This window comes from Leptonychotes weddellii, chromosome 5, assembly GCF_054177405.1.
Source record: "Leptonychotes weddellii isolate Sample4059 chromosome 5, ASM5417740v2, whole genome shotgun sequence".
Classification (NCBI taxonomy): Eukaryota; Metazoa; Chordata; class Mammalia; order Carnivora; family Phocidae; genus Leptonychotes; species Leptonychotes weddellii.
Window position 1 is genome coordinate 20,222,835 of NC_138373.1, and position 69,859 is coordinate 20,292,693.

At 49.8% G+C, this 69,859-nt stretch overlaps 2 protein-coding genes and 1 non-coding gene across 7 annotated transcripts in view; all 3 read right to left on the minus strand.

Annotated features, from left to right (window-relative positions):
- Window positions 1-8,485: 8,485 nt before the first annotated feature.
- POLR3E (RNA polymerase III subunit E) lies at window positions 8,486-38,217 on the minus strand. Of its 5 annotated transcripts, none has more exons than XR_014145315.1 (22): window positions 38,062-38,217; window positions 32,355-32,428; window positions 30,967-31,017; window positions 28,760-28,837; window positions 27,886-28,001; window positions 27,390-27,472; window positions 24,113-24,220; window positions 23,726-23,772; window positions 21,899-22,018; window positions 20,781-20,866; window positions 20,386-20,430; window positions 20,209-20,300; window positions 19,105-19,225; window positions 16,489-16,570; window positions 15,466-15,525; window positions 15,227-15,384; window positions 14,795-14,856; window positions 13,706-14,229; window positions 11,428-11,505; window positions 10,893-11,094; window positions 9,990-10,115; window positions 8,486-9,285 (listed from the first exon to the last, which is right to left on the minus strand). XR_014145315.1 is itself a non-coding variant. In XM_006730796.3 (21 exons), the coding sequence occupies exons 2-21, from the start codon at window positions 32,388-32,390 to the stop codon at window positions 9,229-9,231; spliced, it is 2,133 nt and encodes a 710-aa protein (XP_006730859.1). In that variant the 5' UTR covers window positions 32,391-32,428; window positions 38,062-38,216; the 3' UTR covers window positions 8,486-9,228. The 5 variants fall into 5 exon arrangements, 1 of the variants encoding a protein (XP_006730859.1); XR_014145314.1 differs by having other exon boundaries at window positions 23,726-23,775; XR_014145316.1 differs by lacking the exon at window positions 38,062-38,217 and adding an exon at window positions 31,509-31,597 and having other exon boundaries at window positions 23,726-23,775.
- A 177-nt stretch (window positions 38,218-38,394) lies between these two features.
- TRNAL-AAG (transfer RNA leucine (anticodon AAG)) lies at window positions 38,395-38,476 on the minus strand. The gene has a single exon. It is a non-coding gene; the product is annotated as a tRNA-Leu (tRNA).
- Window positions 38,477-48,258: 9,782 nt separating this feature from the next.
- Window positions 48,259-69,859, minus strand: part of EEF2K (eukaryotic elongation factor 2 kinase) — a 62,806-nt gene continuing 41,205 nt past the window's right edge. Inside the window, exons 8-18 of the mRNA XM_081819870.1 lie at window positions 69,837-69,859; window positions 69,446-69,573; window positions 68,519-68,720; window positions 66,475-66,542; window positions 63,255-63,332; window positions 62,333-62,395; window positions 61,130-61,264; window positions 60,785-60,973; window positions 56,717-56,841; window positions 52,723-52,901; window positions 48,259-51,382 (exon numbers count right to left, since the gene is read on the minus strand). The exon at window positions 69,837-69,859 is cut by the window's right edge and continues 110 nt beyond it. Coding sequence (XP_081675996.1) covers window positions 51,273-51,382; window positions 52,723-52,901; window positions 56,717-56,841; window positions 60,785-60,973; window positions 61,130-61,264; window positions 62,333-62,395; window positions 63,255-63,332; window positions 66,475-66,542; window positions 68,519-68,720; window positions 69,446-69,573; window positions 69,837-69,859 — 1,300 coding nt within the window. The 3' untranslated portion in view covers window positions 48,259-51,272. The remainder of the gene's footprint in view (window positions 51,383-52,722; window positions 52,902-56,716; window positions 56,842-60,784; window positions 60,974-61,129; window positions 61,265-62,332; window positions 62,396-63,254; window positions 63,333-66,474; window positions 66,543-68,518; window positions 68,721-69,445; window positions 69,574-69,836) is intronic.

Genomic DNA, 69,859 nt, shown 5'->3' on the forward strand with positions numbered 1-69,859 from the left:
CCAGGACCCTGGGATCATGACCCAAGCCAAAGGCAGACGCCCAACCGACTGAGCCACCCAGGCATGCCTGTTGATCAATTTTTATATGTTGTACCATCCTTGCATTCCAGGAATAAACCCCACGTTGTCATGATGTGTAATCCTTTTAATGTGCTGCTGAATTCTATTTACTGGTATTTTGTTGAGGATTTTTACATTAGTGTTCATAAGGGATATTGGTTTGTAGTTTCCTTGTAGTGTCTTTGGCTTTAATATCAGGGTAATGCTGGCTTCGTAGACTGAATTAGGAAGTGTTCCTACCTCAGTTTTGTTTTGTTGTTTTTGTTTTGTTGTTGTTGTTAAGATTGAGAAGGATTGGTATTAGTTCTTTAAGTGTTTGCTCAAATCCACCAGTGAAGCCATCAGGTCCAGGGCTCTTTATTTGTTAGGAGATTTTTTTATTACAGGTCTATTCAGATTTTCTGTCTTTGTGATTTAGTCTTGGTAGGTTTTGTGTTTCCAGGAATTTGTCCCTTTGACCTAGGTTATCTAACTTGTTGGCATACTGTTGTTCATAGTTCACGCTCTCTCGTGTGCTCTCTCTCATGGCAATGTCTATAGTGGTTTGTAAATTTATTTTTTTTAATTTTTAAAAAAGATTTTATTTTTTTAAATTAATTTCTGCATCCAATGCAGGGCTCAAACCCACAACCCTGAGACCAAGAGTTGCATGCTCCACTGATTTAGCCAGCCAGGTGCCCCAATATAGTTGTTGTTTTTTTTTAATTGAAGTATAACTGACACATACTGTTTTCGTTTCAGGTGTATGTACAGCATGCTGATTTGACAATTCTATATATTACTCAGTGCCTACAACCATAGTACTCTCCTAGAGTCCTTTTTATTTCTGTAAAATCTCCACTTTGATTTCTGATTTTCGTAATTTGAGGCTTCTCTCTCTTCTTTAGTCTATCTAACAAGGTTTTTCAATTTTTTTTATCTTTTAAAAGAACCACTTTTGGTTTCATTGATTTTTCTCTATTGTTTTTATATTCTGTATTTCATTGATCTCTAAGTCTTTATTATTCCCCTAACTTTGGGTTTAATACCTTTTTTTAGTTTCTTTAGTTGTAAAATCGGGTTGTAGATTTAATATCTTTCTTATTTTTTTTTTTTTAGATTTTTACCCAACATGGGCCTCAAACCCACAACCCCAAGATCAGAGTAAAAAGCTCCACCAACTGCACCAGCCAGATGCCCTTCTTTCTTGTTTTTTAAGGTAAGTATTTATAACACTAAATTTCACCATTAGCACTACTTTTTCTGTGTTCCATAAGTTTTGGGATGTTGTATTTTCATTTTCATTCATGTCTTAAGTATTTTCTGATTTCCCTTTGATTTCTCTGATCCATTGGTAGTTTAAAAGTATGTTCACAATTTGGTGACTTTTCCAATTTTTTGTTACTGATTTCTAAATTCATCAAGGAAGATAGTTATGTATGATATCTTTTAAGATCTGTTGAAACTTAATTTGTGACTTATGGTCTCTCCTTAAAAATGTCCTATGTGCACTTGAGAAGAATGTGTATTCTGTTGTGTAGAGTGTGCCTTATATGTTGGCTTATTGTGTTAAATCCTCTGTTTCCTTAGTTATCTTCTGTCTGGTTGTTCTTTCCGTTATTGTGAATGGGGTATTAAAGTCTCCTAATCTCCCTGGAATATCTTTTCTCTATCCTTTCAGTTTCAACCTGTTTGTGTCATTGGATCTCAAGTGAGTCTCTTGTAGACAGCATCTAGTTCACTCGTGTGTGTTGTGTGTGTTTTATTTTATTTTTTTAAGATTTTATTTATTTATTTGACAGAGACACAGGGAGAGAGGGAACACAAGCAGGGGGAGTGGGAGAGGGAGAAGCAGGCTTCCCATGGAGTGGGGAGCCCAATGCGGGGCTCAATCCCAGGACCTTGGGATCATGACCTGAGCCGAAGGCAGACGCTTAACGACTGAGCCACCCAGGCGCCCCTGTGTGTGTGTGTTTTAAATTGAAGCATAATTAACATAGTGTTATTAGTTTCAGATATACAATATAATGATTCAGCAGTTCTATACATTTTCAGTGCTCAAGGTAAGTGTACTCTTAATCCCTTTTATCTATTTCACCCATTCCCTCTCCCCTCCCCTCTGGCAATCACCAATTTGTTCTCTGTATTTTAGTCTGATTTGTTTCTTCGTTCATTTGTTTCTTAAACTCTCTATATGAGTGAAATTATGATATTTGTCTTTCTTTAGCTTATTTCACTTAGCATAATACCCTCAAGGTCCATCCATGTTGGATCATGTGTTTTTATCTATTCTGCCAATATCTGTCTTGATTGGAGCGTTTACCCATTTACATTTAAAGTAATTTTGATAAGGAGGAAATTCTCTCATTGTGCTATTTGTTTTCTATATGCCTTACAGCTTTTTGTCCATTTCCTGCACTCCTGTCATCTTTGTGTTTAGTTGATTTTTTTTTTTTTTGTAATGAGATGTTTAAATTCCTTTCTTCCTTTTGTGTATATTCTACAGCTATTTTCTTCATGGTTAGCATGGGGATTACATTTAACATCCTAAAGTTAAAACAGTAATTTGAGTTTATACCAGCTTAACTCCAGTAACAAAAAACAAAACAAAACCAAAAACACTCTGTTCCTTTACACCTCCAACCCCATCCCTTTTGGTTATTGATGTCACAAAGCTACCTTTTTATGCATTGTGTACCCAAAAACATAAACTAATATATTTTTTAATGCATTGGTCTTTTAAATTACATAGGGGGGCGCCTGGGTGGCTCAGTCGTTAAGCGTCTGCCTTCGACTCAGGTCATGATCCTGGAGTCCTGGGATCGAGCCCCACGTCAGGCTCCCTGCTCAGCGGGGAGCCTGCTTCTCCCTCTCCCACTCCCCCTGCTTGTGTTCCTGCTCTCGCTATCCTTCTCTCTGTCAAATAAATAAATAAAATCTTTAAAAAAATAAATAAATAAAAATAAAAAAAATAAATTACATAGAAGACCAGATTTGGAGTTACAAATCAAAGTTGCAGGGGGCACCTGGGTGGCTCAGTTGGTTCAGCATCAGACTCTTGGTTTTGGCTAGGTTTATGATCTCAGGGTCGTGGGATTGAGCCCAGCGCTGGGCTTTGCGCTGGGCATGGAGTCTGTTTGAGAGATTCTCTCTCTCCCTCTCCCTCCCTTTCTGCCCTTCCCTCCACCCATGCTCTTGCTCACTCACTCTCTAAAATAAATCTTTAAAAAACAAAACAGGGGTGCCTGGGTGGCTCAGTTGGTTAAGTGACTGCCTTCGGCTCAGGTCATGATCCTGGAGTCCCCGGGATCAAGTCCCACATCAAGCTCCCTGCTTAGCAGGGAGTCTGCTTCTCCCTCTGACCCTCACCCCTCTCATTCTCTCTCTCTGTGTCATTCTCTCTCTCTCTCAAAAATAAATAAAATTAAAAAAAAAAAAAAGTTGCAGTAATACTACTTTTACAGTAATTTTTCCTTAAATGTATTAGTTTCTTTTCTTTTTTAAAGTAAGCTCTATGCCCAGTGTGGGGTCTGAACTTACAACCCCAAGATCAAGAGTCACATGCTCTATCGACTGTGCCCCAAATGCATTAGTCTCATAAGTCATGTAGAAAACAAAAAGTACTATTACAAACCATTGTTATAGTTATACTGGCTTTTATAATTGTCCATACTTTTATTTACCTTTATTGAAATCTTTGTTTCTTGATAGGGCTTCAGGTATTGTCTAGTGCCCTTTTGTTTCACCTTGCAGGACACATCTAGTGGTCATGAACTCCCTCAACTTTTGTTACCTGGGAATGTCTTAACTTCTCCTTCACTTTTTTTTTTTTTTTAAGATTTTATTTATTTATTTGACAGAGAGAGACACAGCGAGAGAGGGAACACAAGCAGGGGGAATGGGAGAGGGAGAAGCAGACTCCCTGCAGAGCAGGAAGCCCAATGCAGGGCTCGATCCCAGGACCCTGGGATCATGACCGGAGCCGAAGGTAGATGCCTAACGACTGAGCCATCCAGGCGCCCCTCTCCCTCACTTTCGAAGGACAATTTTACTGGATATAGGGTTCTTGGTTGACAGTTTTTATTGTTATTGTTTTTGAAGCACTTTGTATCTATCGGCCCACTGTGTTGTGGCCTCCAAAGTTTCTAACGAGAAATCTTTTGATCATCTTATTGAGGATCCCCTGTGTGTGAGGATTTGCTTTTCTGTGGCTTTTCAGAATTCCCTTTGGCTTTTGAAAGTTTGATTATAATGTGTCTCAGTGGGTCTGAGTTTTTCTTGGAGTTTGTTGAGCTGCTTGAATGTTTATCTTCATGCCTTTTCATCAAGTCTGGGAAGTCTTCAGCCATTATTTCTTCATATATTCTCTGCTCCTTTCTCTCTCCTTCTGGGACTCCCACAATGTATATATTGGTCTTTTTAGTGGTGTCACACAGGTTCCTTAGGTTCTGCTCACTTTCCTTCACAGTTTTTGTTTCTCAGATGCAATAATTTCTTTCTTTTTTTTTTTTAAGATTTTATTTATTTGACAGAGAGAGACACAGCGAGAGAGGGAACACAAGCAGGGGGAGTGGGAGAGGGAGAAGCAGGCTTCCTGTGGAGCAGGGAGCCCGACGTGGGGCTCAATCCCAGGACCCTGGGATCATGACCTGAGCCGAAGGCAGATGCTTAATGACTGAGCCACCCAGGCGCCCCATCAGATGGAGTAATTTCTATCATCTTATCTTCAAGTTTGCTGATTCTTCCTTCTACTTGCTCAAATCTGCCTTTGAATCCCTCTAGTGAATTTTTCATTTCCATTACTGTGCTTTTCAGTCCCAGAATTACTGTGGTTTTCTCTTTAGTTCTATCACTTCCATTTTGTTCACACATTTTCTTGACTGTCTACATCCTCTTGTTCTTTTGAGGTCTTTAAAACACATTGTCTTAAGGTCTTTGTCTACTATATCTGCCACTAGGCCTTTCAGGGACAGTTTCTGTTTTTTTCCTTTGAGTGCCCCATATTTTCCTGGTTTTGTATGCCTTGTGATTTTTTCAACAGCAGGCATTTGAATCTGATAATGTGGTAACTCTGGGAGTCAGATTCTCACCCTTTTCCAAGTTGTGCTGGTTTTATTGGTTGTTTTTGTTCCTTAAATTGTTGCAGGCTGTGTCTGTGCTGAGGATTAGCCTGAGGTGTAAACCTAAGGTCTTCTCAGGTCTTTTCTGAGCCTTTCCCTGGGCATGCATAGTCGCTTTCTAGTTTTCTCTGTATATGCGATCAATTTTTTAAAATATCCTAGTTTTTAATGTCTCCCCAAAGGGCAAAAAGTGAAGAATGAATGGGGTGGGGAGGGGAGCATGGCAGTCTTTTAAATCCCCTGGCAGTCCCTTCAGCCTCAGCTGGAGAAACTTGCAACAGTGGGGGGAGGCGTGACACCGGCTTCCCGCCCCTGCACCTGTGGCCAGCAGCAGCAATCAGAACAGATCTCTGATCTTTCAAGAGTCTTTTTGCCCACCCAGGTTCCTGCAAGCTGTTGCAAGCTGCTCCACGAATATGGCTAGTGGTGGGGTACTTGCTACTGTGCTAGGGGCCAGAGTGGGCCCAAACTGCCGGCAAGGGACAGTCCTGGCTCTCCCTGGAAGTTACAGGCTCTGGAGTTCTAAAATGGTTGCGTCAGACAAATTCTGCCTGTGCAATTGGTGTCGAGGTCAGGAGAGATTTCTGGTGCTTCTCATTCCACCATCTTTCCAGAATCTTCCTCAACTTCACCTATTCCTCATCACTTGAAATCACCTGAATCAGTTCTAAATTTCCACATGAATTTGAACCTGTTTCTGTTCTAGGATTTAGTTTTTATGCATCTATGGCAGTTTTTAATTGCTGTTATAGCTTGATATTTTCCTGTTAAAAGACTATTGCCCTCATTGCTCCTTCAGAATTTCCCTGGCTTTTTTTTTCCCCCCGTTTTTTCCTATATGAACTTTAAAGTTAGCTTGTCTGGTTCTTGGAGGTAAATGGTTATTGGGATTAAGTTTAAAAATGTAATTTAACCAAGTACAGACTATAACACAGAGACTTCGATCCAAAAACATGGGTTTATGCCTTCCCATTTGTTCCAGTGGTCTTTGTGTCTCGGTTTTCAAATTTTTATCACTTAGGTCCTATAGATTTTAGAAGGTTCACCTCCTGAGTATTCTTTCCTTCTGTTAAAACATACATATACACACACATATATATATATAATCTGTATATGTATGTGTTATCATTTTTAAGATTTTATTTGAGAGTGCACACACAAGCAGGGGAGAAGCAGACTCCCTGCTGAGCAAGGACCCCCCCCCCCAACTCGGGGTTCCACCCCAGGACCCTGGGATCGTGACCTGAGCAGAAGGCAGACGCTTAACCAACTGAGCCACCCAGGTCTCTATACCCACTGTGGGGCTTGAACTTATGACTCGAAGATCAAGAGTTGAATGCTCTTCCAACTGAGCCAGCCAGGCCACCCCACCTCTGTTGTATTTTCTAACCGTAGTTGCATATAGGAAAGCTACTGACTTCAGTTATTTTGTTGAATGTTTTTCGGAGTAGCTTTTAGTTGATTCTGTTGACATAGCTGAAAAAAAAGTTTTGTTTTTAAGTAATCTCCATACCCAACATGGGGCTTGAACTCAAAACCCGAGATTGAGTCACATGCTCCACCAAACCAGCCAGGCAACCTGAAAGTTTTGACTTTTTGTCTGTTTTGTTAGACAAAACTCATTTGTCTAAATGTTTAATTTTAACTTAATCCTTTGCCTAATTGCTCTAAGTAGTATACCCAGGATATTAACTATGGTGAGTAAACCTGTATCTCAATCCTAAGGAGTATGTGAAGTGTTTGATTTAGCAGGTTAACTTTTTACCATTTTAATGAGGTTAATGAGAATCCACCTACTCCTATTTTAAGAACTTATATCTGAAATGAATTGTAGATCTCAATCCCAGAGATGATTTTTCCCCCTTCTCATTTAGCTTATTCTTGGTATGAGCTGCATTGTAGACATGCCCTGACACCACCCGTGCATTTTTTTTTTTTTTTTTAAAGATTTTATTTGACAGAGAGAGACACAGTGAGCGAGGGAACACAAGCAGGGGGAGTGGGAGAGGGAGAAGCAGACTCCCCGCCGAGCAGGGAGCCTGATGCGGGGCTTGATCCCAGGACCCCGGGACCATGACCTGAGCTGAAGGCAGACGCTTTTTAACGACTGAGCCACCCAGGCGCCTCACCACCCCTGCATTTCTGTGACAGTAAGTTATTCCCAATATCCTCACCCTTTGCAAGACATCTTAGGGTGGTTATTTTTTTAACATGCTACTGCAGTCTACTACTAAGGATTTTAATTCCTATCATGCTTTGTCAGGTTTTAAATCAATACTTCAGAACCTATTTGGAGGCTCATTACATGCTGAAGTTTAACCCTTGCATTTGTCATAAAGATGTGATCATAGTTCAACCATGAAAATACCTGGACCTTTTCTTCTCTAATAACTGGTCTGTTGTAATTTTCTTTCCAACCAGTTTTAAGGCTTATGTCATTTTCCTTCATCGGTTGGTATACCTTACATTAATTTTTACACCTTGTTTTTAACAACTCTTTCCTATATTCCTTAAGTTTATTTACTTTACTATTTGAATTTAGCGTTTAACTCCTCCGTCCTTATCAGTGTGTTTCAGGCTATGACTCCCCACGAGCCCCATAATTCCCTGTGGTCACTCTCCATCTCAGCTTCACACCGTGACGAGTCTCCCCTTTCTAAGGGGCTCATACAAGAGCTGAACAAAACTCTCAATCAACTTCAGAAATTTTTTTACTCTTTTCAGGCTCATGTTTGTTAACAATTAGTACCAAGAACATAATATACCACCATCCTGTTGAACTAGATTACCAAATATTAGATGTTTTTCTTTTTGGTGGTGGGGCATGCACACGCCCTCACCTAAACCTTCAGACAGTGGCTCTAAGTGCCCAAACCAGATCGTGGAAAACGCCTGAGGGAGCAGAATTTCACATCTTGCCCACCCCAACTTACTCTAATTTTATTTTCCCTAATCCTCTAGGGCTGCACGATCCACCAAGGTCGCCATTAGCTACATGTCCCAAATGAGCGCTTACACTGTGGCTGGTCCAAATTGCAAGTGTCCTAAGTATAAAGTACCAGATCTTGAAAACTGAGTATTTTACATTTTTTTATACTAACATTTTTTTATTATATGTTGTTGTTTTAGCTATTATATTAGGCTAAATAATACTTTTACCAGTTTCTTTTTACAATCTCAATAAACGACACAGATGACTGCACCGTTCTGCCAGGCAGCGCTAAGTTCTCCCTCCGTCCGGCGGCTCCCTTCCCTGATGACATGCGAGGCTGAGAGCACACACAACACTGCCTTCCTGGAGCCCTTAGAAGACAGTAGCGCCATGATGCCAGGTTAGTGTTAGTATTTATTTTAAAAATACACAAAATATAAATTTTTTACATCAAAGTGTGATAACCTCACTTATACATTGTTCCATACTTACCTGGTTTGGTTTGCACCCTTATGCAAACGTTAATAAATGGATTTGATTCTGATTTTTTGCTAGGGTTCATGTAAACAGCTGAAACTGCTACATAAAATGGACTTAAAAGGTAAGGTGGCCACAGAAACCCAGCAGTGAAACAATTCGATTTGGTCTGTTTAATGAAATTGGCAGAAGTCTTAGCAGATAGGTAATTGAGGACTAAATACTGGCTTCTAGGCATTTTAAATATTTAAAACCTTGAGGTTTTCTTCATCTTGTAAACATAACTTAGACCTTGTTGGCATGAAGTTTGAAAAGCAAAATATTAAACCATGATTTTCATCAGCCTGCCTGTGGTCAGTATACACTCTCTTTATTACGAGAATGAACCAAATAATAAGCAAAATACATCAGGAATTTCAAATTATACTGTAATGAAGGTCCCGGCTGCCCTCCGTCCCGGGAGCGATCGAACTTCAGCTGACCCTGCCCCTGGCGGAGGAAGATCCCCGCTGGCCGCCAGACAGCACCCCGCCCCCGCCGCGGCACGGTCAGTTCCTCTTGCTCCGGGTCTTCCGAAGCCGCGAGACCACTGCCACGTCTGCCGGCTCCGCCGTCCTTCCTTGGGCTTGGATTCTCTGGGTCAGTGGTCTGTGACTACTGTCAAGACTGCACCGTCCCTTTAAGGTACCACATGCCGCCATAGCTTACACAGCAGTCCTGGGAGGAGAGAGGAGCGTGTTAAGGGCAGACTCTACGCGTCCTGTACGGAACGCCACGACCCAGTGTCTGATTAACGGATAGAGCACAAATGGGAAACCAAGATCTGCCCTATCACAGTGCTGCGGTAGCGATGTTTGTTTGGGCCTCAGGAGCTCTGAAAAAGGAGGAACCAGGAATGAATGTGCTTTGTAAGCACAAGATTAAAAATAAAACTGTCCGTAAGTGGACCCAGAACAAAGGTGCCTCATAAATGGCACCAGGTTATGGCCTCGGATGTCTGAGGTCATCACGATGCGAGGAGACGGTCAGCAGCTTTCCGTGTTTCAGGGTTTTTGCAAATACGGTGTTCTGTACCAGTCAATTCATAAAAGCATTATAAGTAGGATACTTAGGTACTTTCATATACTAGACAAATATTCCTTTTTAAACTAAATTTAACTTAAAAATTGATTCTACTGAAATCAAGCGGTATAAGATTCAAAAGGGGAGGGGAGCCGGGACTCTCAGGCCCGGTCACCTCAAGGGATGACGCACCAGACTATTTTTTGAAGGTGGCGTCCACACCTCAGTTCAGTCCTTCTGCCCGCACCCACCATCATCAGGTGGAGACCCCCTGGCTGGGGAGGGGGCCGGATTTAAGAAACACACTGCGGCCCTCCACCTGACATGGGGAGGAGCCTGACAACACAAAGCAGGTGTACCTTTAGCACTTTATCCACCTCCTGTTTACTCAGATCCTCTCCGCACTCTTGAGTCAGCCGTGACTGGATCATGTTCCGGCGTACCCGGTAATTTTTGGAAAAGATTTCAAGCAAAACCTGTCGGTGCTTTAGGAGCAAAAATATGTTATTGTGGAAAACAGTCACCTAAAAGAGAACCCCGAACAAGAAATCCAAAGCTATGGACCTAACTCCACACTGCAGTCTGTGTGCACCCGGGACTTGTTTAAAGATGAATACATCTGACCAATCAATCGGTCATCCCGACACTCCAAGAAGAGAAAAGCCAGGGGTGTGCCGGCAGAGGAAAAGCAGTTTAGACTTGGTGTTTCATGGTAATTAGGAGGCAGGGAAAGGTACCATCTAAGCTGTGTGAAGACAGGGCCGGAAAGCTTTATCATGTATATTTTTAAAAATAGCCCTTATTTGAATCTGATCATTAAAAGAAAAAAGTAATTGTCAAATTCTTTGAATTTCCTATTCTGTCAGGACTAGAAAACTCCGATGCCACATCTTCTAGCCAAGACCACGCAGGCTAGCTAGCTCAGGACTGCTCTCGCACTGGGGCCCCTACCGAGGCCAAAGGGGGACGCTCCCCACACCTTAGGGATAGGACCTGGGAAAGGACAGACTAGTATTTCAGCAGTTTAATCTTCATTCTTAATGTTCAGGCAAGTTCATGATTTAAGGAAAATTCTGGACCTCAGGGTCCATGAGCATACTAGACAAGACACTGGTGCTGTTAACTCCTGCTATTGTGTTCACGGGACACTCGGCACCCTTCTTGCCTGGGTGTGAGAGGAGGCAAAATGGACCAATTTCTCTTAGAAACCAGCACCCGAGATCTGGTAAGAACTCCTTTTAATTCTTACTGCCAGAGGCCACCTGAGAAATGTGGACCGTCACTGGTTCCTGAGCCCGGCTGGATGGCAGAATCCTCTGGAAGGTGGCTCAGTTGGTGAGGCATCTGCCCGGGGTCCTGGGATCGAGTCCTACGTTGGGCTCCCTGCTCAGCGGGGAGCCTGCTTCTCCCTCTGCCTCTGCCCCTCCCCCTGCTTGTGCTCTCTCGCTCTCTCTCAAGTAAAATCTTAAAAAAAAAAAAAAAAAATCTGTAAACATGGAAACACCTAGCTCCTACAGAGCTGAACTAAATCTCTGGCGTCACTGCTAGGAGCCTACATATATTTTTTAAGAGGATTCTAATGCAGCTCGTCTAGACTGACAATCAGGAACCACTGGTTTCGGCTCAAAGGACGGGCCCATCCAGCTTGTTTTAGCAACACACAGAGACACGGAGCCAGAATATCTAAAATTGGGAGTGGCTGGAAAACCTGAAGCGTACATTCTGTGCTCTGGGTCTCCCTAAAGGCCTCACCCCACCTCCCTGCTCTTGGGGAGACAGCAGAAGAGATCACCTTACCTGATCGCTCATGTCTCCAGACTCCCAGAGGGCGAACACCTTCTGCTCATCTGGGGACGCAGCGGTCTGGGGGGGAAACTAAGCAAGGCCTGGGTGTGAGTTGTCGGTCTTTCCCACATGGGTCCACCTTGCCGCCCCCCCCACCCTCCCAGTGTGCATGAGTCCCATTCAGGGAGTGAGCCCATGTGAGACCAGGGGTTCCAATTCCAGCTCCTGCCACTCCCTAGGGCTTCAGTGGGATGGAGCAGGACCCGCCCAGCCCGAAGCCCCCCGATTCACTGGACAAGGAGGGAAATCTGTTTTCTGCTCCTCCTTACAGCTTGGCATCAGCTCCCCTCCAACAGCCAATATCACCCTACCCTAAACATAAGCCCTCAGATGTGTCCTGAGCGGCACTCCCACCCCCATACTGCCTTGGGAGTATCCTGGCGATTCCTTCCAACCCCTTCCCTCAGGGGCTGCGTCGGTACAGGTGAGAGGCCCTGCCCGACTCCCAAGCAACCCACACCACTTGGTTCAGCAGTGTCCGAAGGTGGACCAAGAGAAGGGGGCCAGGCTCAGGGCACCTGGTAGAGCGGTTTCCAGCCTTGACCCCACAACACAAGCAACAGTGGGAGCTCCTACCACATAAAGCCCCTGGGGGACTAGAACCATACAATCTCATTTGATCATCAGAAACCAGAGAGGCAGGGGCAAGGTGCTGCAGCCTCCCACTCTGCAGGGGGAGAATCCAGCTCAGAGTTTACTCAGTGTCTGGGTCGCACATCTAATACATAGCAGAACCAGGGTTAAACTCAAGTCCGTGAGTCTACTCACTCTCCCTGGACCTCAGCACCCTGAGGCCGGACACATCGGAGGTCTTTTCCTCCACAGAGAGGAGCATTCTGTCTGGTCCCTACATCAGGATCAGGGAGAGCGAAGTCAACGGGAGCAGCAGAGAGGGGCCATGGTCTCCCAGGGACACCAGCCCCACCAAAGGGAAGGAGCAGGGCAAGGGTGCCTGAGAGCAGCCTACTTCACACCACTCTCCCATCCACCCCAGCAGCCCAAGACGGCCTAGCTAACCCTGGGCAGGCGCCCCCTCCCCTGCCTGGCCCAGCTCCGAGAAGGGGGAGCCTGGAGCTAACTAGACTAACTAGACCCACTTGCTGGGCGGGCAAGGGTGGCTCCAAATAGGGCAGGGCCCCCAAGCCCTGGTACCTTTCATAGGAAACCGCACCAAGGAGGCTCTCTGCCACGAGGGCCAGATCTCCTGGGACAGCCTAGCCAGCACGGGATCCAGGGCCTCTCGTCCTAGTTTCTGTGTCTCACATACACAAAGATGGCCCTCGCCTCAGATCACCCAAGGCTGCAGGTGCTTCTGACCTTGGACTGCAAACGTTGAGGCTCCCTTAAGAGGCAGCCGCAGCCCCACCCCAGACCTGTTTGCTGCCAGGTCTGGGCGGGGCCTGGGGGGAGAGAATGAGCAGCACCACTTCCGCAAGCCCCAGCCTGGCCCTCTCCACCCTCAGCTGCTGCGGGTGGCTTCCATTCCAGCGCCCCTGCCGATGCCGGGACCAGAGGCCCGGGCTTGGGTGGCTCGCGCTGCCACCCTCAGGCCCCGCAGCAGAAATGCCGAGCACGCCGGTCAGCTAATCTCTAGCCCCGGGGAGGCCTGCCAGAGGCGGGGCACGAGCCGTGGGCTCGGGTCAAAGGGGCAGCGCGTCTCAGGTAACGCAGAAAAGATTTCAGCCCCCGCAGCCACTATGCTGAGGCTCCGGTTCCAGCTCTGGCACCTCCTGGGTATACCTTTACATAAGCTCATTTCACGTCTTTGAAGGTCAGTCTCTACACCTGCACATCGCAAAGACCAATCGATGACAGAAACTAACTCAGCCTGAGAAACGGCAGGGCTGACAGGGCCCTGCACTGACCAAGGCCCTGCCGTAGGCCAAGCTACGGGTGAGCGCCTTCGGACATCTCCGGGGGCCCTTACCCAAGTCCTAGGGACCACAGCCAGCATCTGCCCACGTGAGACGAGGAGGCAGAGCCCGAGAGGCCCAAGGTCATACAGAGCCGCCCCCCGAGGGCCAAGATTCAGACCAAGGTCAACACTCCTCCCGAGTTCCCACGCAGCCTCCAAACAGCTGGTTCCCCCAAAGCAAGCGGGGCACAGGCCACTCCAGAGGGACCCCGCTTGTTGCTCTTCCGCCAGGAAAGGGGCTGCCCGCCAGGAGCCCCCCGAGGGGCAGAGGGTGGCCTCGCGGGTACGCCCGTCCGGAGGCGCGGCTCTACTTACAGGCACCAGTATCTGCTTGCAGCCGGCGGCCAACACCGTGTCCTGCAGCATGCGGTCCGAGATGCCGCTGAACAGCGTGTGGCCGGGGGGCAGGCTGGCCAGGTGCAGGTTGAAGAGGCGCTTGAGTTCACTCAGCGTGAGCACGAACTGTCTCTGGAAGGTGGCCTCCACGAAGGCCCTCAGTTCCCGGGCCACGGGGGTGCTGGCACAGCCTGGCAGCGGGTGCCCATTGAAGCTGTCCCCGCCGGCCGCCCGCCCGCTAGGCAACCCGTTGGCCAGCCTGTCGTGGAGGCCGCCCCCGAGAGAGGTGTCCATGGGCTCCTCGTCTTCCTCTGCGTCTTGATCTTCCTCGTCCTCTCCCTCACTCATGGGCTCCTCCTTGATCCGCACGCCGGGCAGGACCGCGGCCGCCCGCATCTGCTCCTTCCTCCGCTGCAGCTCGCGTTCCAGCAGTGCGTGGTTCTGCTGGGCCTTGCTTTTGGCCGCCTGGACCCGCTGGTCCCCAGAGAGCAGCGCAGCAGGCCCTGTGGGGAGAGGAGCGCTGCTCTGGAGGGCTCAGGGACAGCGCAGAGAAGGGCCCTTTGCCCCCCCACCCCCGACAACCCCCGCCAGCCCGACGGGGGGCACCCTGCTCCCCAGAGGAAGGGCCCGGGAACAGCGCCGGCCAGCCAGGGCCGAAGCACGCCGCGGTCCTGCCTTTCACCCCCACCGGACCCGGGAGGGATGGAGCTCCCCCCGCCACGAGGAAAGAGACAGAAGTGGGGAAAATCAGAATCCCACGTTGGGAGATTCAAACCAGGACGGGTTACTGCTGAGTCCCTGCCAGTTCCTCCTGTCCCACCGCCACCTTCTGCCGACCCAGGAAGGCCTGCACCCCAGCACAGCCCCAGAGTTCAGAAGCCCTCAGTGCCCGAGGCCAAGCCTTAAGCTGAGGTCTGTGGGGAAGGGGGAGGAAGGCACAGAAAGGACACCCAGTGATGAGAGCCACACAGCCCCCTCCGGCCCGAGCCCTGACAAGCCCCCGCAAAGCAGGCCTCCCGGAGCCAGGGCTGGGTTAGGGGCCGGCCCAGTCCAAAGCGCCCCGCACACCTGATTGTCCATCTGGCTTCTTGGGCAAGCCTTCCTTCACAAGATTATACACTTTTTCTAATCTGAAAAGAAGAATAAATTCTCTTAACTTTACAGCACGTCCCCTGTCACCGTCGAGGCAGGGACATCCTGGTGACTGAGATGCCATGTGCACGGAGCCGGCTGGCCCTCCCCACCGCGCACAGGCCCCACGCCCACCGGAAGCCGCCGGGCTGGGGCGGGCAGCGGTGACCCACAGGAGCCCAGGCTCCTGCTCCCTCAGCCCCTCAGAAGAGACACGCCAGCTCTGATCAGCAGGGTCGGCTGCGCCAGGCCTGTGCTGGGAGGTTCTGGGATCGAGCCGCAGCGCCCACCGGAGTGGAGGAAGGGGTGCACGGGGCCCCAGCGCACCTGGGGGGCGAGGTGGCTGTGGCCTGGCCAGCAAGCCCTTACTTGGCCTGGATGCCCGTCCACAGCATATGCTGCCGCTGGACCACATCTGGATGTTTCTTGATGAAGTCCCCATCGGAAGGCAGTATGAACTCCCAGCCTTTGTTGACCCTCACCACGGCCATGTGCTCCAGGAAGTCCTTCACGTCCTCCGTGCAGAGCTGGGGGCAGGACAAAGGTGAGCCCCAAAAGCCTGGAAGCCACCCGGACGGCCTGGGCCTCCGACCGACAGCGGCACTTACTTTAGTCACGGCGGCCACCTCTTTCCTCACCACCCACCGGCTCTGCGTGAACTTCCACATCTGAGGGAGAAAAGGCAGCCTGTTTCTAGGATGCAAAGACGGGCTGCTCCTAAGACCATCCCCCAGACCTCTAGCTGTCCTGGGGGCCTGGGATGAGGGAAGACCGTCTCTGACGAGAACTGAGCTTGGACCAGCCGCCCCCTCCCAGGCCCCGCTGACAGCGTCCGCATGAACGAGACGGGCTGGCAGGCGGTGGCAAACGGCACACGGGCTCCGGTGAGCAAGCCCAGGGGCGGATATCCACCGCACTCTGGCCCCAAGACAAAAATCAAGTGCAGAGGCACCTAGCCGCTAACTGTCCAGAGAAGCTGGGACATCCACTCAGGCAGGGAGAAAACGCAGGCGCTCGCTCAAACAGCTGAAGGGCTGCCCTGCGCACTTCATGGTCACTGCGGACAGCTTAGGAGACCGATTTCCCTCAAGGGAGGCAGTGCAGATTCCAGCAGCCGGGGTTCAAGCCCTTGAGAGGGATGCCTGGGCCGGGACTTACTGGATGAGGACAGGGCAATGGCGTGGAGGAATAAGCTGGCTCAGGAGTTGCCAAACCCACAGCAATAATGTACGAGAGAAGCAGGCCAGCCTGGGACCGCGGGGGATGGCACTGTCAGCCCCCACCCAAAGTCGGTGCCGTTCAGGGGTTTGGGCCCAGTGGTACCAGACTGTCCAATTATTCGTTAACGAGCTAGAAATCTGGTTTGTACCAGGATTTTGAACCGTAAACACTAATTCAAGTGAACATTTAAAAAAACCTGCTCAGGCCAAATGAAACATGTTCCTTAGAGTCCACCTATGGGCCTCTGGCTTGTAATCCCCATTATGAAGCCTAAGACTCCAGGATTCTGAGTCGAAGGAGAAAGAGAGAGGGTCCACAGCCACCCCCTGCCCTCCTCCCACCGCCCTGCCCGCCACCCCCTCCCAGATCCCTGCCCCACTGACCAGAGGCCAGAGAGCCCGGGCACTTACAACAAAGTCGCGACCCCGGCAGAGCACCTCGGCAGGCACACCACTGTGAGGGCTGGAGGAGTCCTTGGGGTACAGGATGTCACTGCCAACGAAAGCAGGAGCAGCAGGTCAGCCCCACTCCCAGCCCCAGCCTCTCCAACACGGCCGGCACAGCTGCCCTCGGGGCCGCCCTTCCAACTGCGGAGCCTGGCTCTGTGAACACGTACGTAGAAGAGAAGCCTATCCCCCAAGAATCCCTCCTCCCAGCCCGTCACGACCTTCCATGCACACACTGGCCCAGCCCCGAGGCCCACTGCAGTCAGGAAGGGCAGGGGCTCAGAAACAGGCCAGCCCGCGACTCTGGGAAGACAGCGAGTCCCACAGGTGGGGCGGGTGTGAGGCCTAGGGAGAGCGGCTGGGAAGCAGGACTCAAGGCCTCACCACCTGACGGAAGGGACGGGTGGGCAGTGTGAGCGGGGGCAAGAGGGGTCAGGGACTGGGACCTGGATGGGCCCCAAGGCACGAGTGGGGCTGAAGCCTTTGGAGTGAATGGGACCAGCAGTCCAGCTCAGAGACCTTCAGGGCCCGGGGCGAATGAGCCGGCTTCTGAGGCTTGCAAGTAAAACCTTGACCAAGTTCAGCCACAGACCCTGTCTCTCGCACGCACGCACGCACGCACGCACACACACACGCACACACACACACCCCCCCGACCATCCTGTGCCCGAGGAGCCTCTACTCTCCTGCACCCACTCCTTCTGCCGGGAGACCTCTCTCCGCACCTCCTCAATCCTACCTGGCAACCAGCTAATACTCTTCCTTCCAGCTCGAGCTCTGTGTCCACTCCCTTCCCAGAAACACACTGTGGGGACAGGGACCATCACTGCCACACGAGGGAAGGGAGCTGCTCGGCCGGTACTGAGCGCGCGACGAGCATGGCGCGCGCCCCAGACCTCTGCTCTCGGGGTGCTCATCTGTAACGGTGCCCACCCCCGCTGCACACATTTCCTGAGGACGGGGACAGCACGTGAATGACAGCGGGGCACGGGGCACAGAACGCGCCATGGAGCCAGATTTAGTGAACGAGGTGTGAGTGCTGCATCATCTCCTCACAGGAACCCAAAGAGGCCGACGAGGGAGGAGCACCACCCCCAGGCCACTGGCAGGACCCGAGGGCTCGCGGCCGGACCCGAAGCACTGGGGCAGAGCGAACACGCGCGGCCCGGGAGGCCCCACCTTCAGGTCACTGGGACAGACCCCAGGCTGGAAGGGCAGAAGCACCAGGGCCACGGGTGGTCCTGGGCAAGAGCTCAAACCCCAGCTCCGGGGCTGCCTTGCTGCCAGACGTTTGCCAAGTCTCTGCCTCTCTGTCCTCGCTCATCCGTAGCATGAATATACCTAGGGGGTCCCATTTAGCGAGTGACCGCCATCCAAAGGCCTTCCGTAATGGGGCACTTGTGTGTTTCCCGGTGCAAGGGCGCCACCAGGTGGCAGCAGCGTGAATAGCCTTCACAATTCATGGCCAACCAACGGAGTTTCTGCAATGAAGTACTTAAAAAATTTGGAACAATTCGTATTTTGACAGATCGTTCACCTTACACCACACTTTCTAAAAAGTCTTTATTAGTGTATTTTATGTTACGCTATTTAAAATTAACATAATCCAGGTGAACATAAAATGCAGCCTCACTTATTAGCAAGGGTCTAAGATGTGCCAGGCATTATACTGACTTTCAGGGATGTGAGGGAGGGTCAACACAGAAGTCCCTGCCCGCCCCGACAGTGACAGTCTGGTGGAGGGATCACAGAGAGAAACTCCTGAAAGGCATCAAGCCACATGCTCCGAACCCCACGGGACACGTGAAAGGAAACTCACACTCAGACACATCTTAATGAACTGTGGAAAGCCACAAGAGAAAAGCTCAAAAAGAGCCAGAGGAAACCAAGAATAAAGACAGTAGACTCGTCACTAGAAACAGTGGGAATGAGAATGCAATGACATTGTCAGTGTGTGGAAGGAAAACAATCAATGTCGAATTCTACACTCAGGAAAAATATCCTTTAACAACAGAAGTGGAATAGATATTTCCAACCATACAAAACCCACGGGAACCCCTCCCCTGCAGAGCTTCGTTAGAGGAAACACCCCAGCGGTTTTTGGCAGAAGGTAATTATCCCAGACAGAAACTCAGATGCAGAAAGGCATGATGAGCAAAATAAAAAAGTAAATATGTGAGCAGATCTGAAGAATACTGACTGGATACGATAATGTCCTGTGGGTTTTAAAATACAACTAAAACATATAAATAGAACAGCACATGAGTTGGGAGGAAGATAAATATAAAACATTCTAAGGTCTTTGAATTGTCCTGGATGAGGGTAAAACACAGCAATTAATATTAAGCTGTGATCAGTTATGAATGCACCCTGAAATCTGTAGGGTACTAAGAGAGCCCAGAAAGAATAACTTCCAAATTAGCAGGAAGAAACGGAATAATAATAAAAGAATCCAGTAGCAGGTAAGAATGGATATGAAATCCGGAACAAACAGACAGCGCTATGGTAGACTTAAACCCAAAACATCAGTAATCACGTTGAATTTAAATGGATCAGATGCTCCCATGCAGAGGAACTTACCTCTTCACGACCCAGTTTCCTTGGACTAACATCGCCACCTTCTGGATGCCACGCAGAACAGCCACAGAGTCGATGGAAGGGCCCAGGAGGCTCATCAAGTTGGCAAAAGGCATGACCTTCACTGAGGAGGATGCAGGAGTCATCAGACAAGGGAAGAGGGCCTGGGCCCTTCCCCGCAACCTCCCCTCCCCCAAGTCTATACAGCTTCAGGCTCACACAACCACCCCAGCATGTGAGTAAGGCGGTCGACCCCACTGGCTACTTGTGCAGGCAACCCACACTCACTGAATCCTGCAGCAAACACCCCAAGGGGTGCTCCTTAAAGGTAAGACTAGTACGGGACGCCTGGCTGGCTCAGTTGGTAGAGCATGCAACTCTTGATCTCAGGGTCATGAGTTCAAGCCCCACGTTAGGCGTGGCGCCTACTGGGGGGGGGGGGCGGGGGAGGAGACAAACAGCAAAACCATTACTACCCGGGCCCAGAGAGGGCCTGGGGTAGGCCCCATGTCCTCTGCAGCTAGGCCAGTGGCCCGGCACCCTGGCAGCTCCAGGGAGAGCTGGGAGCTCCCCTCTGCTTAGGCCCCTGGAGGTGGTATCTCTGAAGAGGAGCCCGGGCCTGGGACTCAGCTCTGAGGTTCAGGGCTCACATCTGCCCTACAGGTTCTGGCCCTCCGAGTCCTCTGACAAAGGGGACCAGTCCCTACTGTGTGCAGCCTGGTGCGGGCCCCCCAAGATAGTCCAAGTGAACGAATGGAGCTCGTGTTCACGTGCAAGGCTCTGTATAAGCCGTGAAGAAGCCTCATCTCAGCCCCCAGGAGCTCTCCTAGTTCCTTAGGCGCAGGGGGGTCAGCGGCTGGCCCAGGCTCAATAGCAGGGGAGCGGCAGGAACCAGAGCCCGACTGAGGGAGCCCCCCTCGCCCCCCCCCCCCACTGCTGCAGTGCGTTCCTTCCAGACGCGGCCAGAGCTGTAAAGCTGGGTATGCTCTGGCTCTGGGTGGCGGGAGCCTCTGGCCTTGCCCCTCAGTCCTTAGTCTGTCCCACACTCCGTTTCCCAAGGAGGTGGTAGGGCTGGGGTCCCCCTGGGGGAAGCGTGTGTCCACCCACCATTCTTCATCAGGATCTTGATCTGATCAGCCAGGGGCAGGGTACGCAGCTGGGCCATGGACAGGACGTTGCTGGGAGCCACGGGTTTGTCTCTGTTCAAAACAGAGACGCTGGGTTAGAGCAAGGGTAGGAGGGGGGATTTGGGGTGGGGGTGGCGTCCGGCCCAACTCTACTCACTTCTCCTCCTCTGGGCTGGGTGGCATCAGCATCATGAGGTACTCACTGCAGGGGAGAGGGCAGGGTCAGCAGCTCCTGGGCTCTGGCCCTGCCCCACCCCTGCCCACAAACCCAGACTGCACCTAGGCTGAGCCTCCCCAAGGGAGGGCCGGGGGCTGGGGGGCAGATAGAGACCCACACCCACGCTCCCTAGCTCCCCCCAAACTTGCGGAGAAAGGACGGCCATCTCCTGCCACACGCACCCTCCCGACCCTCTCCAGAGGACGAAGGGCCCTCTCCCATGTCCGTGTCCCCTGCTAGAGAAGGGGCCACAGTCCCCGGGAAGGCCCCACACCACAGGGCCAGTGGTGGCCTCAGCAGCCCGCAGGCTCAACGGCCTGGCCCGCCGGTCCCACCTGGGTGACTTGACGAGCTCAGTGTTCTCAACCCCACCGGAACCCTGGCACAGTAGGTACTGGCGCTCGTGCTCAGAGCGGCTGTCCTGTTGGGGAAGGCGCAGGGTGGGGGGACCCTCAGCCACCACCCCAGGCCCGCGCCATCCCCCCGCCCCGAGCCCCTCTGCCGTCCAGTTTTCACCCCGGCATCACCTTTCCCTCCGGGCGCCCGCTGTCCTGCCCCAAGGTCGGCCACAGGGTCATATCCAGCCCCCTGAGCATGGCATTCAAGGCCTCTGTGAGGTGGCCGCAACCAACCATCTCCAGCTCTACGACCGAACAGCCCCAGCACCCATGCCTAGGTGCCCTGCCTGGGACACAGGGCCATTAGCCGCAACGGTAGAAATAACAGCCAGCGGTCCCCGAGCACCTACTATGTGCCGGGCTCTGGTGCGATGGCTGCTTATAGACAGCAACTTCTCTCATTAGGTAATTCGCATAAAGTCACACACCAGAAAACAGCACGGCTTCTGGAAGTCTGACTCTAAGGCTCAGTCAACACGAATCTTTCAGGAAAGTTCCAGAGAAATCAGGAGTTGCTCCTCCCCCAGGAAAATGTTGCGGAGCCCTACGGCACCTTTGGCTTCGATTCAATCGCTTCCCTTACTCAATACAGTTTCAAGGATTGGGTTCTAAGTCAGCACACGAGATGAAAACCAACTATAGTCAAAAGTGCCCTTGGCAGATACACGGACTTGGCCATGTGACAGATGGCCGGTTCTCCATCGAGCGCTTTCATTCAGGACCCACGATGCATAAAAATCCGTAACCAAACACCAGCTCCACCCTGGGGCCGGCAAGAAGCTCACACTTGAGGAGAGCCTGGGGATGCCGAAAACCCCGACCCAGGAAACGGTGGACTCCTTTCTCAATCTCCTGCTCCCCTGGGACTCACGCTAAGTAGACCGGCTGGAACAAGGGACAAACTATCCCCAGGACTCTACCCTCTCTACCCGGGGCTCCCTCCCACAAGTGGCTCTCACTGAATCTGAAACCACCAGTTCAAGGTGAGACTGGGCTCTTCTCCCAGGACCCCGGCCCAGGGCCAGCGTCAGCCACGCCCGGGGACCCCGGCTCACCCTCAGGCCATAGTAGTGCAGGTGCACCCAGGGCTCCTCGGCGTGCTTCTTCTGCAGGAACTCGTAGGACTGCACGCGGCGCTGGCGGGCCTGCTCCGACTCAGGACGGGAGAACCGCACCTGGGAGGGGGGTCGTGGCCTCAGGCCCGGGCCCCATCCTGGGCTGCCGGACTGCACCCCACGAGAAGACTGGAGAGCCCCACAGCACTCCCACCTCCTCTTCATTTCCAGACACACATCTCTTAAATTCAGCTCCAACCACGTCCCTCTCTGTGACCTGACGACACAGGCCAGGGAGCAGTTTTCTCATGCTTCTGCCTGCCCGGCACCCAATCCATTTCCACTCCCACGGCTAACAGGCCCCCCCATTTTCCTTGGGGAAATGCCCAGTTCCCCCTCAGCTCAGGGGAGCAAATAGCCCTCCCCCTGCTCCCACCCCCACACACATTCCCAGCCACAGGAGTGGGCACGTGACTCAGACCTGGACAATCCGAGCACCAAATCCTCTTAGCCACAGGGGCTGGTTCAGGGTTGGCCAAGCCAATGAGTCCGGTCTGGGACTTTAGTTAGAAGTAATGAGAAAGAAGTTTCTCTTCCCCTGGGGTCTTGGAAGCTGGGAGGATGTGAGCCTGGAGCGGGGATAACTCTGTACCACTGGGGACAGACACCCTGCCTGAGAAAGGCCAAAAGAGGAAGGCGGAACCTGGAGATGGAGATGGAGAAACCAGGTCTTGATGACCGAGTCTGAGCACCTGAATCCAGCCATACCTGAAGCTACCCCTCAGCTTCTCAGTAACAGGGACCAATACATTCCATTTTGAGCTCATGCCAGGTAGGTCCGGGTTTCTGCTGCTTAGCGTCCTGATGGAACCGAGCCCTGACACCTCCCCTATGAAGGGCACACCCCCACGGGGGCGTTGGCTGGATTACAGAACCCTAGGATTCTTTTTTCCTTTTTTTTTAAAGTAGGCTCCATGCCCAACATGGGCCTTGAACTCACAACCCTGAGGTTCAGAGTTGCATATTCTGCTGACTGAGCCAGCCAGGTACCACAGAATCCTGGGATTCTATATGCGTCCTTTAAGTTCACGGGCCTAAGGATAACTTGTTAAATGAGGGCCAATTGAGTTCCCGAGGAGGGCAGGAGGGTGATCATTCAAGAAGCTACTGAGAGAAGAGGGTGAGCACCCCCACCGCACAGCGGTCATGTCGGTAGCGGCCCATCTTCAAGGACGTGCAAAGGCCCACAACTTAAGCCACATACGTACGCCATCCGTGTCACCATTTGTGCTTTCTTCCTTAAATACGCCTTTTAACCTCCGTATGCTTACACAGAGGAAACTCGGTAAGCCATAAATGGAAGGTCAATATTCTTCTCACCATGTCTGGAATACAGGCTTAGTGTTCAGATAGAATTGCTGGGTCTGCACACCACCGGGAACAGTGAATGATGTGGTTAAGGCACATGGGGTTTTCGTTCCACTAGGACATGGGCTTCGTGGCACAGACTGTGCGAGTTCCCTGGACCTCCTAGGCCCCCAGTTTCCTCCTCCCAGGCAATTCCAGTTCCAGCCAAGCCCCAGGCTGCTATCCTGTGAACAGCTGGGACAGGTCAGGGTGGGCGCAGGACAGGTTACTCCTCCAGGCTGCCCAGCAGGAAGGCTCTGAAGGATGGGACCGTTTCGGTATCTGTTTCACCCCCAGAGCCTGGGTTCTGCACGGCCCCTCCCACCCCGAGCTGCGTCCGGGCAGCGGAGCTACAAAGCCGGCCCGCTGCCCCCCGCCCAGGCGGCACCCTCCCTCTCCTCGGGGCCAGAGTTCACTCACCGTGATCTGCTTCACGTCTTCTTCCGCCTCATCCTGAGAAGAGTCTCCTGCTGCAAGAGAAAGCGGACACTGCTTGCAGCCTCTGGTGGAGCCCCAACTCCCCAGAAGGCCTCAGGCAGGGGCATCTGGGAATTCTCCCAGACGGGGATCGTTGGCCAAGTCAGCTCTTCTCAACCGGGGGCAATTTTGCCCACGAGGGGACACTTGGGAATGTAGAAAGCCACGTCTGGTTGTCAAAACTGTGCAGGTGAGTGCTCCCGGCATCCAGTGGGTAGAGCAGAGATGCTGCTAAGCGTCCTGGAATCCATCCCCCTGCAGTTTTTCCCATGACCCACCCATCCCTGCCAAGATGCAGACAGACAGAAGGGCTAGGGGTCCAGAGCTCACCCTCATTGGCCGCCTCCCTCTCCCGGTGCTTGGCGTCCGCCTTATCCAGGTAGGAGAAGCTGGGCCGCAGCTGCAGGATGCCATGAAGAGGCGTCAGGTGCAGCTCACCTGGCAGAGGAAGAAGGCTTTGGACCTGACTCTGGGAACTGGGGCCAACCCACCCAGCTTGGCTCACAGCAGTCACAAAGGGCCCTGCACTCCCCCAAAAGCCTCGGCCTACCGCCAGGCCACCTGCCACCTCCGCTCTAGCCCCCAGTCTCAGGGCCTTGGCACCACCAGGCCCACGGCCCTTCCCAACCCCACCTGGCCCAGTGAGCACACAGCTACAGTAGGACACGAACCCAGACCCTTCTGCTCAAAGCCACTTCTTGAAGCCTGCCTGCACACCCTCCCCCGTGAGCATCGAAGGCCTTTCCGACCCTGGTCGCCGCCCCCTTCCCCCAGCTGCTTGCTGTGGCACACGGCAACATTTCCGCTCCAAACACGGCCTCTCTTCCCCGCCGGGCCTTTGCCAGACACCCTCGATGCCCACCGCCCCCTCCCCACACAGACTGCCTCTCCTCCTCCAGCTCGGCTCGTCAAAACCCCACCCAATCCGCTCAGAAGTCGGCCGCACAAATGTGGCTGGAGGAATGGCCCCTGGCGGGGCCAGCTGGAGGACTGTCTACACAGTCCTGGACGAGGATCGTGACTTTTCCTCGTGAGTGAAACGTGTGCACTGGGAGGCAGTGCAAAGACCATCAATTTCTCTCAAGTCAGTGTGGGCTTGAAAGAGAAGAAATCACACGCTAAGGCTCTGGTAAGTGGCTCTGTGAAAGCGTTCTGGACTCCAGAGGGAGCGGGATGCTCGCAGTCAGGAGTAAAGAAGCAAATGGTCCTACAAATACCATATGATTTCACTCATATGTGGAATTTAAGAAACAAAAGAACAGGGTTAAAAAAAAAAAAGCACACACACAGAAAAAGATTCGGGGCTCCTGGCTGGCTCTGTTGGTAGAGCATGCGACCCTCGATCTAGGTTATGAGCCTGAGCCCCACTCTGGGTGGGCGTGGAGCCTACTTAAAACAAAACAAAACCAAACCATACACACAAAGCACAGAACCCACAGACTCTTAACTACAGAGAACACACTGATGGTCACCAGAGGGGAGTGGGTGGGGGGAATGGTGAACTAGGAGATGGCGATTCACAGTACACTTATGGTGCCGAGCACGGAGTCAGGTACAGAATCACTGACTCCCTCTGTTGTACACCCGACACTGATATAACACTGTCTGTTCGTTATACTGGAATTTAAAAAATAAAAAAAGAATCATTTTACCACCCTACATACAAGAATAATTTTCAGAAATGTTAAAAAATTTTTATATAAAGTACTATAAATACCAGAAAAAAAACAAGGAGAATCTTTGTATCAACCTAGGATGGGAGAAAGAATCCTAAAAACCAAGACCAGAGATTCAGAAGGAAAAAGACAGGACAGGTAAGTTTGGCTACAGAAGAATACGACCACGTGGGCACAAGTTCTGGAGACGGGTGGTGGTGACTACTGCACACCAACATGAATGCCCTCAAATGTCACCGAACCGCACACTTAAAAATGGTCAAAATGAGGGGCGCCTGGGTGGCACAGTCTGGCAGGCGTCCGAGCTGATTTCGGTTCAGGTCGTGATCTCAGGGCCGTGAGAGCGAGTGCCGTGTCAGGCTCCGTGCTCAGCGGAGATTTAAGATTTAAGATTCTCTTCTTCCTCTGCCTACCTGCCACCCGCCCCCTGGGAGTGTGCTCTCCAAAATAAATAAATCTTTAAAAAAAAAAAAAAAAAAAGGTTAAAATGGTAAATTTCATGTTATGTACATTTTACCATAATAAAAATTAATTAATTCAAAGAAAGAAACAAACGGTCCCAGCTGCAAGGCGTGAGACATGGGTTCAAAAAAGAAGTATAGTTATTTGATACTACTTTTGAGTCTTTTCTAGTTTGTTTCCTAAGTGTTCAAGTTAGTTTTACTTATTGCTTTATGAACTCTAAATACTTACTTTTTAATGGCTTTATTGAAATATAACTCCCGTGCCATACAAAATTTAAAGCATACTAGTCAATGTATTTTAATATATTCCTGGAGCTGTACAACCAACACTACAATCAATTTAAGAACATTTTCAGGGGTGTCTGGGTGGTTCAGTCGCTTAAGTGTCCGACTCTAGATTTCGGCTCAGGTCATGATCTCAGGGTCGTGAGATCGAGACCCTTGACGGGCTCTGCACTGGGCGTGAAGCCTGCTTGAGATTCTCTCTCCCTCTGCCCCCCGCCCCCCAAAGAACATTTTGATCTCCCCAGAAAGAAACCCTGAACCCATCCTCAGTCACTCCCCATTCCACATTCCTCCTAGCCATGGGGAACTACTACCCGCTTTCTGTCTCTACGGATTTGCCTCTTCGGGACACTTGATTTAAATGGACTCCGACAACATGTGGCCTGCTGAGCATCATGCCCACTAGAGGGTGTATCAGTACTTCATTCCTTCCCGTGGCCAAATAACATTCCACTGCATGGCCGTAGTGCACTTGGCTATCCAGGCGTCAGCTGACAGACTTATGGGCTGTTTCTACTTCTTCACTACTGTGAATAATGCTGCTATGAACATCCATGTACAAGTTTTGTGTGGATAGACGCTTCACTTCTCTTGGGGAGATGCTAAGTAAAATTGCTCATGCGTAAGTACCTTGTATTTTTTTTTTTTTGAGAGGGAGGGAGGGAGAGGGAGCGTGAGCAAGTGAGTGGGAGGAGGGGCAGAGGGAGAGAATCCCAAGCAGGCTCCACACTAAGCACAGAACCTCGCCGAACCTGACATGGGGCTTGATCCCACGACCCTGAGATCATGACCTGAGCCGAAATCAAGAGTCGGATGCTCCACTGAATGAGCCACCAGGAGCCCCGCAAGTACCTTGTATTTAAAACAAAATCCTCCCACCTGTCTCAAAAGTTACGCTGTGTGTATGTCTGTGTCCCAGGAGGAGACAGGGACCTTGGAAGCACCCCCTCTATCAGGTCAGACAGCACCAAAGCCGGAAGTCCTTAGAGGTGGCCTATTCCAGCCCCCTGACAATGCCATTTCTACAACCTGCCTGGCCCCTACAGGCATCCGGCATTCGGGGAGCAGCAAGCTGGGTACCAGGCTAGGGACAGCCTCCCGCCGTCCCAGCCTCCCTCCCGCTTCCCTCGCACCCAAGCAGCCTCCAGGAGCCACGGCAGCCTGGCTGCCCAGCACGGATACCTTGTCTGTAGAGCGCGGCAGCATAACGGGCTGTGTTGCTGGTGCTCTGGGAGGAACAGAACGTCTGCTTGTCCATCAGCTTCCTGGGAGCACAGGGAGAACAGACGTCAAGGGGAAGGAAGCTCCAGACCCAGGGCATGGCAGGCACCGGCCCCCCCACCCCAGACAGCTCCTGAAATTCAATACCCAGGAACAGGGATCAAGGCCCCACCTCAGCATATGTGGGCCTCAGGAGGGAAGTCGGGGAGGAGAAAACCCAAGTCCCTGTTTGTAGCCCAAGGACAGGTGGTGGGTCAAGCCCCCACTCCCATCAAGGGGCCTCTCAGAAGGGAAGACATTTGCCACAGGGCAGGGCTGCGCCAGGTCCAAGCATGTGAAGCTGGGATGTTGGGAGGGAGCCCAGCAATGGGGCACCAGGGCCCAGGTGTCGGACAGGCCTTTGGAAGGCTCTTACTGGAGCGCACCAAAGCCTGCAGGCTGGGCCCAGGGGACTCACGAGGAGTAAGTGCTGCTCTCGTCCGCGCAGGCGCCGTCCACGTTGAGTGCGATCTGCTCCCCTTTGCTGCGGCAATAGTTGGGGTTCAGGGTGTCGATGGCCATCTCAAGCTCTACCTGCAGGCATCAAGCACCCCCAGCAGCTATGAGGAACTCAAAGATACCCCCAACCTGGCCACAGCCAAGTCCTGACCCCTGTCCCTGCCAATCCCAGCCCTGCTCAGAAGCAGGCCCGACACACACCGCTCCCTAAGGGCCCCCGGGGTTCAGTCCACATCAAAGGTCACAAACCCCAATTCCAACAGAAAAGCCAGAGTGTTTTGGCGGGGTGGGGTCATGTAATTCTATTTGTCCTCCCCATTCTACCCTCCAAAATCTAAATTAGGTGCCAACATTTAAAATTCAAGAGATTTTCTCATAAAAATCCTCATTTCCAACTTCTCTTGAAAAGTCACTGCAAGTGGCAATGGGGGGCAATGGGGGGCTGGAGCTACAGCCACCCCCTGGACAAGACACGTGTCTAGCGCTCCCAGCCCCTATCACCCCATCCCTTCGAGGCACTTCGAGCCCATCAGAGCTGCTGCACGTCAGTGCCTGCCTTATCCTGTGAACATGAGCCCCCCATTCCCAGTCTCGAACTCATCCCGAGCCTTATTCTCCTCTGGCCTCTCTGGAGCTGCTTTACTCCCTTTCTTTCTGGAAACTTCCCTTCCTCAGCTTTCCAGGCTCTGCAAGCAACTGGTTCTCCTCTCAACCCTCCAATCGCTCCTTCTCTGGGCTTCTAGTCCCCAAAGGGCCCGTCTCCTCTTCACTTGCATCAGCCCCCACCTGTACCAGCCCTCCCCTCCTCCACCTCCATCAGAGGGCAGCCCCACCTTCTGCTGCTTGGGCTTGATCTTGGCTGAGAGGTGTGGAATGTCATCATAGGTCATCGAGGCTGGACGCACAGGGTACTGGGGAGGGGAAGGGAGCCGTCAGTCCACCCTGCCCAGCCCGGCCCGGCCCGGCCCAGCCCAGAGCTGGGCTCACAGGCTCCAGCCAAGAATCAACACCAAGCAGAGACCAGAGGTCCTCGCTGGTCCCCGCCTGTGTCGCCTTCATACCGGCTCCACCCAGCTTCCTTCCAAAAGGCAATTTTCAAGGGTCTCTGACCTCCGAGGGACAAGCCTAAGCATCAGGAACCCACACAGGCCCCCCTCTGGTAACCCACGAGTCCTGCCGGGGAGGCAAGAGTGAGGATCAGGCAGAGGACATCCAGGCAGAGGACAAGGGACACAAGACCATGGGCAGCACAGACGAAGACCTGACCGGTGACATGCTGTGGGTGGAGGACGGGTGTACGGGAATTCATTACCCCATTCTCTCTCCGCTGCCCTGTAAACTTTTCCGTAATAAAAACTGCCACTGACCCACTCAGTCCCTTCTGGGCCTCAGTGTCACCATGCGTGAAGTTGAGAAGCTGTGGCCGGCGCTGCCCGTACCATGACAGCCTCTGGGAGAAGCTGCTGGAGGCACGGCAGCGTGTGCACTGAACCCTCTGTGTGCGGCCCTCTCAGATCTGCTACGTGTCAGCCCGAGGCAGCGGTGACTTCCTAAAAGCTCACTCAGGTAGCAACACAGCGACTCCTCCTCGCTTCCTGGGCCAGAGCTTATGGCAGCAGTAGGACGAACAGTCTGGAGCCTGACTGGTCTGGCCTGAGCCCTGGCAGCTCTGCCATCTCCTGATCTCGGGCTGGGACGGCTGGTGGTAAAGGGCAAGGTTCTGGAATCAGGCCTGGGTTCCGGTCCCAACTTTGCCTCTTGCAACGTGTGGACCTGGGCCAGCTCCTCACCACAAACGTGCGTGTCCTCACCTCACGGGGCTGCTGGGGGCGGGGAGTGAGGCAAAGAGAGCAGACACCGCAGGGCCTGGCCCACCGTGAACACATATGGGGTCACCATCCCCACCACCAGCTCCCCACCATTTTGCAGGCAGCCGAGGAAACCAGTTCAGAAGGCCTGAAGGACAGGCCCCCAGCCCCACAGCCTGTAAAGGCAGACCCTGGGGGCAGAGGGCAGGGGGATGCCGGGGCCTCTTCCCAGCTCACATCTGGAGTACCCCCACTGCTGCCCCGTCCTGGGCCCCGTGCCCAAGTGGCTAGCCTCCCTGCGCCTCACCTTCTCACATGCAACCTGGAGACAAAATACTTACAACTATAACCTTGTTATTGGAAATGCAAACCATCTGCCCGTTCCTTTAAACATGAAACCTAGTGTTTCCATTGGATCCAGCAATTCCGCTCCCAGGGATGTGCCCAAGAGAAAGGACACCTGTCCACACAAAAACTTGTGTGGGATGCCCACGGCCGCACTGTTCATAATAGCCCCAAAGTGGAACCGACCCAAAGAGCCAGCAACGCACAAACACAATGTGCTGTACAGAACCACACCACGGAGTCCTCTTCATCCATAAAACGGAAGGAGGTACTGATACATGCTGACCACGAGTGAGCCTCGAAACCACGATGTCGAGTTAAAAGCAGCCAGCTATGCCACGATTCCGTGTCCACGAAATGTCCAGAAGAGGCAAATCCATACAGTGAGAAAACAGGTTAACAGCTGCCTCGGGATGCAGGCAGCAATGGGGGACATGGGACCAAACTGTCCGAAAACAGACTGTGGAGCTGAGCTCTGGGCCGGGCCACGTTCTGAGCACTCTGGATGGATTCATCCAACCCCCACGGGGCGCTACAGGGCAGGTAGTATAACTGCCACCATTTTGCAAATGAGGAAACAGAGGCACAGAGAGCTCAAGGACCTTGCCCAGGGCTCACAGCTAAGTCATGATGGAGCTGGGCCTCAACACGGCTGCCAGGCCCCAGAGCCCCAGAACCACAACACTGTTCTGCCTTTCACGGCTGCCTTGGTTTTCCCATCTTCAAAATGAGAGACTATTAACCTGCCCACCCACAAGAGCAAAGAGAAACCCCCTGTCCCACACTCTGGTGCCCAGAACCCTAAGCGAGGCTGAGGTTTCCCAGCGCCCCTCACCCCCCACCCCCATGCTCAAGGTGGCCCCTTTGCCCTCTGGTCTCATCATTACCTGAAACAGATAGAGCTTCTCTGCCAGACTTTTGGCCAAGTACACGTCGATCTGGGAAAAAGGGAAGAAGACTTAAACAGGAGACAGACAGGTGGCTGGCCTGCCCTGGCCTGCCCCTGCTCCCTGGATGTCAGTCAGGGGTCGTGGCTCCTACAGGGAGTGCGGGGGAGGGGGAAGAGCTCAGCTCCTGCTAGAAACAGAGGGAACCGAGTCTCCAGCCTCCCTCTATGGCTCTCAGGGGGACCAGGACAAGAGTTCCTGGCCCCCTCCTAGGTCCACTACAACCCAATAAAAATGTGCCTTCCCCGGGGCTGCTCACATCAGGATGCATCCCAGAGCCCGATTAAATGCTTTCCTGATGAGGCTGGGACAGAGGAGAGCTTACCCATTTGCCTGCCCTTCCTCCCTGTGCCCTCCACCACCTACCCTGGACTGACCTGTCACACCACCTTCAGGTGGTCTGCAAGCCCCTCTAAGAATGATCTGGCCCAACTCTTTCTTCTCAACACTAACCGCCCCTGACCCACCGTGCAGCAGTTTACCTCCCTGCTTCCCGGCTCTTCATATGAACCATGTTCTCTCCCACCACCAGGCCTTAAGGAGGAGTGAAGGGCATCAGCGCAGGCGAAGCCTGTGTGAAGGGCAGTCTAGGTGGAGGGGGCAGCATGTGCAAAGGCCCAGAGGCTCTAGGATGTGTCTGGATCTGGGCGGACTCTGGAACCTACCTCCCCACCATCTGCATCTTGGGTCTCCTTCTTTGTCAGATCCTAAGCGTCCCGAGGGCGGGACACTGCCTTGCTCGCTCACTGCTGTCATAGCCCCCAGCACACAGTAGATCCAGTGAACAACTGCTGAATGACTTCTGGGTAGGCCCAGGAAGAAGGGGGAGTTGTCACACCCATTCATTCATTCAACAAATAGTCACTGAGTATCTACGAAGTGACAGGCACTGAACTTGGCTTTGTGGACACAGTGGTGAAGAACAAAATCCCTCCCTCGTGAAGTTTACATTCTAGTGAAAGGAGATTATGTTTAGGGGATGGGGAGGGTTATGATCAAGCACAGGGCGTGGCCAAGGTAAGGGGCTTGGGGGTGCCGGGGGGGGTGAACAGGAGAGCGCCACACGAGGCAGGGGGGGTCAGGGAATCCTCTTTGACAAGGAAATGCTGGATCAGAGACTGGGAGGAAGTGAAGGGCTCAGCTAGGCAGTTATCTGGAGGAAGAGGGTTCCAGGCAGAGGGAACAGCCTGGTTAGGGGTCCCTGGGATGCCAGCAGGTTCCAGGCTGGCCCAAGGATGGATGGAAGGGCCTCAGCCCTGCTTCCTGCTGTCCTGGGCCTGGGCTCTCCTCCCCGGCAGCCCCGGCAGATGGTAGGGAGCAGCGGTTACCTCCTGTACGACTGGGTCATCCTCTTCATTGGCCATACTAGGGGGGAGCCAGCCGCACGATCCTCAGACTCAATCTGCAAGGGACAGCAAGAGGCCTGAAACGTCAGCCAGCCATTCCGCCGACACCCCTGGGTGCCTCTGCTGCAACGGGCCTGCTCTGGGAGGGGAGAGCCTGAGACAAACAGCAAGTGACCTTCTTTCTACATCTTCCCTGGAGTCAACAGACGGCCAATTCTAGACCCCAGTGGCCAGAACCAAACAAGAGGGAAAAACCACCAAACAGAGGGTACAAACAGGTGGACCCGAGGCGGCACACGTCGGCTGCACCCGTGGGAAAGAATAAATGACCAGCTTTAAGGGTTTTGCGACCATGCACAGAAAAGAGGTCACTGCCAGGCAGGGGGATGGAGGCTGGCTGGTCCACAGCCATGATGCAAATATTCGAGCGCTGACTGGGGGCCACAGGGAAGCGTTAGGGAAGAGTCTGACGTCCAGCAGAAAGAGCCAGCAGTCCCAAGGCTGTCTGTGGGGGCTCTGTCTCTGGTACTTGACTTTCAAGCAGACTTTAAGCCCGACCTCGTGTGAGAGGATTTTCCTGTTTGGTGTGTGCGACACAAAATGACCTTCTTCACAGACTTTAATGTATTCAACACACCAACCCTGCAAGGTGGCCTGACTCTCCCCATTATCGAAGGGCGACTGGAACTCGGGGACGCCGTGCATGCGCTAGCCAGAGCCACAGAACAGGCCAGATGACGCACCGGGCTTCAAAACCAGGCCAGCCAGGCCATCTGACTTCAGGTAACAGCTACAGGTCAGGAAGCTCAGAGGGAAGGGAAGGGCCTTCCTGCCGGGAGGAGGGGGTGCATCTGGGCTGGGCCCTGAAGGAGAGAAGGATTTGGACAAGCCATGACACCAGACAGCAGGAGGGACCCCAGGTGACTGGCAACACCTCAAGCCTGGAGGGGAGAAGGCCGCAGGTCTCCATGGCAGAGGGGAAGTCAGTCTGCTGGGCTGACTCTTCATATTCCCACAGGAAGGGGATGGTCATGTGGGTACCTTCAGAATCCCAGCAGCCCCCAGGCCTCTAGTTCTGGGTAAGACCATCATGATTTTGGTCTTATCTACTTAACATCCAAGTAATTAAATATTTAGAAGGGCGTAATACCTTCACCATGGGTGAGATTCAAGGTCATCTAAGCCCTCTGCCTGAGCTGTACCACCCGAAGTCCTTTCAGGCGTTCCAGATACATGTTCCAAACTCTGACTGCTCAGCCCCGGTGCTGGTCTCATCCCTGATGCCTCTGCCCCCCTCACCTCACACCAGCAACTCCTGTCAGTTCCACCCTGAAGGCAGGTCTGGGATCTGGCCCCCCCCACTGCCACCCCCCTCGTCCAGCCAGCCCCACTGCCTGCCTGCACGACAGCAACGGCCCTCCGATCTTCGCACAACCCCACGGCCAGCGCCAGTGATCCTTCTGGAAGCCACATCAGGGCTTGCCACGCCTCTGCCTTCAACGGCCTCCCATCCCACTCAGGACAGAAGCTCAAGTCTTTATGCCGCCACCACCCCTTTGCCTCTCAGACCTCATCTCCCACAGGCCCCCTTCCTTCCTCTCCCCCCACCTTGGGCCTTGGTAACTGCTCTACCCCAAGAGCCTCATGGCTCCCTCCCTCACCTCTTCCAGGTTTTTGTTCAAATGTCACCTCATCACTAAGACCTGCCCTGCCTACTCTATCCAAAATTGCAACACCCTCCCCCAGCTCCCTTCCCGGCTCTGGCTGTCCCCAAAGCACGCACCACCACAGCTCTGTTATCATTTTGTCCCCATCCCCACTGCCACTAAGCAGTAAGCTGCACGAAGGCAGAGATTCTGGTCCGTTTTGTCCCTTGCTGTACCCCCGAGCCCGCAGCAGGCACTCCATACATGGGACCACAGAAGAAATGGGACCACAGGAGGCTATTTAACAGAGAGCTACCAAAGATTTCTGAGTGGAGGAAGATGTGGAGGAAGAAGGCAAACCAGAGGGAAGCCAGCTGCCCCAGGGGTTAGGGCTTGAAGACTGGATGAAAACCAGAAGCCCTAAACTGACAGTCTGAGGTGCGTGCTCCTGCCCAGAGAGAGGGGGATGGATGGCAGAGCCCCCGGGCTCAGCCCGTCTGCACTGACCGCCAGGGGTCACAGGTGCACGGCGAGCACCTAGCTCCTCTCCAGCCGGCTCCGTGGACAACCGAGACACTGGGGACTTGCACGCGAGTCAGGGAACAGGTCATATGTACAAAGAGGCGTGGCCTGGGAGCTTCCCCAGACGCAATCATTCCTGAGAAACTGGCTTTCTCAGCTCTTGGTGGGCTCTGCCAACCCCTCCCCCAGTCACTGAGGAGCTCGGGGACGATGAGGTACCTGGAGCTGTGGCTCCTCCCTCCAGATGGTACACGCGACTAGGGTAAAGCAGGGCTCTCACTTCCCCTCATCCTCCCCGCCAGCATCATCCAACTCGGTGGCTTTCCAAGTTTTCAGCCTAAGACCTATAGTAAGAAATCCACTCCACAGAAACGACCCAGTACATACACACAATTATGGAACTAAACCAAGGTTTCACACAAGCTTAACTGCCCCTATTAGATGTGAGGCAGTGAGGTTTTCTACCCTCACTCATTAAAATTAACATGCTGGTTACAATCCTCCAAAGTGATTTCACATCTCACTAATAAAAGGTATTTTTTTATTTTTATTTATTTATTTATTTTTTAAAGATTTTATTTATTTATTTGACAGAGAGAGACACAGCGAGAGAGGGAACACAAGCAGGGGGAGTGGGAGGGGGAGAAGCAGGCCTCCTGCGGAGCAGGGAGCCCGATGTGGGGCTCGATCCCAGGACCCTGAGATCATGACCTGAGCTGAAGGCAGACGCTTAACGACTGAGCCACCCAGGCGCCCCAAAAGGTATTTTTTTAAGTAATCTCTATGCTGAATGTGGGGCTCGAACTCATCCCCCCGAGATCAAGAGCTGCATGCTCCACCGACTGAGCCAGCCAGGCGCCACTCACTAATAAACCTTCATCTGTGATTGAAAAGTACTGCTCCAACAGGTCTCCCTGAGGTCCCTCTTTTCTATCTCCAGTCCTCCCAGAAACAGCCAGAGCTGTCCTTGCAAAAGAGTCAATCACATCATTCTCCTGCTCAAAACGCTTCACCTGCCACATAGAATAAAATCCAAACTCCCTTCCATGGCCTCAAGGCCCTATGTGATCCTGCCCCTGCCTTTCCCTCACCATCTACATGGCCAGAGAGCCACCTGCTGGGCCTCCAAGAGGCTAGGCCCCAGCCTGTCTCAGGACCTTTGCATGTCATCTACTTTTCCCACGTCTTTTCAAAGCTGGCTCCTTTTCATTAGATATCACCCCCCCAACCCCTCCAGGAGGGGAGAGAAGTTCCCTGGCCACCCAATCTGAAAGAGCCAACCGGCTCACAGTCACCACCAGCTCTCCCTGTTTTCTTTCCTTCATGGTTCTTTTCACAATCTGGAACCACCTAGTCTACTTGCGTTTGTGTTGTCTGCCTTCTGTACTAGAATGTAAGCTCCAAGGCGGCCTCTGAGTTACCTCAACCATAAAGTGGAGATGATCACACTTACTTCATCAAGTTGTTATAAGGACTATTATCTCTTTTTAAAATCCATGCTGTTCTCCCAATACCTGGCATGAAGTGAACACTCAATACAGTACAAAGAACAATTAAATAAATGAACACATGAAATCAGGCGGTAATAGACCCTTCACCCTGTGAGCCTAACTCAGCCCCATCCAGACACTGGTGGACTCATGGTTTGGGCCTTACGGACACTTGAGAACAGACATGGGCTGTGGCCCGGGCAGGAGCAGCCCTCCCAGCCACAAGCCAAGCTTCCCCAACTGCAGTGACCACCTGTGACCACCTTGGGTGTCCTGTGGCCATAATGGTACTCTATGGCAGTGGCTCCGTGGCCTTGAGCACACGAAGTTCCCCCCAGCAGGGAGCTGCCAACAAATGGAAAGGAGACAAGGACACCAGGTAGAGCAAAGGAGGGGTTCAGAGCAAACGAAATACCTGAATGCCACACCTGGGTGCATCCCTGTGCACCTAGGAATCTAACTGGTCGGCCAATCAGAAATGCAGAGGCAACTCCAAAGTCTCTCTAGCTACTGGAGGGAGAAAACAAAGTACAACGCAGTTAAGAGGAGAGGGCCCCAAGGGCAAACAGTCTCCAGGCCTGGATTCTAACCGCCTGTGTTTGTCTCTGGCAAGCCATCTCCCCGCTCTGGGTCACCTCAGCTTCCACCTCTGTTAAAACGTCAGCCTGGAAAAAAAGAACTAATTAATCCTTAACTGGTCATCAGACCTTTCTCCAAGGACTTCACACACGTTCTCATCTTCTCAATAGTCCTGTAAGTCAAGATTCATCATTCCCAATTAAGAAACGAGGAAACTAAGAATCAGAGAGTAGGTAATTTTGCCCAAGGTCACAGTGCTGGAGAACAGCAGAGACAGAGCGGAAACCCGGGTCTGGCTGATGTCAACGATCCGTATTCTTAACCACTATGCTGCACACCTCTTGAATAAAAGGCAGTATGGGATAGTGGGGAAGAGCCTAGACTCTCAAAGCAGAACGACACCGGTTCAAATCCCACCTCAACTACCTACCATATATGGCCCACCTGGGATCGTTTAATCTTGGAAGGTCTCACTATTTTCATCGCTAAAATGGGAATAAAAGTACCAAACTCCCGAGGGCTGCGGTGAGGATTAAATAAGGTAATAAATGTAACCTCCGGGGAGCTTTGTTATTAGTTGGCAACATGTTTTCTTCCAATGTCGGAGAGCACAAGGCCGCCACAAATCAAACCCTGCGAGCTGGGGCTTCTCGCGTCTTACCCTATTTAGCCCTCACCACAACCCAATGGGGCAGTTGATTTTATTATCCCCACTGCACAGATGAAGAAACGCTGGCGACTGCTAAGACCTCCTCCATCGCCCACCGATTCTAAAGCTGACATAACTGAACGACCTTGTTTATGTTCGGGTTTACTTGACGTGCTTACTGACACCTCCTCCAGCCCCACGGTCAGGGCCGTCTCCGCGGCACGGTGCCGGCTCTCAGTGAACGCTGAATGGAGGCCTGAAGAGCTGAATGAAGAATGCCGGGCCTGGCCGGGCGGAGACTGCTCTGGTTCAGGGCGAGGAGAGGGCCGGGGCCGGCTTGGGGACCCTCCCCCTGCCCAGCGGGGCGGGCCGCCGGCCCCGGGCCACACTTGTCCAATGGGTTTCGCCTCCCTCGCGGGTGGTCAGGCCCCCTTCTCACGCCCACCACACAGCCGTCGCCACTAGCTGCCGCGCTGGCGGGACACCGGGTGCCTTCGGACAGGTGCTCCCGCGGGAGGCCCGCCTGGGCCGGGCGGAGCACGGTGGCTGGACCCTGAGTCACCGCCGGCAGCCTCGGCCGCCGCATCCCCGACTCCCAGGCCCGGCCGAGGTCGGAGCCCGCGGCCGGCCCGGGTCTACGGGGGCCGGCTCCCCAATCCTTCCCGCCCGAGTCCCGGGAGGCCCCCAGCCCCTGGGTTCGGCGCGGCGCGGGCCTCCCGGCCTACTCGGCAGCCCAGCCCAGGCCCACCTCGCGAGTGCGGCCCGGCTCCAGCCCGGGCGTGCGCTGCCTTCTCGGCACTCACCTCTCCGCGGGGGCCGCGCGCGGGCGGCGGCAACGGCCCAGGTACCCGCGGGCTGCAGAGGCGGCGGCGGCCCGGCTCTTCTCTTAGGCAGCGGCCATGTTGCTGGTGGAGAAACTCCAGCGGACACGTGGGGGGAGCGGGCCGGGCCTCACGCTTCCTTTTACCCACAATGCCCCGCCCCGGCGCGCGCAGACCCGCCCCCTCCGCCGCTCCATTCATACCGGCCGCCTGCCGGGTTGGGCAGCAGGAGGCGCTGATGACCCGGCAAAAGAGCAGAAAACAGAGCCTGGTGCCAGGGCGGTAGGGGAAAAAAGAAAAAAAAAAAAAAGGCTCTGGCAGCGGTGGGATTCGAACCCACGCCCCCGAAGAGACTGGAGCCTTAATCCAGCGCCTTAGACCGCTCGGCCACGCTACCGAGTTAGCAGATAGTTCTTCCGGGAAGCTACTTAATACTCCACCGAGCAAATTTCACTGTTTCTTATGTTTTATTTGATTTTGATGGACTTATTTTGAACATGTCATGTATTTAAAAGAAAATCTTTGCTCCAGTAATTACACCCAGATTTGTTGCAAATAGGTTTTAGAGCGAAAAGCAGCTTAAGAATCCGTGTTTAGAGTCGGCTGTTTCACCCGGAGACCCCACGAAGAGCCACGTATCTCCGGAGAAATGATGGATTCCGGAGAAATGATGGATTCCCGCAGCAATTCGCCCCAGGGCCTCCGAAGACCAAACCCGGGGGAGCTGGTGTAAGCAGTTTTCTCTGAAAAGTTATGTGTTTTAATTTTTAGTTACTCAAATAATAAGTGAATTATTGCAAGATATTAAAACTTTGCAGATAAGGTACAAATGCTCTTTTAACTTTGACTCTAAATCCCATCCACAGAGGTAACCATTATCATCAGCTTAGTATCTATTTTTCTGGATTTTTTGCTGTGAATTTATGTGGATATGGATACATAGATACCCATAGAGAATTGATATTTTGTTTTTATTGTGTATGGCTTTTTACATAAATATTATCATACTATTACTCTTGATCTGCAACTGTTCTTTCACCCAAATATGCTTTTAAAATATCTATCCATGTTGATGGAAATAGATATTTAAAAATACAGAAAAAGTACAAAGAAAAAATAATCACCCACATTCCCACCACCTAGTACTCTGGTATTTCACTTCCAATTCTTTTCGTATGTACATACTTTTCATTAAAAGTTGATGATATGAATATGCTGTACTTTTAAAAATCCATTTAAAAATATACTAGATCATTAAAATTTTTTTTAAATAAAAATATACTAGACCATTACAAATTAAAAATAAAACCTCCTTCCCAAACATCCTCCCTTGGCTATAACTATTATTATGATTTGATGTGTATTCAATCCATTTTTTATACTTTCATATCTATATATTTATACCTATAGATACAGATATTTGTGTGTGTGTGTATATACATATATTCTCATGAACAATATATAGAATGGTCTTCTGTATGTTTTCTATTCTCATAAATATTATTGTGCCAAGATCATTCTGAAACTTGTTCTTCTATACCAACATTCTGAGGTCTATTACCAATGCATATAGATTTTATTCCATGATGTGAATACAAACATTTAGGTTGTTTATATTATATTGTTATATCTAAGTTTCTGGTTAATATCTAATTGGCACACACCCTAACATTTCACCCATATTTCTCCTTGCCTTCAATTCCTCCTCAACTCAGTTTTTTTTCCATCTACCTTTAACATAAATATTGATATGCAAAGATTTCATTGCATCAGGAGAGTTTGTGCTTTTAAAGGAATTCTTCAAAAATATAGAAGCAGCCATCTATTGAGGACACAGGCTAGCCATGGTGGGGCATTCAAAGCTAAATGAGGAATAGTTCTTAAGATGAATAGAAGCATTCATCTAGTCACAGTGCTTTAGTACCAGGAGGGACTTTGTGAGTTGTGTACTGGGTTTTCCAAAAGGGAATATCCCCGTGGTGAAGGATAATTGCTGGAATATCTGCCTAATCTCGCTTTTCTAAGAACTGCCTGACCAGCCCAGAGAGTGGATCCCTGGCAGTCACCTCTGCGGTGTGCCCCCCCTCCACCTCCACCGACACTGCCACACCATGGCCAGGGGGCTCTATGGTAGATAGACTCAGGTCAGACCAATCAGCTTCTCTTTTGAGAATCTGAACTGAGACATGGTGATTTCCTGATTTGGTAATTTGATTGTTTTCAAGTGTTAAAGTGTTAGTGTCTAAGACTGACTGGAACAAGGGAGAAAGGGAGATTTGGGGTGGCCATGTTTTGTGAAAGAGATTGGAGAAGTAGAGGAAGCCAGTGCATGGGGGGAAAAAGAATGATACGATGAGAAGAACCGAGTTGTAGAGAAATCCTGAAGGTTTTCTGGCTCCCTGCTCAAGACCCTTCCTAGGACCCAGTGGGATTCACATTCTTGTAGACATCCTTTTATCATTGCAATAAATGCCCCTGTTCCGCTCAAGCTTGTGCTTCCTGGTAGCTGTCCGTTGTAAGAAATAACTGCCCCCCCCCCCACCTTGTATGGTAGGGGCTCTAAATGAAGCTAGCGGTATTTCTGACAGAACATTCTGGAGCAATTCAGGTCTGTCCCTACTAATACGTACTGAATGGGGTACTTAACAGGGAGCCCACACAGATGCAGGCTGATTCTGGAAGGGAGAGCCCAGGGCCTCCCTTTGGGAGTTTCTTGCAGTCTTGCAGCCCCCTTACACAGCTGTCTGTGACAATCAGATGTGAAACCGATAAGCAGGAGAAGCAGAATGTTGCATCAGAACTCCTGGACCCGCAGGGAAGGGCTGAAATCCTGACCATCCCTTGGTGTGCCTACTTCTCTGCCCCTGGTTAATGGGGCAGGTGGAGGGAGGAAGCACCACAGATCAAACACCGCCCATTTGTCCCCCACCCCCAATCTAGGGACTGTCAGGTGAAGGCTGGCTGTCTCTATAGCATACGCCCTCAGCTGCAGGCAGTGAGGATGGGCATGGGGGCTCAGTCCTGAATCCCCTCCATTCTTCACTCCCTTGCTTCTGTAAAAGGAAAATTATCTCAAACCTGGACTGAGACCAAACCTTTCTGCACGAATCTCTTTCTGGAAATGAGAACATTTCTCATAAAATGCTTAAGCTTCTTCTTATGAAATTTAATAGCATTGAGATTTATACTTCGAAGCTAGTTTTCTACCCCCTCTTTTGACGGTCATCTGTCAGTCAAGAGCATAGTAAACTTGTACTGAACATTCTTTTCTTTTTAATTTAATCATCCTTGTCCTATAGACTGTGTCTACTAGGATAGAAGCCAAAAAGTGGTCACCTTGTCCCAAGTGGGGTGGGGTGGGTGGGGGTATATTGCCTGGGAAGGCCCAAGGGAGCTTTCTGGGGTGCTGAAAATGTTCAAAAGTTCATCAAGTTGTACGCTGAAGATTGTGCAATTTACTCTATAGAGGTGGTACTGTATTAAAAAGTCAATTTTTTGAAAATTTTCCTACTAAATATGAATCTTTGAATTAGCCTCCCAGAGGATCCACACTTGCAGCAAGATTGTAATACAATTTTGACATAGGCTTGCAACAAAACTATCTGAAAAGTTTCCTTTTAACACTCCCTTCTAAACTTCAGGGCCCTTTTCCTCTTCCTCCCCAAAGGGAATACTCTGTCTGGGTGAGAACCTGTTGTTTTTGCCTTCCCAGAATCATTTCCCCCATTTTCTGGTTCCAATACTGATTTTTCCTTTGGGAAACACTCTTGCCTGTGGTCTAAGACGAACAGTCAATCAAAGCTCTAAGGGGGCGGGCACAAGACCCAATTAGGCCAATCAGAAGCTTTAGCCTGGGAATCTGACTCTGAATCTGGCCCTCAACAGCCCTCAATAGGGCGGTAAACTGAACTTCCAGACCATCTGTTACCTTCTGCTTCTGGGAACTGGGCACTTGCCCTCGTACCTCTTTCCGAGGCCTGATTCTATTTTACCTTCCACTCTGTAAGTTGCTTCCTTCCCCCCAAATTGCTTCTTTGCTAAAGTTAACCAGCATTGAGTTCCCTACAGCCAAGGCAACCACACGATCATGTTGGCTGCCCAAAAAGGAACTTTGTTCTTGCAGGAGACACACTTTAGTTGTGTGCAGAGCATACAACCTTAGCATGGGACCCAGAGCACTTTTTTTTTTCCCCTGGAACAAATGCTAAATTAGAAGAAAAACTAGGGTACAGGTATGAACTAGGGCTCTCCCTGGTAAACTGGGACATGCTGTCACCTTACACCTTGACCAAAGATCCATCTAAGTTGACAGGCCCAAGTGAGATGTCCTGTGTTGAGTCACACATCCAGCTTCAGGCTCTGCTGCTGGTGGCGCCTGTCCTCAATTCCTCTACGTTTCAGTTTTGCAAACAAGCTCCTGGTGTCCCAGGAAGGTGCTAGTGGGTCACGGGAATAACACAGCCTCAGTTGTCCTTATTTATGTTGGGATAATGATGAGATCTGATCTTAGAAACTTCCAACTTTCCTTTTTTTTTTTTTTTTAAGATTTTATTTATTTATTTGACAGAGAGAGAGTTAGTGAGAGCAGGAACACAAGTGGGGGAGTGGGAGAGGGAGAAGCAGGCCTCCCGCTGAGCAGGGAGCCTGATGCAGGGCTCGATCCCAGACCCTGGGATCATGACCTGAGCTGAAGGTAGACGCTTAAGGACTGAGCCACCCAGATGCCCCGCCAACTTTCCTTCTTGATTAATGAAAACATTCTTGGCAAATGGTTTTGCCATAGGACCACACTAAGCCTCCTTTTTCTCATCTGTGAAACGGTCACGATAATACGATAATACGTTTGTTGCAAGGTTAGAGATAACTGTACGTGCCCAGCCCACTGTCTGACATACCGTATATCGTTGCTAAGACTTGTGTTTCACATTTTAATATCTCTACAACTGACCTGCATCCTGTGATGAATGGTAGGTGGTTTATTTTCAGTAGTTTTTTTTTTAACTTATTGATTCACAAAATAATGGTACATCTTAAGATCGATGCTGTCTTAGAGTCAATAAAACATAGTAGATGCTTGATACATTAATTACTATCATGAATTTTTAACTTAATAAATTCTTACTTTTTGTTTGTTTGTTTTTTATTTATTTGAGAGAGAGAGCACAAAGGGAGAGGGAGAAGCAGACTCCTCACTGAGCCGGATGCGGGGCTCAATCCATCCCAGGATCCTGGGATTATGACCTGAGCCAAAGGCAGATGCTTAACTGACTGAACCACCCAGGCGCCCCTAAATTCTTACTTTGATAATTTTATCAAAGCCGTACATGTGTATATCAATTCTATAAGGCTTGTTATCAAAATCAGCAGTATGCCTGCCCCTTCTGCCCCAGGCAACCACTTGCAGCTTTCAGCTGATTCTTCTGATATTTATCACCAAATGTCACACGCTTACATTGCTTTTGTTTTGGGGGTTTTTTGTTTGTTTGTTTTAGACATTCCCGACTGGCTTCCTACTAAGGAAGGTAAGAATTGAACTGTAACCATCCATACTTCCACCATAGAAAACACTCCCCCAAATATTCATATTGTGATTTCATTTGTGTGGTAATTAGTAAATGGCACTCACTAAGCTTGAGCTCAGCCATACACTCAACTATTATTTTGCCCTTTCTGGAAAATGTTTATAGTTAACTATCGCCTGAGGAAAAAAATGTGTGTAGTTCCTATGAATTCGTACCTAACTCAACTTCAGATTGTCCATCCTTGCCACACAGACGTAAAAGGTATTCTATTGCTTCAGTTTCTTGAAGACATTTCTCCCATAGCCCCTTATCAGGCCATACACTTTTTTTTAAGTAAACTCTTTCAACATGGGGCTCAAATTCAGGACCCTGAGATCAAGAGTTGCACGCTCTACCAACTGAGCCAGCCAGGCGCCCCCACAGGACTATAAACTCTAAGTTTAGGGCAAGGCCACCATGTTGGGAATCATCCTTCACCCTTGGGGGTCTGATTTCACTTCAATCTGGTGCTGGACCCCATGCATTTCTTGTTATTCCCACACACACTAGCCTTCCTTTGATAGAGCAAACCTTCCAGTGTCTTCTGGAGAAAGAGTACATGAAAGATTAATTTTTTTGAGAATTTATAGGTCTGAAAATATCTTTATTCTATCCTTATACTTGAAAATAGTTTAGGCATATGAATGTATGTTAAGAGCATTTTCCCCAGAATTTAGAAGGCATCATCTTCCAACTTCCAATGTTACTACTGAGAGGATGTCTGATGTCATTCTGATTCGCGATCCTTTGTATGTATGAAACTGGTTCTTTCCCTCTGGAAGCTTCCAGGATCCTTTGTCCTTGGTGTTCTGAAATTTCATGAAGATGAATCTTGGCATAGGTCTCATTTTATACATTGTGTTAGGTAGTCATGGGCCCTGTTATTCCGGAAAACATACATCCTTTAGTTCCAAGAAATATTCTTGAATTTTTTTTTTTAAAGATTTTATTTATTTGAGAATGAGAGCGAGCACACGAGATGGGGGAGGGTCAGAGGGAGAAGGAGACTCCCTGCAGAGCAGCGAGCCCGATGTGGGACTCGATCCAGTGACTCCAGGATCATGACCTGAGCCGAAGGCAGTCGCTTAACCAACTGAGCCACCCAGGTGCCCTGAATTTTTTTTTTTTTAAAGATTCTCTCCCCTCTACTCTGTCAAACTCCTAAATTAGGCTCTTAGATTAAAAATTTTTTCTTTTATTTTAATTAAGACTATTACACTTTTCTCCCCCAATAGATACTACTTAATATTAAGAGCGCCAACTCTCTAGAATTTAGTTTATAATTGGGAAAACTGAAAATGTGCATTAAGTCAGAAAGAAGTGTGTAGGAAGAAAAACAAGTGGATGTTTCAAATGGCTCATAAAAGGAAAATACCAGACCCAGTCCTAACCAGACTTAGGAGTTCCGTTTGGTAAACTGAAATACTTATAAGTACGTCAAGGTAGAAGGAAAGAAACTAAACCTTTCTGGAACCCTCACTGTATTACAGAGTGAAAGTATTTGCTTATTGCTAAATGATTTGTATACTGGTAGGACTGAGTTCACTTCTTTAAATTTTAATTAACACATGGCAAATATAATTCAGTAAAAATGACAGTGATATCTACATGCAAGTTCAATTCCTATTAAAAGCCTGTATGAAAATCTATGAAAATAAGATCTTAGAACTCTGGTCCCAGATTTTAAATGGCCAAGGGAAAGATCATTAAAAAAAACACACATACAGGGGCACCTGGCTGGCTCAGTTGGAAGAGCATGGGACTGTTGGCTTTGGAGTCGTGAGTTCAAGCCATGTGGGGTATAGAGGTTAAAGATAAAATCTTTAAAAAAAATAAAAACTACACATATCTAATCTTAGGCTGTTCTTACCTAATTTCTCCACAAAAGTGATAACATTTTAAGTGTTTCAATATCGAAGAGTGTACAGCTCAGTTTGCCTGTTCCTCGACTTCTAGAATTTTCTCTCACATTTTTCATCTTTTTGGGTTTTTTTGTTGACGATGTGGAAAACAAAGGCAGAAGGAAGTGTAGATAAAATTAAATGCCCTTATAACCTGTAGACCATTGACAAATACTTGAGGCAGGCAGAGTATAATGGTTCCTCCAGAAAGCTCCCAACTGTCTTAATGTTCCTTGCTAGAGGGAAAAACAACCTTGGGTTGACAATAGCAAGACCGTATCCTCTGAGTCTTCTTTAGCAGATGAAAATCCTTTTGGAACTTCCCTTATCCTTACTTCCCCCAACCCCAAAGTGTATAATCAGTTGCTCCTCACAATCCAAGGGCAGAAGCAGCTCTGTCCCTGGGCTTTAATAAAAATCACTTTTTTTTTTCTTCACCAAAGATATCTCAAGGATCCTCTCTTGGCCTTCAGCTCTGGACCCCAACAGCACTACTCCCAAAAACGACATCATTAATGTTCTACTTCCTGGGAGATCTCTTTCATTATTTTCCAACCCTTTAATTAAGTTATTCATTTCTGTAAGAATATACCCAATTTACAAGAGCTCTTTTGTTGTGTGAATTTTTAGAATTGCATCTGTTCTTTTTGTAGATGCAAAGAATTTTTTTTAAAGATTTTATTTATTTATTTGAGAGAGAGAGAATGAGAGAGAGAGAACACATGAGAGGGGATAGGGTCAGAGGACGAAGCAGACTCCCTGCCGAGCAGGGAGCCCGATGCGGGACTCGATCCAGGGACTCCAGGATCATGACCTGAGCCGAAGGCAGTCGCTTAACCAACTGAGCCACCCAGGTGCCCGATGCGAAGAATGTTTTTAAGATTTTTATTTTTAAGTAATATCTACACTCAACATGGGGCTCATAACCACAACCCCGAGATGAAAAGCCCCTCGCTCCACCCACTGAGCCAGCCAGGACTCCTGTAATAGTTTTTTTTTTTAAGATTTTATTTATTTTAGAGAGAGACAGCATGAGCAGGAGGGGCAGAGAGAGAATCTCAAGCAGACTCCACACTGAGCCTGGAACCTGATGTGGGGCTCGACCCCAGGACCCTCTGTTGATCTCCCAGGACCCTGAAATCATGACCTGAGCTGAAACCAGGAGTCAGACGCTTAACTGACCGCGCCACCCAGGCACCCCACCCCTGCAATATCTTAGCTAAGGAAATTAACCATAGCTTTTTGTTTCTTCAGGTTTCCTTCTTCCTACATTTTGTTTGCTCCAAGATAGTCTCTTCTGTTGGTTTGTTCTAGTGTCTTCTATATGAAGTGCTTATGGATCCTTACATAGGGATCTTTGACTGGCTATTCAAGTTTAAGAATGGGGCTCTAGGGGCACCTGGGTGGCTTAGATGGTTAAGCGTCTGCTTAGGCTCAGGTCATGATCTCCAGGTCCTGGGATCGAGCCCCACATCGGGCTCCCAGTTCAGCGGGGAGTCTGCTTCTCCCTCTCCCTCTCCCCCTCCTTGTACTCTCCATCTCTCTCTTAAATAAATAAATAAATCTTAAAAAAAAAAAAAAAAAAAAAGGAAGAAGAAGCATAGGGCTCTAAAAGTTGTGGGAATTCCCGTGGATGTGGGTGGGGTTGGGTGGCTGAGGTCTTTCCAGTGAGGTGCTCCCTGCAGCCAGTTTCATTAGGAGGAAGGACATTTTAAGTAGTTCATCACAGATTCCCTAGGGGTTTCTCTAGTCTGCCTTCTGCCAGGAGGGTCAAAGTCAAGCTGCCAATGTCTGGCAACACAGGAGGGAAAAGGCGGCTGGTGAAGCCTCTAGAGCCAATATGGAAACTTCCCCTTAACCCTCTTTTCTGTAGAGTAGCTGGACTCTCTACTGGCCTGGCCTTCCAGGGTGATGGACCGGCAGCCGGCTGGCTACATGGGGAGGTAAGCTGGTCTAGTAGTCTGATACTTTAAGTCTTTCAACTGACCCTGTATTTTTAGCCCCATTTCACTTCCCCTTCCCTTCCAGAGGTTCCTGGTGCCAATGCGTCAGCCTTTGGGGGCAGCGGGGTTCTCAGTGCTAATTCAACTATGATCCCTCTGCTCTCCAGCCTCATGAGCTTCTGCCATTAAGAAAATCTCTTTCCTGTCATTTTAGTGGGGCCTCAGGAGCCAATGGACCTAAGCGTGTGACTTTAATGTACTATGCTTATGTTCAAATTTCTTTAAGTTAAAAAAGCATTAGTTTGAAACCAAACAATCATACTGGTGACCAAGATTTTCTTAAGTTCTGGATCACAAAGCATCTTTAACAGGCATTATCTTCTTTGTGGCAGATGACAGCTCCGACATATAAAGATTATCTTTTCTATTTTATGGATGAGAAAAATCAGGAAAAGAAAAAAAAAAAGAGGTTCACATACTTTAAAGCAAAAGGACAGCACAAGGCCAAATCTAGACAAAATTTTTTTTAAAAAATTAGAATTTATTAGAAATATTAAAAATCAGGAGAACTTGCATTAACAAAAAATTTCAGCTCTTGAAAGATTGAAAAATGGGCAACATGGTGCCCACGCATTTCCTGTGGTGACAGTCACTTGGAGCTGAATCCCAGCTGCTCCTTTCAGATGGGGCCTGGGCCGCCCCCCCACCCCAAGCTGCTTCATCCAGGCAGCCTCCGTCCCTTGTTACTAGGAGGCATTTGAATTTGAGACCGGAAAGAAAGAAACCACTTTATTTGAAAAGATGATATGGAACTGAATACATATGCAAAAATAAATTGGTAACACAGGCCTCTCCTTTGGGCCCCACCCAGGGTCCACCTCGTCTAGGTTAAATGGTTACTTGAGACTAGAAACAGGACTAACAGGCACAAATCCATGCAGAGAATATGTATATTTTGTCTCCTTTCCCCCCACACAAGCTGCGTATGCCTTTGGAAACGTGTCGATTTGTAAATCATGTCCAGTACAGCAGACAAATGTGCTGGGATGAAAGGAAATCACTAAGATGACAACGAGGGCACTTTACCGGGCTTGGTTCCCCAAGTTTGCATTTGATGATGAATTCCCACAGTGCCTCAGGGGAGGGGAGGCGCAGGGATATTCAGATGCCCTGGGGTTGGGATTTTTTTTTTTTCCTTCTTACATCCATAGAAGTCTGCTTAAAAGAAAAAAAAAAGAAACAACAAAACAATAGCAAAGCTGAAAGGGACATGACACTCTAGTCTAATTTTAAATTTTATCCCTGGGATCCTCTAAATAACAGCAGCTTTCAAATCCTAGCTGCAGCTAGCTTGCTAACCAGCACTGTCACTGTGAGAGTCTGTCTTTCAAAACCCTGGTTTCTCCATCTATGTCGGAAGATACGGGACTATATTCCAGACTCTGCTGATCTCTTGGACCTCCACCTGCTACTCGCTCTTGAAGATGGTCTCTGATGTCTTCCCAATTGGGCCAGAATGTCCTGGGGTTCTCTGTCTTTTGTTTTTGCATGCCCAGAATCTGTGAAAAAAAAGATGCTCTAACCAGCTTTAGCAGGCACAAAACTAGGTTTTGAAGGTAGGATAAGCTCTCCTACTGGCTCAGAAAAATCTCAGCATCTTGCAGATTATTTGACTCTCACTGGTCCTCAATAAGCATTTGCTTAGCTCTCTATCCAAGCCATAACCCAGCCTCCTGGAAGAGAAGCTGGCTGAGTTAAGGCCATGGAGGTGGGTGGGTTGGAACTGGAGGACTGACATTGCAAGTCAATTCAGACAACAAATCATTAACTGGCTGGAAGACTCAGAGCCACGGATTAGGTGCTGTGACTAGGGTTGGCTCTCCATTTGCTCACACATTTTTCGAGTGCTCACTCTGCCAAGGCACTGTGTTTTTGAGCACTGAAAGCTGAAAAACTGAGATAGCTTTTGCCTTCAGGACATACTGTAGTAACCCTTACTCAAGAATTAGAGTCCTCAAGCTACTGCCTAGGCAGGCTGTTTTTGTAAATAAAGTTTTATTGGAACATCAGCCAAGCTCATTCATTTAAGTACAGTTCCTGGGTGTTTCTTCACTACAACAGCAGGGCTGAGTAGTTACAACAGAGACCCCATGACCTACAAAGCCTACAATATTTACTATCTGGCCCTTTACGGAGATAAGAGATAAGTCACAATGAAGCTGCTTCTCGAGTACATTAACCATATGCAATTTAACTATATGCACTGCTTTAAAACACACAAACAAAAAACCTAACGCAAGCCAACTTTTTGATTGGGTAAAGGAATTTTTCCAAGGGTAATTCTGAGTCCACTTGATTTTTTGCACCTAGTGCACACTCTGAACTTTGGGACCAAAGGTTCAAATGCTTGCACAGGTTCACAATTCCACAGCACTTAACAGTAATGTATTGAAAGAGCTGTTTTAATGGACAGGTAAGAACGGTTTGTATGTCACATTCTGCTTTTGTTTTGTTTTGTTTTCATTTTAACACAGAAAGAGAGGCTGCTTTAGCACTTGGGCTTGATCAAAGCAGTGTGTTTTCTTTGCCTTGACACACCAGCTAAAATCATACTGATATTAAATCTTATTCCTTTTAAAGGGAAAGCTCATTAAATACAGAGCCACAGCCTGGCCCTGGGGAAACTACTGGAATTAATGAGTGTTTATAGTCTTGCCCTCTCATCCTCAAACATCTTAGATAAATCTCAAGGGGTTGCTGCTGAAATCCTACTGCTGCAATTTACAAGAAAAGCTACCCAGCTTCAAGCAGCAAATGGCAAGGACAGGGGCTGGGGAACAGAGCCTACATACGAAGGTCAGATGCTAAGAAAACACAGAGGAACACTGTACAGAGATACTTCAGTTACACTATGGATGCTGCCACTGAGATGTGAAGTATATGTCAGCTTGGAGGAAAGGCTCCAAATCCAAGTTGCTGTTCTTACATGTAAAAGGTTTGAGGCGCACCCACTTCCACACTAGCTGATGGAGAAGTTAGAGGTAGTAAATGTGTGCATACAAAAAAATTAAACCTGTTTTATAAAGCCCACTGTAGAAAGCATGCTAAAAAAACGGAATTTGGCTGTATTTCAGAAAATCAGTTGCATTCGGGAAGGAAATTAAACTATAAGATTAGCAAACGGTCAGTGTGCAGGCCTTTGCCAACAGCGGAAGGGGGCCTGGGTACTGCGCAATCTCACATCCACAGAAGGATGCCATCATGCTTCCAAATGCTCTGAGAAGTAAGGCTTTGCACTAAGTCATGATAATACACATCCCATGGAAAGCTAACGTGCAGCTCTATCTTCCTCATCACAGCTCAGGAAACAAGTTCTGTGGGCCTGAGATTTCATTTCAGTACAGCCTGAAAAAGCTGGTGAGCCAAGCCCAAAGCCCTATTTTTTATCCATAGCAGAGAAGCACGTTCTTAGATCTCATGACCAAAAAAAAAAAAAAAAAAAAGCTCAAAACGATATGTTGGTTCACTGCGCTGCTTTTTCAATCCCCACTCCCCAAGATGCTGCCCTAAAGGACAGCTGTAGCGTCTTCGCCAATAGCAAAGACATTTTCAAGAGTCAAAAGACGCAATACAAAAGTTGATTTATAACACACTAAAAATACTTGCCCTTCCCCGCCAAAAAAAACCCTAAATAAGTCAATAAGTCTTCTCCGCAACCCACCCCCCCACCCGCCCCCACGTCTTAGCCCTTTTGCTTGGGACTGGCCAGCAGTGATTTTCCTGGCAAGCTACTCCTCCATCTGCGCCCAGGCCTCCTCCGCCTTCTGGTAGTACTGGTTGGCCAGCCGGCCTTTCATGGCTTCCATCGCGGCCTCGGCTGCCTGTGTGTACAAGTCGCCTGAAAAAGAGCAAAGTGGGGCACAGAGAGGTGAACCACCTGTTGTTTTGTCAGCCCCGTGTCCCCCGACCCCTACCTGGGAACAGCACCCTAAGATTCCTTTAAATATCCAATCTCTTCCTTATCCCCTCGCCCTGCGTGGAACCTGGGTGGGCACGTGATTCAAGCCTGGCCCGGCATGTGATTCAAGCCTGGCCAATCAAAGCACCCTTCCCATTCCCACCAGGCCTTACGGACTTCCACTGATAGCCAATCAGACATCCAGACTTAAGCACAACCAATCAGAGTAAGCCATCTCCATGAGCTCAGTGATTGGTTTAGGGGTGGGCGGGGGATTCCATCTGAGCCAATGAGAACCAGACTGAGGATTTTTACAAGGCTCATTGCGGGGAATGCATGAAAGGGGAAGAAAAAAAGATTATAAGCAGCCTCGTGTCAGTTCTGCAGAGGTTTTGCTTCCAAGAAAATCTGTGCAATGTGTACAAAAACACTTGGTTTTCAGAGTTTTTTTGGATTTAGAAATTTCAAATAAGGGATTATAGAATTGCATTATTATTTGCTTAGGTTTTTTTTATATACCACCTTTAAAAAATTTTTTTAAACTTTTAAATTTAGGCCTGTCCTACGAAATCAGGAGTTCAGTATATTTATCATGTAACGGAAAAAAAAATATATGTGTGTGCGTGTGTATACAAAACGTGCAGATCAACTGATGAAGGGATAAACAAAATGTGGTATATCTATATGATGGAATATCATTTGGTAATAAAAAGGAATGACGCACTGATACCCATTACAACATGGGTGAACCCTGAAAACATGACACTAAGTGAAAGAAGCCAGATACAAAAGGCCACATATTGTATGATTCCATTTATATGAAACATCTAGAACAGGTAAATCCATACAGACAGGCAGTAGGTTGGTGGTTGCCAGGGACAGAGGGGGAGTCGCTGCTAACAGGTGATGGAAATGTTCTGAAATCAGAGAGTGGTGATGGCTGCACGACATGATGAATATACTAAAAGCCACTGAACCATACACTTAAAAAGGGTGACTTTTATGGAATGAAAATGTCAGGTCAATTTTTAAAACTGCTGAAAGACCAAACTTCTGATATGTAACCATTAAGATAAAAATGTTCATCTGCATATCAGCTCCATAAAGCTCCCTCCTAAACCAGCACCATGTGGGCACACAGAACCAGTAGGAATCTTTCTCCTCTCCAATGAAAGAAGAGACTCCGTCTTGCATCTTGCTGTAGTTCCCTCTGAGACAGGAATTATGTCCCTCCCGGCCCAGCCCTGCCCGCCCCCAGTGGCAGGTCAGTCAGGCCCTACCTGATCTCTGCGGGTCCTTCTCTAGCCCGCAGCCGCCGGTGAACAGCATCTCAGCCTCCCTGGCCAGCAGCGTGTACCGAGGCTCATCTTGCATCCCATCATACTCACCGCCCTCATCACAGTCTGTCATCTCCAGGGCTGTGTTGTACCAGTATAGAGCCTCTGGCCAGTCTTGGGACCTTCCAGGACATACAAAAGACAAGTCAGAGGTTTCCATGGCAACGGGCAGGAGGGAGGAGGCCCATCAGCAGGAGGGACAAGTCAGGGATCCCAGTGGGGGCCACCACCTAATGATTCACGACCCATAGTACCCAATGCTACCATATCTAAGGGGTGCCATTCACATTGTAGATTTATATATTAAGATAGCAGTCAAGTAGCTTTCCCTAGCAAGATTGGTATATTACACAATTTTCCAACAGATGATGTACAGTATCTTGAGGAAGGGGGCATTTTTTTTAGTTTGTACAAAATCACTCTATGGGCTAGCATTAGCAGTGGCTGGCACACCAGCCAATCCGCCCTACGACTCAAGCAGGAGAAGAGGTGGGTGGGGGACCCTTTGCCAAGGCCTCCAGAACCATCCAAGCTAACAGCAGTCACTCAGCCCCATCTTTGGTTCTGCTTGTGCTGGCCAGCTCTGTCTCTCCTTCGAGCAAACACAGGACTCTCCCCAGAATAGCGGGCTTCTCTCTCTGGCTCTGCCCCTCTACCCTCAACTCTTTCTCCCTACTATAGCACATGAATGGCCAAGCCCCCGAGGGCAGACACAGGTTCCATCCACATCTGAACAACACAAAATACAGAGCAAACAGGGCAGCGGGCTCTTTTTCTTGGAGTGTGCTAACTAAGCATGTGAGTACCTATTTATAGCACATCAGGAAAGAGCAAGGAGAGATGCAGATAAGAAAGTCTATGGGCCTCATGAAATGTTGCAGGAGCCACAGTTCCAATGACTTGCTGGCCTCTCCTCTGAGGCCCTACCTGACCTGGCTCCACCTGTCTTCACTCCCATTAACCTCCCTCCATGCCAGACTGGCTGGGCCCCCTTCTCTACCCTGAACATGCCAGACCCTGTCTGCCCCTTGGCCTTTGCACCTGCTGCTCCCTCCGCTTGGAGCATTCATTCTTTGTCTTTCCATACCTGACTCCTCATCCCCCCAACCTCAGCTCATGTCACCTCTTCGGAGGCACCACCCCCAAACACCCCATTTCCTACAATCGCCTCAATCTGTAATTCTCCTGTTTACTTATTCACTTGTTTATCATGGTTTCCCCTGGCTAGGACGAAAGCTCCAAGACGGCTGGAACTTTGCTTTGTCCACTGCTGCATTCCCAGGGCCTGGCAAATAGCTCAGCTTCCCTCAATGTCTGCCAAAGGAATAAACGTAAACACGTGGCTGGCTGGCATAGGGTTCAGGAGATAACACTGATTCCATTTTATTTCATAGAAAGGGCAAATCATTTGAAAATTATCAGTGACATACCCAACAAACTAGGGTTTTAACAGTGGACTGGAAGCCGCTATACTACGTGATCTCACTCTTTTCAGCTTTGACCCTCCCCGGTCTAGAAGGGCAAAGCAGAAGTGCCCCAAACGCATTACACGGGAAAGAGGAGAAAGGGCCTAATCTCTCCCTGCCCACCCCCACCCGACTCTACACCCAATGGTCAGGGTGCCCACCCTGCCTCGGAATTTCCAATGACTTTTCCTTCCCATGTTAAGTGGTAACTTCTGAGAAGGCTGAAACCACATAAATGCAAATTTGGGCCTACATGGGGCCCTGCCTTACCCAGAGCTGGCCCTTAATTAACGCGCCCTGAATGGAAGAGGCTGGAACTGCTTGGAATGAGGAAGAAGAATAAGAAAATGACTATAGCGGAAGCTATAAAAGAAAATTGTGATAGATTTAACTACACGAATATTAAAAAACCAGTTGCCCCAAACCCAGTAACAAAGCTCATCGAGCGGAGTATGTGCCTCCCCTCCCCCACAGTGATGGCAGCCATCCCTGAAAAAGTTTTTTTTTTTTAAAGAGAAGCATATGCCTAAGAATTGATAGCCTTAATATTAAAAAATTCTTAACAGGGTGCCTGGGTGGCTCAGTCGGTTAAGCGTCTGCCTTGGGCTCAGGTCTTGATCTCAGGGTCCTGGGATCAAGCCCCGTGTCGGGCTCCCTGCTCGGCGGGGAGTCTGCTTCTCCCCCTGCTTGTGCTCTCTCTCAAATAAATAAATAAATAAATAAAATCTAAAAAAAAATTCGTAACAAATCAAAAACAAAACAAAACACTATCATCTCGAATAAAATGTAAACAAAAGGCATGAGGAGAAAACACACAGAGCAAAGACTTCCTAAGGACCTCAGAGACAAATCTTCAGCGCCCAGCTCCAGCATGCCGGGCTCCCCCACTGCAATCAATGGGAGCCATACATGTTGGCATTTGACCTGACATAATTGTGTCATGCCTTTTTTGTTCACCTGCTCTCCATGCCAGTATAGCTCTGAGTCCACTGAGAAGCAGGCTGGTGCATAGTACACTGGAGGAGAGGGGAGAAGACCCAGGATTTGGCCCTGTCACTTGCTAGCTATCTGACCACGGGCAAGTCCCTTCACTTCTCAGAACAAGTTGAGTCACCCATATAATGGGGCTAAAAAGACCTGCCCTATTCAACTAGTAAGCCAGGCCCCGCGATAAGCGCTGGGATTAGAGATGCAGGAGATCGGGTTCTTGCTCTCAGTGAGATAAAATCACAGATATGTGAAGGTACAGTCCAAATTGAAGGGGGCGTTATTGTCACATAGTAGATATCTGATCAGTTTTGGGGCTGCGTGATATGTAGTACAGGAAGGATGTCACGTAGTGAGACATTTTAGACACTGAGAGCTGGATATGACACAGCGACAGTCCTGACATTCCCTAAACCCGGGGGTGGGGTGGCGGGGGGAAGATGAGACCTTGACCCAAAGAGGAGGGAAGTTCCAAGCTGCTCCAACCCTGTAGGTGTGGACAGTGAACATGCCCACCCTGCTCCCGTCCATAAAGCCATGGGCTCCTGAGGACAGCAGGGGTAGCTGCGACCCAGTGGGAGCCACAGGGCTGAGCAATGGGTCCCATGACCAGTTCAATTCCCCCAAATGATCTCCACTGTTGGGACCTCTGGGACTTCCCACTGGCTAAGCCAAGGAGATGAGGTGAAGCTGGGCCACCCTCTCTTCCTCCCTCTGCAGAAACCAGTCCTGGCCCCTCAGCCCGAGGAGACAGCTAGAAAAGTGCCTGCACCCACAGAGTCGTAGCCTCCAGGAGACTCAGAGCCATGCTGGAAACTCACACCGGAATCACCACTGGAGCTCGCTTCACTCCCTCCTCTCCCTCTCAGAAGTGAAAAATAGTAAAAATAAAAGTAGAGGGGCGCCTGGGTGGCTCAGTCAGTTAAGTGACCGACTCTTGACTTCGGCTCAGGTCACAATCTTAGGGTCATGGGATCGAGCCCTGCGTTGGGCTCCCCACTCAGCGGGGAGTCTGAGATTCTCTCTCTCCCTCTCCTTCTGCCCCCCCAAAATAAATAAATAAATAAATAAATAAATAAAAGTGTTCTTTAAAAAATAATAAATAAAAATAAAAGTAGAAAGAGAAAACTAAAATTACCCTTAATCCCATCATCTAGGGACAACCACTCTGGATCAAGAGCAAATCTTTTCACATAATGGCTAAGAGGTCCGTCATTTATCTCACACTGAATCTGCCAAGCACAGTGAGAATTACAGGCATCATCTCAATTAACCCTCACACAACCACCCTGGGATACAAGTTCTTTAATTATTCCCATTTCACACTGTGAAGAGACTGAGATCAGGGAGGTGAATGATCTCGTCCACAGTAGGAGACTGGGACTGGGGGAGCTGAGCCTGGAACCTGGGTCTGTGCTGATACTGAGGGGAAGCCACCTGCAGCCCAAGATCCCACAGTTCTACCTGAGCGACAACCACAGTACCTGTCTGGGCTGAGGTTCTGGCCCGTGTCAAAAGCCCGAGCCACCAGGATCATGGACTGTCTGTCGCCAGCTTCAGCTGCCTTCAGTAAGCATTCGAATCCTTTGGTTTTATTCTCTTCTGTCTCCTGTCAATACAAACCAAAGAGGGGGAGAGAGACAGAAATGAGGCAGGAAGGAATGGAAGCTTAGCCCACTTTTTTTTTTTTTTTTAAAGATTTTATTTACTTGAGAGAGAGACCACACAGAGAGAGAGGAGGAGAAGCAGGTTCCCCGCTGGGCAGGGAGCCCAATGTGGAACTCGATCCCAGGACCCCGAGATCACGACCTGAGCCGAGGGCAGACGCTTAACTGACTGAGCCACCCAGGCATCCCCAGCTTAGCCCACTCTTGCTCACTGTACTCCATCTGCTCTGATTCCTCCAGAAAGCCACGTCATCTCCTGCCTCCAGTAGGGCTCCCCACTTCCATTATTTTTTTTATCATGTTATGTTAATCACCATACATTACATCATTAGTTTTTGATGTAGTGTTCCATGATTCATTGTTTGTGCACAACACCCAGTGCTCCATGCAGAACGTGCCCTCCTCAATACCCATCAACAGGCTAACCCATCCCCCCACTGCCCTCCCCTCTAGAACCCTCAGTTTGTTCTTCAGAGTCCATCGTCTCTCATGGTTCGTCTCCCCTTCCGATTTTCCCCCCTTTATTCTTCCCCTCCTGCTATCTTCTTCTTTTTTTCCCCCCACTTCCATTATTTAAAAAGTTTTTATTTTTATTTTTTAATTTAAAAAGTTTTTAACAGCCTTATGGAGATATAATTCATATACTGTACAATTCATCCATTTAAACCCACAATTCAGTGAGTTTTAGTATATTCACAGAATGTGCACCTATCACCATTACCACTTTCAGAATATTTTCAGCAGCCCAAGAAGAAACCAAAACACCATACCCCTCCACCATCACCTCCCAAATGCCCCATCCCACCCAGGCCTAAGGAACCACTAGCCTACTTTCTGTCTCTAGAAATTTCTCTATTCTGGACACTTTGTATAAATGCAATCACATATTACCTGGTCTACTGTGACTGGCTTCTTCAACTTGGCATAAAGGTTTTAATGTATCAGTGTTTTGTTCTTTTTATGGCCAAGTAACAGTCCATTGTATGGATATACCACATTTGATTCATCAGTTGGTGGATGTCTGGATTGTTTCCACTTTTTGGCTATTGTGAATAATGCTGCTATGAACATCTGTTACAAGTCTTCACACGGTTGTGTAGTTTATATTTTCTTCTTTTTTTTTTTTTAAAGATTTTATTTATTTATTTAATAGAGAGAGAGAGAGACAGCGCGAGTGGGAACACAAGCAGGGGGAGTGGGAGAGGGAGAAGCAGGCTTCCCGCCGAGCAGGGAGCCCGATGCGGGGCTCGATCCCAGGATCCTGGGATCATGACCTGAGCCGAAGGCAGACGCTTAACGACTGAGCCACTCAGGCGCCTGTGTGTTTATATTCTCTTGGGCAGATACTAGGAGTAGAATTGCTGGGTCATATGTAACTCTACGCCTAGACGTTGGAGGCGCTGCCCAACGGTTTCCCACCGTGGCCCCACCATGTTACATTCCTACCAACACTGCCCATTCCTACCTGCTCCGTGCTGCTCCCCCAAGATCCTTTCTATCGAAGCAGCCATAGAGACGCTTTTCAAGACCAAGTCAGGTCACAGTTCTCTATCAAAAGCAGCTCTCTGGCTTCTTACCTCGCTTAGAGACAAATCCCAAACCCTCTATCAGCCCACGAGGCCCTTCTCAACCTTTGGGCTCCCAGAAGACCACCAGCTGTCCCTATATCCATTCTCCTCTGTCATATTTTTGCCAGCACATGGCTGGCCGGCTAAAGACTACATTTCTCAGCCTCCCCTGTAGCCAGAACCTGTGTAGTAACACAAGAGTCCTATCCAGCCCCTCTGTCACATTCCCTGTCATATTTTTTCCCCAGCATATTAGAACAATGCCTGGCACAGGAAGTGCTCAATAAAGGCTAGTTATTTTTAATTCTGTTGGAAAGATTCTTATTTGTTAATTACAGTCTGTACTACCTCGTTCCCCACCTGAAAAGTTTGCTCCATGAGAGCAGGGACCCAGGACAGTGCCAAGTGTAGGAGACTGAGACGCTCAAAAACATGTGCCGGGGGGCGCCTGGGTGGCTCAGTCGTTAAGCGTCTGCCTTCAGCTCAGGTCATGATCCCAGGGTCCTGGGATCGAGCCCCGCATTGGGCTCCCTGTTCGGCGGGAAGCCTGCTTCTCCCTCTCCCACTCCCCCTGTTTGTGTTCCCTCTCTCTCTGTGTCTCTGTCAAATAAATAAATAAAATCTTAAAAAAAAAAAGAAAAGAAAAAAGCATGTGCCGAGTAAATGAATGCCTTAGCAAAAAGGAGGCATTGGAGAAAGTGGGTGATGGGCTTTCTAGAGCTCACAGTGGCTTCTAGGGCTCATGCCCATTGTTTTACTTGCTAAGCCATAAGCCTGCTGGGACACAGCTCACTTCCTTCCTGCCTGCCCTTTCCTAACCTCAGAGCTCTGTGCAACCCCACTCCTGCTAGGGGAAGCTGCCAGAGTCCATCCTCCAGAGAAAGGCCTTCGGGATGCCTACAGATGGGGAAACTGAAATGGCTTCTCAATCCCTTTACAAGGTTGCCAGGGTGTGGTTTGTGTAAACAGCCTGAGGTCACAAGGAGACTTCCCCCAGTCCTGGCCCCTCACCACTCATTCTGGGCTCCGAGATTACTTTATTCAGGTCTCAGATCCTCCTGAGTGTCCTCTCTGTGCCAGGCTCGGAGGCGGATGCTGGGGAAACAAGCCAAAGGCAGCTTTATACTGGAGTTGGCTCTACAGTCTCGTGACAGCTGATTGTGAAGTTATCGGGAATTTTTTTTCTTAAAGATTTTATTTATTTATTGTTTTAGAAAGGGAGAGCAGGGGAGGGGTAGCGGGAGAGGGAGGGAGAGAATCTTTTTTTTTTTAAGATTTTTTATTTATTTATTTGAGAGAGAGAATGAGATAGAGAGAGCATGAGAGGGGGGACGGTCAGAGGGAGAAGCAGACTCCCCACTCAGCCCGATGCGGGACTCGATCCCGGGACTCCAGGATCATGACCTGAGCCGAAGGCAGTCGCTTAACCAACTGAGCCACCCAGGCGCCCAAGGAGGGAGAGAATCTTAAGCGCTCCATCAGCAAGCCTGAGATTGTGACCTGAGCCGAAATCAAGGCTTAACCACTTAATCAGATGCATAACCAACTGAGCCCCCCAGGCGCCCCTTAAAGATTTTATTTTTAAGTAATCTCTACACCCAACATGGGGCTCAAACTCACAACCCGAGATCAAGAGTCGCCTGCTCCACCAACTGAGCCAGGTGCCACTCTACAGATCAGAATTTGACTGTTCTTTTTGATGAAAACAAAGGGATGGGGAAAATATTGATAATGTAGATTAAACTTAAAAGCGTGTCACGTCTGTAATCATGACACGGTGACTAGCACAGGAAATCGAAGACACATTTCTCAGTATTTAAAACTATTACCTGATGCAGCAAAGTTGTTCACGTCTGACCGTCCCGTCACCTCTGCTCACGGCTCACCTCCCACACTCTGCCTGGCTGACTCCCACTCAGCTTTTAGGTCTAACTCAGAGGTTACCTTATTCATCTGTTCTGCAAATGTACACGGAGTATGTACTGTGTGTCGGGCTTTGTTCTCACTACCGGGGACCCAGCTGGAACCTGCTATCAGGAAGCCTCCACTGACCCTGTGACACCCACTCGGGGCCCTTCCCCACCTGCTTCCCCTAGTATCTTCTGCTTCTCCCATCACGCCGTGTCGTAATTGCCTGGAAACTGTCACCTTGTACTCATTCTTCAGGGGCAGAGCCCAATCCCACCAGTTTCAGCTAACCAGCAAGTGCCTGGCCACAAACTGGTGCTCAGGAAGTTTCTGGGGCATGCACAAACCTGCAGGATGGGGAGGATGAAGACCGAACCCCTGTCATGGCTGGGTCCCTGCCACCCCTCACCTTCAGAGAGACGTCGGCCAGGATGTGGTGGGGCAGCTGTGAGCACATGAGCCCCAGGCCCACGATGGCCTCCAGCTCGCCCAGGTCAGCTGCGTGCTCCAGGTGGAAGACAGCCGACTTGCGGTCCCACTCCTCGCCCTTCTCGCAGAAGCGCCCGCCCTCGTGGTAGCGCACCATGGCCAGATGCACCTGCCGCACAGACTTGGGTGTTGGCCCGGCTGCCTGGGCAGCTGCACCCCCCGGGCCACCCAGCCAGCCTGCAGGAGGAAGCGATTAGAGGAGCCGAAGCATGGGCCGGGCTCTGGGTCAGTGGCAAGAGGGCTCTGAGATGGGCATTGCTGGTACCTTCCCCAGGATGGACTTCCCGATTTTCTTCTCAAGGTCCAGAGCATTAAGCCTCTGCACTTCCAGGGCCACGGCGGAAGGTCTCGGCAGGTGGAAGCGGGAGGGGTTGAGGAGATTCCATTTCTCCACGCAGACCTGCAGGAGAGAACGGGGCCCGGTTTACGGGCCAGGGAATGAGGGGCAGGAGCGCAGGTGCCGTCACCAGCCGCCGGCCGCTCCTACTGCACAAACCAGGCCAGCAAGCTGCAGGGAGCAAACCCTTAAGGTGTCAAATTTTCTTGGACAAACACGGCTCCATTTCTAACCCCTCAAATCCTGCCAATTTGTGGGCGCTGAGGGAATGTCATAGCACAAAGGCCAGCAGAAGTACTGTGGCAGTTCAAAGTGTTTCTCTCTCATTTATTGAGCAGGCTTTGGTTGGGGAGGTTGGGCCCTAAGCTGCCCCCTTGGCCTGTGACCCATACAAAGCACCAGAAAAGTCTGACTTCAGGCCCTGCAGCAAATCCACTCCGCTTGCTTCTGTGCATCAACAGGATGCTTTGGGGAATGGGTTTTGAAAACACAACATGTTCCCAGCTGAAGACACTCTCTTCCAAAGGTCCTTGCAGGACAGAGCCAGGTAGCTGCGTGTCCATGTGCGCTAAACATCCTGCCGTGCACACGGCATCCCCCATGACAAAGATGGGCCCGGCCCAGAATGTCAGCAGCACCACGGTTGAACCACCCTGCTCCACACCATGCTGAGACCTCGTCCCATGCGGTAAATAAAGAGCGCATGGTGTAGATGATCTGCGTAGAAACACTTGCCAGCGAACCCGGGGAAAGCTGCTTAAGATCTCGGTTTTCTCATACGCAAAATGGGGATGAATAACGTTAGCCTGTCTCATTAGGTGGTTGCAACAAGTTAACAAATGCTATAAGGTTATATGGGCATTACTTTGACATGTGAGCTGTGGTCCTTATAACCTGCCCTACCAGGACGGGCTATCCTGCTCTTCTCTATTCCTCTCCTCAGATGCCCCAGGGCCCCGCCCAAGCCAGGGGATCAAAAAGCATTTGCCAAGAGGACTGGCTCCTCTGCAAAATCTTCCTTTAGCTGGTGTGTGAGGCGCCTGGGCAGGCAGCAGTGACAGCAGAGAGGAGCTGCGGAGGCTGGAGAAGGCAAGCACACAGCCATGACAAGGATGCCTCGGGGCGCATTACCCGTCCGGAGCTGCCCAGGCTGTCTTCGTCTGACTCGTACCTCCGGTTACCGTTTGAGTGGCCCTGAGGGAGGAGGAGGACAGGATGAGCCATGGAGCGGCTCTCCCTCCCAAGAACCGGTCCCCACCTCCCCTCCAAGGGAAACCTCTTAGGGGACAGGCCCAGCCCCCCTCGCCACCCCCCACCCCCGGCAGGGGACCCTCCTCCTAAGGGACAGGCCTGTCCCCTAGGAAGGGCAGCTGGACTCTCGTGTGCCAAGCAGAGAGGATGCTGGGTTACAAGCAGGACCGATGTGCTGGTGTGCCCACAACCTTGCCCTCACCCTCTCTGTGTGCACAGATGGAAATGACTCAAAGGCACAGGATCGTGGCAGACGAGCTCCAAGAAAACCTCCTTCCTCTTACCAAAGCTCCCGTGACAGTCTTACTTGCAGTAACAAAGCTGAGACCAAAGGGTTGCCAGCAAGACTGGTGCGAAGGCTCAGACTCAACTCTGGCACACGGCAAAACCTCTACGTGGAAGACACTGCCGAAGCCACCCTCACCAGGATGCTGCTGGGTTCCCTTGGAAACCTGTCCTCCCCAGGGACGCCAGAATACCACGTGTGGAGCTGGACCCTCCCACCTACTCTAGCACCATTTCGACCTATTACCCAATAACCAGAGGTTCCAGCTTCGCCGTAAGAGTTGTCCAACATTTTCAACCCTGTCTAATCCCCCATACTTGACCCCTTACTAAACTTTCAGTCCACGTTATCCTGTTTTATTTTGTGCCCTGCATTTATTTTTATCTGAAATCATCTCATGTATCCATTTACCTATTATGTTCTCAAGACCCACTCACGTTTCCCCCCCACCTTTCCACCCTCCTGGACAACGAGGCAATAGAACACTCTGGTCTCATTTCCTTGGGGGTTCCTTACATGTTCGCGGGGCTCTGGGTCATCCAGATCACCCCGCTTCTCACTGGGGTATCCACTGTCTCCACTGTTTTCGGAGTCCTGTGGAGAGAAGATGGTCCTAGGGGTCTCAGTGGTCCTGAGTGGTGGTGACTTCCGGACATCCCAGCCATTTGCTCTCTCCCCTTTGTCCTGTCACCTCAATTAACATTCTCTTCCCCCTGCCCTTGCTGGTTGGGTGACAAGGGAGCAGTACAAAGTAGTGGCAGAGAGCTTGGGCTCTGGAACCAGACTGTCCGGGCTCGAGTCTGAGCTTTGTGGGCCCTGGGTAGCAGTTTCCTCAGCCACGGGATTCATATAGCACCTATATCCAAGGATGAGGATGAAGTGAGGTGTTAGCCACTGTGGATCACAGGAAGTGCTATTATTAAGAGTAGCTCACCCATTTCACAAGCAGAAAAACAAAGGTTGGTTTATGAGCTGTGACCCACGGACACAACTGTAGCACTGAGAGCAATATTTACTACAATGAAGTCCTCTGCCAAAACCACGACATATTTTTTATTCTTCTAGATAGTTCAGAATCTCTAAAACTTCAGTCATTTGTCTACAGCGTCTGGTTCTGGCCGTATCTGCATGTCACCGGCATCACTATTCAGCTCATACTTTTACGTTTCCGTCTTCGTTCTACTAAGAAGTATTTCAAACACGCCAATAAGAACGGAAAATACTAAAATGAACTCCCATGCACCTATCACCCGGCTTTGTCAGCTCCTGACATTAGGCCTTAGTTACTTCAGATCTTTTATTTTTAAAGATTGATCGATTATTTGAGAGAGAGAGAGAGAACAAGTGGAAGGCGCAGAGGGAGAGGAAGAGAGTCCCAAGCAGACTCTGTGCTGAGCACAGAGCTCGACCCGGGGCTTGATGCCACGACCCGGAGATCACGATCCGAGCTGATATCAAGAGCCCGACGCTCAACCGACTGAGCCACCCAGGCTCCCCTAGATCTTTTATTTTTAAAAGAAATTAAAACATTACTGTTAAAATCTAGATCTCTTGTGTGCCCCTCCCTACCGTATCTCTTTCCTGCTCCAGGTAAAACCACTTTTGTGAATTCATATTTATTATTTCTCTATAGATAAGCCATTTTTTTTTTACTGAAATAAATACATATTTAAAAGAAGTTTGGTGTCACCAGTATTAATGGATCCCTCTCCTAGACAGGCAGGAGCCATGCAAACATACACAGAGGAATCCTTAGCCTCTGGTCTGGCCAGGGATCCCGCCACCCCGAGGAGCTGCATATCCTAAAAAGGCCCTGCCTTTGTGTCTAGAAGCACTATGGACTTCTCTTCTATCTCCCCCAAGGCTTTTGTTCTGTGTGAACTGAAAGGCTATTCTGGTTTCTTTTTTAAAAAATATTTCAAGGGGCACCTGGGTGGCTCAGTCATTAAGCGTCTGCCTTCTGCTCAGGTCATGATCCCAGGGTCCTGGGATCAAGCCCCGCATTGGGCTCCCTGCTCCGCGGGAAAGCCTACTTCTCCCTCTCCCACTTCCCCTGATTGTGTTCCCTCTCTCGCTGTGTCTCTCTCTGTCAAATAAATAAATAGAATCTTTAAAAAAAAGTTTCAGGTGGCGCAGATGGTTAAGCATCTGCCTTCAGTTCAGGTCATGATCCTAGGGTCCTGGGATCAAGCTCCATGTCGGGCTCCCTGCTCAGCTGGGGGTCTGCTTCTCCCTCTCCCTCTGCCTCTCCCCTTGGTTGTGCTTTATCTCTCTCTCTTTCAAATAAATAAATAAAATCTTTAAAAAAATACTTCAATTTTAAAAATTGAGATATAAGATACTCGATTGAAGTGTTTGGTGTGCTGAGTGAAAGGCTGTTTTTGAAAATGGAGGGCAGGCCATACCCAGAAGCTCCTGGTACCCAGCTCCTTACACCCTCTCCATTACACGACCTTGGGCCCCTCCTCCCACCCTTTGGACTGAATCCCAAGCTGAGCAATAGAGAGCTCACTCATACCCCAGCTCTGTACTTCCCAGCTCTGGGACCCCAGGCGAGGTAGCCAATCTTTCCAAACCTGTTTCCTCATCTGAGAAATGGGGGGAATACCCACTCCAAGGTGGAGAAAAGAAGCAAAGTACAGCAGTACAGAGAGTGGGTTTGAGGCCAGATGGCCTGGATTTGAACCGTGACTCCATCACTGAGTGACCGTGAGCAAGTGGCTGAACCTTTCTGTGCCTCAGTGTCCCCATTTCTAAATCAGGATCACGAGAGCATTGCCCAGGCAGCTTCTGAGATCAGGGCTAAGGAGCAGGTGGCTGAGGGACAGATGGGAGACAGGCTTTTCACCTTACGAATCTTCTGGACCTTTCCCTTTTCAACCATGAGAATGTGTGAGCTATTCTGAAATTCTAAAATTTATTCTAAGTCTAGACTGAAATCTAGTATAAACGGAATAAAAAATGGTATCTACCTCATAGGTTGTTGAGGCTTAAAGGAGAGTATCTATCAAGTTCTTAAAATAGCCTCTGCCCATAGGGACAATTCCATAATGTCAGCTCCTCTTATTTTTTTCTTCCACTCGAAAACTCTGAAAAGCAGTCACGAGTGAATTTGAACCTCTGGAGCAATCCCAGGGTGCAGCTTCAAGTGCACCTGAAGTCTGTGCAAGGGTGACCTCTCTGCAAAGTCTGTTTTTAAAATTCCTAGGGGTTTTTATTTTGACACCGTAATATAAGTTTGCGTGAATGCAAATGTGATGCCTTCAGCTTCCTACCACAGATCAGTCAGAGGTTGCTGGAAACCGGTCCTGTTTATCCAGCCTGAGAGCATCACATCGGATTGTGCTGTAAGTTACTCGTCTGAAACCCAGGATAGCTCCCTCCCCCAGGACAGCTATCCACACGCATGTGGCCAGACCAGCCCAGGGCTGAGCTCGCTCGGCATTTACCAGAAGGTTGCACTGTTGCTAATTTGGATTCCTTTTTAGAATCCAAATTAGAGGGGCACACAAGAGATCTAACCATCTCTGGGAACTGCGACGGAGCCAGCTCTTCCCAGAGGACACCACTGCCCGGGGCAGGAGGCTGAGAGTTATCTGCATTCCTCTGGGCCCCCTGGCAGTGCCCGGAGTAGACCTGGGCTGCCCACCTCTGGGTCTGAGAATTCAGCCTTGGTCCTGACTGGGAGTGAGTCCATTGCTCCCAGCCCTGCTCTCTTGGTCCCTCTCCAGCTTACCCGGTGGTTGTCCAGATGGTCGTGTTCTCGGGGTGCCATGTTGTCAAGGTCGCTGAACACAGGCCATTCTGGGCAAGAGAAAACAGAGATAATGCACCAGCTCCATCAGGAGAACTGTTTAAAAGACCAGCTACAGCCTAGAGCTGAATTCACCAGCCACCAGGCCTTTTTTCATTTTAAATTTTTTTTAAGAAGGTGCAAAAATGGGAAAAGAATGTTGTCAGCGCCTGGGGGGGCTACAGTGCTTCCTCACGAACTTATTCAGAGTTGGGGTGCCTGGATGGCTCAGTCAGTTAAGTGTCCAACTCTTGGTTTCAGCTCAGGTCATAATCTCAACGTCATGAGATCAAGCTCTGTGTCAGGCTCCTCACTTAGCAGAGTCTGCTTGGGACTCTCTCTCCCTCTGCCTCTCCCCTCTGCTCTCTCTCTCTAAAATAAATAAATAAATCTTAAAAAAAAAAAACAAAAAAAACCTTATTCATGGTCTGCCACTTGCTAGCTGTTGGAAATGGAGGGCAGGCCATACCCAGAAGCTCCTGGTAGCCAGCTCCTTACACCCTCCCCATTACATGACCTTGGGCCTGTAAGGGTAGTCCTGAGCAGGTAACTTAACCTCTGTGCCTCCTCAAAGTTGTAATGTAAATATACTCGTGCAATGTGCTTAGAAGCACACGGACCTGGGCCATGGTTGGCCTTCAATGAGGTGCAGGTGTGAAGGAACAACAACCATGTGTGTATTTGGGACCCAATGAGCACCTACAGGTTGGGGAAGCCTCAGATGGCTTAAAAACCAACCACCTCCTTCCTGGTGGTTCCCAGTTTCTATCTCCCGCCCTGAGCTTCCACAGCCAAATCTGGCTTGTTTCCTTTTTTTATGTGGTTCTTAATAATGGTTTTTCCATTTTAAAGTGGTTGAAAAATTTAAAAGAGTAGTATCTTGAGATATTGGAAAATTACATGAAATATAAAATTCAGTGTCTAGGGGCTCCTGGGTGGCTCAGTCGGTTAAGCGGTTGCCTTCGGCCAGGTCATGATCCCAGGGTCCTGGGATCGAGCCCCGCATCAGTCTCCCTGCTCGGCGGGGAGCCTGCTTCTCCCTCTCCCTCTGCCTGCCTCTCTGCCTACTTGTTCTATCTCTCTCTCTCTGTCAAATAAATAAATAAAATCTTTAAAAATAAATAAATAAAATGCAGTGTCTTTATTGGAACAAGGCCCTACCTATTCATTTGAGTGCTGTCTATGGCCATGTTCATGCTGCTAATGCGGAAACCATATGTCTCACAAAGTCTAAAAAATTTACCCTCTGGCCTTCTAAGAAAAGTCTGTCAAATCCTGTTTCAAACTATACCCAAGGTCTTCTAAGTGGAAATGTCTAAAAGGCTTGACATTTGACACTAAAATCTTCCTCTTCTGCTCCTCTGTGGACTGCCCTAGCTGCATAAATGGCCCTTGAAGTTCTTCAGATCAAAACCCTGGAGAGTCATCTTTGCCTACCCTCTTTCCTGCAGACCCCACGTCCGCATCATCAGCCAACTCTGTCACTTCAGCTTTGGGAATAAGGATTCCGTTTTCCTCCTCTGACCTATTCAGATGATGTTCATTAATTTCCTAATGTTGAACAACTCTCAGATGCCTGCAAAAACCCTATTTGATTATGACAGAGTATTTTTTTAGGATACTACTGGTTTTTGTTCATACTTTATTTAGAATTTCTGTATTGTGTATTTATTTATAAGTGAGGTTGGAATGTAGGTTTTCTTTTTTTGCTGTTTTGTTAAATTTTGGTATAAAGGTTTTGCTAGTTTCAGAAAACACACTGAAAAATGTTACCTTGTTTTCTAAAATAGGGGTTGTTTTAATAGCATTCGGATGACTTGTGTCTTGAAAATTTATTCAGTGAACTCACTCGTAAAACCATCTGGGCCATGACCCTTTTTGGTTAGCATATCTGATTTCCTAACGTAAGTGAAAGCCAGTTTAGCAGTGTTCTTTCTGGTGCCTGTCCCCTCCAAGCATGATGACCAGGGACCAAAACATCACTCACGGAGGTGGTCCAGTTTCTGGCTGTGTGGTGTGGCCGAAGACGGGGAGGAAGGGAGAGAGTCAAAGGTCACATCACTCATGTTCTCATCTCCAGAGTTCTCTGAAAGGCGAAGGAGCAGGGGGGGGCGACTCCCAGAGAGGGTTCTTACTCGGGGGCTCCCACACTTTTCCTCTGTCCCCCTCAAGATGGTCTTGGCCGATTGCTGGAGAATTAACAGGGACACCTGTGTTACATAGGAGCCCTCTGGGGAGTGAAGGACTCTTTTAGTAGCATGTCGTTCACCTGAACCCTGAGGCCCTTTCAGTCCATAGCTCCCATACATACCTGTTTAGGGACTAGCAAGAAATCTAAAAATAATCAGTGGGGGGTTAACCCGAAGGCCTCTAAAAAGGGGCATCTGGCACAGAAGCTCAAAGCCAGCCAGCATTCCCAAAGTGCTGACCATACTCTACAGCCCTGAGCTGGGGAATACCTGACACCATACATCCAGAATCCCAAGCTGGTCTTTGCCAAACGTCTCTTTTATCTGATCAAGGTAATGGCAGAGGGGGTGGGCACATCCTGGACATAGCAAGGTGCCTGAAGAGCCAGGTCCAAGTCTAGTCCAGCCATTTGTCAACACGCCACACAAATACACATACCACACACCTCTCTCACTCACTCTACACATTTGGTCTCCTCACTCTGATCAGAATAGGTCCGATCAAGTAGACCCCAGTTACTGTGTTAGTGGGGACACTTGGAAGGGCTTTGTGCACTGATCTGGGAGGGATGAGGGGCACAGATGGGGCTGAGATCCTTTGGGCCCTGAAACTCTTCAAGTAAGCATCACAGGGCCTAGGCTGCCATCACAGAGAAGCATGGCTTACTGGCCTGGCAGTGGAAGGGCCCCCGGTCCCTCTGAGCAGGTTCCCACTGGGCACCCACCAGCAGCTTGGTGTTCTGATTCACGGCGTCCCTCTCTCTTGGCGAGAGGTCAAAGGGAGCGAGGCCCATGCTCTTGCAAATCCGGTTGCAGGCATGAGAATAGAAGAAGAGCGCCATCCCCCGGACACCTGCAGACAGAGCAGGGGAGTCTGGAGCATTGACTTGCTTTGTGACAGGGGCAGGGCAGCGCTGGGCACCATAAATGTGGCAAGGGCAGGCATCGAATATGCTGAAGTGGCGGGTGTCAGGCGTCCCAAGCTTCCATCCCCACCATCTTGGAAAAGCCAACCTACCACCTCAGTCGGTCTCCCTGGGTATACGAAGAGCTGGGAGATTTGCGGGGCAGAGGGAGTGTGGTCTCCATGGAAACGAGCTGGCTTTCCCCACCTACCTAGGTTGCCATCTCCAAAGTCA

Excerpts from the sequence above, each read along its gene's own strand:
- POLR3E (XM_006730796.3), bottom strand. The coding sequence starts at position 32,390 with ATGGCCAATGAAGAGGATGACCCAGTCGTACAGGAG. Across the intron at positions 27,473-27,885 it reads GAGAGCAGCACTTACTCCTC|GAAGCTGATGGACAAGCAGA; the intron begins GTGAGTCCCCTG and ends CTGTGCTCCCAG. Across the intron at positions 14,857-15,226 it reads TGGACGGGCATCCAGGCCAA|ATTAGAAAAAGTGTATAATC; the intron begins GTAAGGGCTTGC and ends TCTTCTTTTCAG.